This window comes from Lepeophtheirus salmonis, chromosome 4 (genome assembly GCF_016086655.4).
Source record: "Lepeophtheirus salmonis chromosome 4, UVic_Lsal_1.4, whole genome shotgun sequence".
In the NCBI taxonomy this organism is placed as follows: Eukaryota; Metazoa; Arthropoda; class Copepoda; order Siphonostomatoida; family Caligidae; genus Lepeophtheirus; species Lepeophtheirus salmonis.
In genome coordinates this window covers 32609745-32681833 of record NC_052134.2, presented here as the reverse complement: position 1 = coordinate 32681833, position 72089 = coordinate 32609745, and the positions used below count along the sequence as shown (strand labels likewise).

Sequence of the window (72089 nt, the reverse complement as noted above, 5' to 3'; positions counted from 1 at the left end):
CATCAGTTGGGAAGTTATTTAATATGATTTTCAATTACTTTCATTTTTTTAATTGAATGGCATTCATTTTTATATTCTGAAACAGTAAATATACTTTTTTACACATATTTGTTACCTACAAGGTATATCAAAGATAATATATAGTTTTCTAAGAATAATATAGCTCTTACATATAACTTAAACAAAAATAAATAAGTTTCAATGTACAAAAACCACTGAAGGAAAAAAAGTCAACAAAAGATCAGTGACATTGGCTTTGAAACTGTTTTCGAAAATTAGTCATCTTCAATACCATTCATTTCCTCATATTTGTTTACGAAAACTTATCAATAAAAACCATCCTCAGAATGTTTGAAAATATAATATTGTTTGCTTGATTCTCAGTAAATAGTATCAGCATATTTATAAAATACTAACTCAGAATTTTACCACAATAGAATTAATATTCAATTAATCCAAACAAAATTGTGTTTTATCAACAATGAATAGATAATAAATATGACAGGTATACGCTTAGCATTAATTATTATATATATATATAATATTAAAGTTTTATGTCCCCAGATAAAAACCCCCAGGGTATTTATTAAAAAACGGAGAGAGACACATACTTTAAACATAAAATATAAGTTGTATAAAATTTTGCGTTACATATCTAAGGCTATGTTTCATTTTGATCAGAATTTAAGATTCCTGGTCTCTAGATAACAAGTTTGTTTTTTCGCTAATAGGTTGATTTTTTCATAATACAAGATCAATTCCCCGTGTCTCAATGTTTCTGGTTTTTTTTTAAAGAAATGGGTTGTCGATTCGAAAATACACAAAAAAATCATGGATTATTTTTTTTCCTAATCAGGACGCCACTGATGTATAATACGGGTAGTACGTCCTAGTAATTTATAATATTAATTGATAATATTTTTGAATAATAAGAAAATGAATATGTTAAAAAAAAGAAACCGAAAGTCAACTAGGTAACCCTCACAATTTGAAGAATGTTCTGGAGGAGAGAAAAAATAATGCTCCTGACGTTTCATTAGATAAGCAACAATCAGCTGTGACAAGAGAGGAAGGAGAGAAAGATATAAACAAGGACATTTGCTAGAATTACTTCGATGTCGATCCTCAATTATATTCTGAGTCCAACAAGGACTTAAAATTGTAACTCTGCAACAAATCATCAGTGTGACTCTCCGTCTTTTATGAGCATACGCGAACGTTTAATTAGGTTTTGAATATAATTGAATCTATTTAGGAAAGGATGTTCACTACTCAGGAATAATAACAACTGTTAAGGAAAATCAATTTCATTCTTCAGACTATCAATTCCAAAAAAAAAAAAAAAAAAAAACGGGCCAGCTAAAAAAAACACCGGATTTACATGATTATATTTTACCCTTAAAGCTTGTAGTAATAAATAAATAGACAAAGTAAAACAATAAATTGAGAATATAATACCCTGTTCTTGATTTTTGTTAAAGATTACTTTTGTGTTGATACACAACATAGAAATAAAATGTTCATTGACTAAATATACTTACTTACATAATATTATATTATATAAAGGTATGATATCTCAGATTTATGCATATTTTATATTCCTATCAGTTACATCATTATAATAAAAAAACAGAATCAAGATTAGAATAAGAATCGTTGAATAAAATAGATTTGTATATGTATGTAATTCTATTTCATAGATGTCTCAAAATGGTGTCAAAGCAAATACGTGAAAGATTCTAAGGGATACTTATAAGTTGTACATAATAAATAGATAGTATGCATGTAGTGTAATAGTGTTAGGTTTCGGTCTGGAAATCCTAGGCCGGTCTGAGGCTGTTACATTTTTTGTGGACCAAATTAGTTCGGTCTGGATCGGTCCTATTGAAAAATTCGGTCTAGATGGGTCCAAAAGAAAAATTCGGCCCAGTTCGGTCCTAGAAAAATTAGTCTAGACCGATTTTACTGAGAAATTGTTTATAACATGACATAATATGTATTTTCAAAAACAATGACGTCATAGGAAGTTTAAACAGAGATAGCTCAGATGATTTTCAATCTTGTCATCTCTTATATGTCTAGAGTATTTACTCGTGTAGTTTGGAAATATTTTTGAAAAAAGTAATGACGGTTGATCTAGAAAAAAAAGATGGTCTCTCATAATATATGAAAATAAAAAAAATCGGTCCATAATGTGAGTTCAAAAAAATTGGTACACGCTCTGGACCGAAAAATTGGTATATAAAATTTTTTTAAGACCGAACCGAAAAAAAAAATCGATGCTAGATGGAGTCTGAACACTATTATGTATATAAATTCATAGCCCTACACTTTCAAGGAGTACATATATGAGTATAAGTCAAATACATGAGTTATTTACATAATATATATGTTGTTGAAATCCGTACAAGAGTAAAGAACATTGCTCTCTCTCTAACCTCATTTTATCATTAATTTTGTATACTAGACAAATATGTATCTATAGAAAGGAACAAAGTAATGTGGGGGAGAGTGAGGATACATGTTATAAAAATCATTTTTTTTTTGTAAAACTGTCATAAGTTTCTCAATTTAAAAGTTAATTCAACTCCCGGGCAACATAACATCGGTAGTTACCAAACACAAATAATTCGAAAGTATTTTTTGATGTAGTGCAATCATTAATAGGTATTGATTGGTGTTTTCGAAATTAACCAAAAGTAGGATACTCTATACACCAGGATGAGAAATGGTACAGGGTAGGATTAGACATGTTACAACAGATGGAAACACGTAAAAACTGCCATTTATTCTATGCAAGTATTTATTTTACTTTTTATTACAGTTTGTCAGCATAAATTAAATATTTATAAGATTAACAAACGAAACATTTACAGAAATAGAGCATAGTTAATAATAAAATTTTTTTTTACTGTGATTGATAATTAAAGTATATCATGAAATTACACAAAAAACAAGACATAATTAAATATAATATGTTCATATATATATATATATAGTACGAGTATTTATAATGAAAATGGGGTTTAACAAGTATCTTCCATAGTTTTGGAATCAAAATAAATTATGAATATTGAAACTAATAATATATTACTAACATGTTAATTAATTGAACAACATGCTAGACTATGACATTTAATAAAATAAAATAAAGATATCATGTTTTATAATATAAATATATCTCAACAAACAATTACCTAAAATGCTTACTTTCTATATCAAAAATTTCAATGTAGAAATTCTTTATAAATGTAAGCATTATGCGGGCTGTATGTTGATTTAATAAACAAAGGAAAAGATTCAGTTGTATGAGAGCAGGGTGATTAGATAACTTTATATTTTAAAGTTATTGGGAGTGTAACATGTCTCCTCCATTACAAGTATCCTCACTCTCCCCTACTCAATTACTCACAGAATAGAGGAGAGGATTTGTTAAGGGATAGCTCGTCATTACTATTATTCCGCGCACAACTATTCCTTTGAAAAGAAACGGAGAAAGGTCCCAGGGTTGTCGTTGGCCAATTCGTATAAACTATGTAGTTATTCTTCAATTAATGAAAGGTAATTGTTCACAGCTTAACATGAGCTAATTTGGATAGAGGGCATAACGACAAAATCCCGCGCTTTTGATCTATCTACAGTTTAAATTAACATCATATGACCATTTTGTAAGATTTATTCAAAAAACGAAACAGGGCAGCAGATACAATGATTGACATTATATATTCTTCTCAATGTGGCCTCCGTTGGACTCAATAATGGCCTTGATTTGGACCCTGAACTATGAGCAGGTCCTGGAAACTAGAGGCTTATTTAAATTCTTGCATTCCAGGACGAATGTAGTCGATCAGGGACATCTTGGTGTTGTGAGGAACTCTGTTTACCCTTTACTCAAGGTAGCTCCCGACAAAATAATCCATCGGATTCAGGTTGGAGGAGCTAAAAAATAAAATATCCTTGAAGACTCAGTGGTATCACAACTTCTGGATCTAACACTGAGTCGTTTTGGAGACGTCACAGCTGGGTAGAGTCCGCAAATCTGCTCCGGTGAGTCCATGCCCTCTTTGAGAACTCAGCATTGCAAATATCCAGATCATTGTTCACTAAAATCATCACCTGTATTCAGCCTCTGAAAATATAATAGGTTTGAAATATTCTGTGGTTAGTGGCTTCCGCCAGATTATATTATTGGGGATGGTAGGTTGATGAAATTTTTTATAAATTACATTTTGTAATTAAATTTAAAAATAGTTAAAATAACTTCAGTCATTCCCAAAAAGTATATATTTTTTCAAAAAAAAATTTAATTATTAAATTTTAGCGGAAAAAAAATTCCAAAATCCATTTCTATTCTCAAATAGTTATTTTTTTCTAAAAAAATTATACAAAAGGTTATTCTTCAAAAATAAATTTGTTGTAAAAAAAATTTAAAAATATATAAATTTTTGTAAAAAAAATTCAAAAATTTTGGGCAAATTTTGAAAAGAAAAAATTAATACTTAATTTTCTATTAAAAAGAAAAAAATCTTTAATTTGGGGGGAGGGAGTTGCATACTTTCCAACCAATCCCTTGCGGGCGCCCCTGGTGGTTGACTCCATGGTGTTATTTTGATTACTAAGTGATAAGATGTATAATTTTATTTTTCACCACAAAAATTAGCTTTGCACCATTTTGTCATCATTTATGTTGGAAAAATCGGTAAATTGCCATATTTTACTTTCGTATTTTAATGAGATAGGATAATCAAAATTTATCTAAGTTTATATTCAATTTTCTTTTATAGCGAATGTTAATCGGTTTTTTTTTAAATGGTAACTTCCAGTTTTTTATCTAATTATAAATTATGTCAATTATTTGCAAATAGTTTTATTTTAATTTGTGGTATCTAAGTAATTAAATGATTGATTATATTTATTTGATTTGTGTTACTTCATGTAGTAAAAATAAAGAATATTTGAATAATAGAGATAAAAATAACCTAACATTTGATAATCCTCAAACCGCACAGTTCTTTTTTAAGAGGTTCTGTGATTTAAAAGGTACCATATTTGTGGGAGGGAAAAAAACCTTGATTAATTACATTTTGAGAACACAAAAATATCTAACGCAATATTTCCTCTCCCCCAAATAAGAAATTTTTTAAATCAAAGACCCTATTGATTTTGAAAGAGAGAATTGTAGAGGTTTAAAGATTATAATTTGCAAAGTTCTTGAGAATATCCTGCGTGTACACTGTACCGAATCAGCATGATAGATATGGTAACGCACCATAAGTTCTACAATATTTGAACTATACTTTGTTTGTTAATCCTTGAATTTTCAATAAAAAGTTACTTAATATGTTCACACTTACTCACAGAAAAGAAAACCAACTTTTGTTGAAAGATACAAAAATATTACCACGAAATACCATCCGTGTCAGAGGCACTGCCGATTTTTGCGTGTGCAGGTCCTTTTCTTTCTTACCTGTTTTTTAAAATTTATTTTCCTACTAAATATTTCCACTTTTTAGAAAATAAAATGTAGGATCGTTTTTCATTTTCAAACAAGTGAAAAGTCTTTTTATGGCCTGTTTTAATAACTTGTGTCCATAATTCCTTCAATGATGGTTTATTTTTTTATTCAAAGATATTTTGGAAATGAACTTATTTGTCTATTTTTAAATATTCGTGAATAAATTTTTATTTTTACACAATCTACCGAAGGACTTGGGGCAAGTTCCTCCACTAAGACCGCCCCAGATTAGAGAAGAGATACCAAGAAATAACCCTATGTGTAAAAAAATACCCTCGAGATAAAAAAAGACACCGTAAAGTCTCCTGAGGAATAAAGATGTATTAAAGAGAGTAATTTTTCTTTTTTGCAAAAAGTAATAATTATTATTAAGTGGTGGAGATCGGAAAAATTAATGGGTATTTTCTCAAACCCCCCAAAAAAAATCGACAGTCCTAAAATGGACAATACAATTGTATAATACAGATATAATGTACATTTGTTATTGGAACACAAATCAAAAGTTTTTGTTAACTTTTTTTTCGAGATATTGGATTAAAACTCTGATTTTGATGGTTAAAAGTAACTTTTTTGGAAGGGTAATATTTTTGTAAATATGCAGACAGTTTTGATGTTGTTTTTGTTCTAACTTATGTATATCATTTTAATGTTCAGTACAAATGGGTCAGTTCATTTGAACAAGTCGTTGACTAAGCGCAATAATTGCTATCTGAAAATAAATTTGAATTGAGATATTCAAATTTCAATATTTTGCTACCATCATAAGTATATTTTAGTCACTTGACTATCAGTTTTCTTTTAACTATTTATGTCAGATAATAGATTTAAGCAGATAAAATATCTTAAAATGAGTGCTAAACTGTGTTATTTGATTTGGATTGTGTAATAAGGTTTACTTTTCAAGTATATATACCTAAGAGTAGATAGAGTTTACTAAAAATATTTTTGCAGCTATTGAGGTCAAATATTGTTACAGTTATATTTGTTAAATGGAAGTAATATGTAGTTCAAACCTCTGTAGCTAATTAGTTAATGTAAAATAATCACCATTTATATGATGGAATGCAACACTGCAGATATTATTGTTAAAGCCACATAGAATGGCTTTGCACTTAATAGACTCCTATCACATTGCAGTTACCATATGATCAGCAAAGTGTTGCAATTCTCTTGTCCTTTTTATTATTTTATATATTTACATTTCTCAGTAAGCATGTTTGTCCGTCAGGAAAGGGCCCTACAGAGGTGAATTTGTCTGATCTATGTTATAATTTAAATGTTGTACATTGAAAGTTAGTAATTCAAGAGCTAAAAAGGTACAGTCAATTATTTATAAAAAATATTATTTAGTTGTGTTTTCCTATATTCTATATTTTTTTTTTCCAAAAAGCACTGTGTGGGCCAACAACAAAGATTTCGAGTTATAATGGTCATTTTTATGTTTTTCGAGTATCAAGAACGAGCCCTTCTAATCAAACAACAAAGGAAAGTCGGAGTTTTGTTGACCCTAGCATGATGTTTAAAAGAATAACACAAAAAGATGTTATGATACGAACAAATTGCAGCTGGTACTATTTGCTCGTGAATACTAGTTACAAGTTGCACAATATACCACTTTTGTAGAGCCAATATATAGGTATTCAATATAATATCTACTTTGCTCATTATTAAACTAAAAACCTTTGTCTCTTTCTTCTATTTTTCAATGATTCTATGGAGGACTTAAGTTTTCAATGTATTTGATTCAATTTCTAGTTTTCCCCCATTTATGTGTTTTATATCATCAGTGCGTCCTATAAAACTATAAAAATGTTTTTTTTTTTTTAAATTTTTATCAAATAAATAAATACAAAGGTACATTTTTCGATTGTATATAAGTATATAGGTATAATTTGATTTTTCTATAAGCGCCTATGCATTTACACCTTAATACATTTTACATTCCCAGAGGATTTTTTTACATTTAATTTTAAACATATGAGATTTTAGTACTCTATCAATATAGACAGCCTTGAACTCAATTCCTTTAGAAATAAATTAGTGTTAGAGTGTGTTTGTATTTGTTCTGTATCAGGGCTGTCCGGATGGGGTGGACTAGAGGGGCTATACCCCCCCCGCAAAAAAAAGGAGTTTTTTAATAGAAAATTTAATATTTGTAATCTGTTAATAATTTTAAAAAAATTCAAAAATATTTAATATTTGAAAAAAAATTTCATACAAATTAATTTTTTATAAACTGTAGATTTTTGGTTTCTTTTTTTTTCAAAAAATTTTAAAACCAAGGCCCCCGCCAAGAAAAGCAACTTAAAATTAAACTTAATAAACCATATTACTTTGGTTGTTTATATTCAAATCACTAGAATGGTTCGAGATGCCTGGAAATGTGAGCTGGACTCCAAAGTAGTGTTGTCACAGCAAAACGTTACATTACCACTGGTCAAACCATCCGGGATAGGCAAATTGTTCAGTCGTACAGGTTAGTACAGTGTATAGGATATCCAAACGGACTGGTGGTCACAATTCCTGCAAACTATATAAGTTCGTATTTTTGACCTGTGTCAGAGTTGAATTATCGTATACTCATTGGTTTTTTTAAGGGCAAACTAAAAAAAATATTTTGTACGCAAGATGGTGGGATAATCGATTGCTTGTTGTTTAAAAAAATGGTCCATGATGAGAAGAATTTTCATAACGCCCTCTATGTGAGTAACATATGTAGCAGAGAAGCAAGGTTAATAGAAATACAAGGTTACACCATAACGGTACCCGGATTTTATGGAGACAGTGGACTCTATGGAGACAACCCATCAAATCATTTTTATACTGATCCTAAAACTATTGTTCAATTCAAATCAAATATTTTGACGGATTCATTTGTGTAAATCGGAGCAGTCGTCATGTGTTAGGTGGATTACGGATAGAAGAGAAGCCCACTTAATTCGCTCTGTCACTTCACCAATCCCTAGATCGAGATCAACTCGTCAAGAGTTCCTTAGATGGATGGATGAATGATCATGTTTACTGCCTACCTATGCGAGTAGCACGCATTGCCAACAGATGAGTTGTGAACATGTTAGTAAGTTTCTTATCAAATAGAACAGTTCAAAAGCAAGTTTTCCTCGAGTGAATTTCTATCCTGTGTCTCATATTCCATTAGGATTCGACTCCATCCGAAGATGCCTTGCTATGGATTGCTGTCAAGCAGAGTTTCTTTTAATGAACACCAACTAGTGTGGATATAATACGATGTAAATCATTTTGATCATACCTTTTATAGGCCCTCGTGTCAAACTACATCGTGAACATAACAATCATAGCAATAAGAAATGTGGAACTGTATCATAAGGACCTCCTCACTGCCTCAGGTGTCCACAAAGTTTCCATAAATTTCCCCCTCGAGGTGACTTCTGACTATGATATTGCTAAATAGTTGATTGGGTTGGAGTGTAAAAAACAAGATCATTTTGCTCATTATATTGCTCATGTTGGATTTAAATATTTAAATATATGTAGCAAAAGTATCATAAATGAGGTTAATAGTAGCATACACTCGGATAAAAAAAGGTCGAATTCTCATGGTGCAAGTTCAAGAAAAATTACTAAGTTATCTTTTAAATCTTGAATTTTCATTTTGTTTCGTTTAATAAAGGATTTACCATGTATTATTTCTTAGAATACCCATATATATATATATAGGTATAAATCAAAGAAAAGCAGGATAAAATATAAATAGTTAGCTTTTAATTTGGAACGTTTGTATCTATATCATTAATATCTCCATATAGTCCAATAACGGACTATATAGAGACAGCAAAAATATAGAGACAAAACTGTCTCCATTTAGTCCGCCGTTTCCATAAAGTCCAGGAACCCACGATAACGTGTGTACGGCTGATATTTGACTTCCACAACGCTTTTTAATAGTTACGTCATAGAATATGATTGATTGAATGTTTTGTTAAAATATGTCTGTCTTTTCCAGCAGTCAGTACGATACATCAAATTGAAAATTCTAGAAGCCCCATTATATGATGGTCTAACCATGTAATTCTATTAACCTTCGTAGAGAAAAGAAAAACTCCTTATTCCTCCAGATGTCGCTAGGGCATTTTTTATTCATAACGCAGGGAACATTCATTTTTTACCAATGAATTAAAACCAAAAAAGGGATTTATCTTAGAGCGCAGAATCCAAAACTGAATTTAGTTTTTCTCTATGTCTTCTAAATTCTAAAATATCTGGGATTAAAATAATTCAGAACTATTATTGTTGAGAAAATATCATATCTTATATTATAGAAAAATATTCAATGAATACTTTACGAAAAATATGCATCTGCAAGGATTTTTGTTCCATTTTGTATTTTTTAAGGGATCCCACTTTGAAATATTAAAATTATCTACTCATCGTGAATGCATCACTTTATTGTTTCGACCCTGGTATTTCATTCCCAAGAAAGGAGTCATCTCTACTCCCTTATGAGCTATGGTCGTTTTTCTCGGATTAATTCTCCTTCCGTCGTCCCTCGTGGAAGAATTCGGAATCCAAATATCCCTTGTGGTGGATGGTCAAGTTAGAAGTTTTCCTTCGATTGCTTCGATCGTTCTTTTACAAGGTATGACGTCATCAAATTTGCATTGAAATGGGGAAAAATTTGATAATAATGTTGACTATTTCCTAGTACTCCCCATAAAAAAGGAAATCACATAAAAATACAAAAATCATTGGAGATGCATATTTTTAAAATAGATTTTTTTTTTTTAAATTGAACATTGAATATTTTTCTATAATATAAGCTATGATATTTCTCATCACTAATTATTATATATAAGGTCTAAAGAAGAGTGTCGTTTTTCATCATTTTATACCCTAAAAACGTAAATATATCAAGTACAGATTCAATAAAAACCCTTTATAAGGATAAAAAACAATTTAAATAAGTTTTATTGATCCTACTTTGAATTTGGTGCTAGTTTTAAGAGTAAAAAGTTAATCTGAACGGTAGTAGTCCGGAATGATTTTGAATTCAGATGACTGAAAGAAAAAGTGAAATCAGTTTTGATTATTCGCTCATAGATAAATTCGATTATTGTCTTCAATTCAAGCTCCGGTTCCAGTTATTTAAGCTGGCACGCCACTAAGTATACTGTGGTTATAAAGTGACCTTTAGGCTGCAAAAGATGAGTACTGTCTCAGGTTTGGGGGACTGGCTTAAGTGAGATTCCCTGGCTTAGTCAGTTGTATAGACATAGGTTCTGCTCAAATCTGGCTCAATATATTTGCCGGCACCCCCCTGCTGACACACAGGTTTTATTCTCGCCGTAACCTTCTAACTACTACTCCCCACCTTTATACAACAACCACAGCCAAGTACATCTCTTATTATACTTAAAGGTATTAATTAGACAATATAAGTAGCCACCATAATGCTTGACAACCAGCCTAAAGAAACGGTCTCTGTTTAGCGTTTAGAGCACCGCCGTTTTGTCTTGAAAACCCCAAAATGTAGTTTGATATTCTAAAGATTGGTTTCCAAGCAAGTAGAAACACAAAGAGAGTCAGTAAGAATTTACTGACACTCTTTGTTAGGAGAGATCCCAATCAAACTTCACGGCTCACCTCAAAGAGTAGCTTTCCAGAAAGGAATTTGGAGACAAGAAAACTTCAGACATGCTGCGACGAATGAAATAGCTTCTGGAAGATAAATATTCTTCTTTCGATACTCATTTGTTCTGTACACTTTATTACCAACGGGTAAATGATTATATAAAAAGGGAACTCTTTCCTGAGAAGGACACGCTGGATCTAGAGGAGATAGCTGTTCTGGTCTTCTAGTATGTCTAATAAAATATAATAAACAATGAACATAACTTTCTGGACTTTAATAACTATACATAACGATGTATAACTATTTGCATAACTGCATATTATTTTATATATAAATATGGAAAATGTTTCTAACATCGACCCCAAAAATGGGTATGAAATGCGAAAAATTCGTCCACAGCAAGTGGGGGAAGAGTGTTAAATCCCAAAAGAATATCCGAAAGAGGGAACCAAAAAGGGGCTCGAAAGAGGCCAAAAACAAGAAAAATACTGATACAAAAAAGATGGATTTAAAGCAAGTCCCTAGCGTTATGAAACGAAGGAGAGAGGCCCCAACTAATGAAACCCTTCCTTCAAATAGGCCTCATATTCTTCAAATGCCTGCTAAGGACAATACATAATATTAAAAAAAAAGCCAGGCCCAAAAAGAAGTTTCTTTACGCCGACATTACTAAGGAGGCAAACGAAATCTCTAAGTATAAGAAAGAACAGTGGTTATATTTCCATAATTGAATGGGACAAAGTTTTTAAAATACTTGGCCCAGACTAGGTACATCCTCTTACTGCACTAATGGGTGACCTAATTTCTAATTACGAAGGGCTTCGCTATACGAATAAAAGAGTGGACAATATTTTCGAAAAGGTGTAATAGCAAATACACCTGTCCTTGCGACCTCATGGGATGAAGCAGAGCAAATGAAGGAACTGAGAAAAGAGAAAAAATACCTCACGGGGTTCGTTCGTGGGGTGACTGCTAACATTGGAGACGAGGATCTTGCTCACATTATAGCACACCAACTCAATACTCTTCAGATTAAAGGTAAGGTGGAACTTGCAAAGTCTGAAATTACTAACTTTGGTAAGTTGATATATGTGTAGACCTAATAGAATTTGAAGCTCTGCAATTGATACACTTCACAATCATAATAGCTTCAGTAGGAAAGGTACGTTTCCAAGACCCAAGGAAAGCACCCATTATCCAAAAAGAGGAAGATAACAAGAAGAAGTAGAGGGAGACACGAAAAAACCAAATCTAGGAGATGATAATAAATCAAAAAAGACTTCTGACACTAGGATAAAAGATTATACGGCCACTAGCAAAAATATGATGCTAAATTTAGTAAACAAACTGAGATCAATAGTGGTGGCAACAAATCAATGGATGTTGATGGTGCCATTGATGCCAATTGTGGAGGAAGTGAATTTCTCAATAAAGATATCGGACCAAGAGAACAAGCAACAGCCCAACCATGTACGGAAAAGTTGATCAGAACCCAAATAAGCCAACAAGGGAAGTTAAAAACCCAACTCGGAAGAGTCCAAAAAAGCAATCCAATATAGACCGGTTCTTTGATAGTGCTGCAGAAGAATGGATCAAGCAATGCTGATGATTAGCTGCTCGTATGTTAATACTCAGCACTCCAATTTATAAAGCAGCAAACTTGGAGCTCAAATTGGGAACATCAAAAATATCCCTAATAAATGAGCCATATTTCTGTAATGGTACTACGAAAAGTCTCACTCTTAGAGGATTTACATTCACGACTCCCCTGGATCAAATCCAAAGATTTGTATAGGATCTGCTAACCATTTACAAGCATTGTCAGGTCTAGAATTTTCATACAAGACATCGGCACGATTTGCATGAAAATAGATTGACTAGTAACGTATATCCCTGTTGCTTACCTTGACCAATTATTACATATTAAGAAGTATTGTAACATCTCATAAGGCATTGTGATCAAGGACAAAAAACCACTTCTCTTAGCTATGGACTATAATGCCCACAATCAACTGTGGGGTAGTAGAGAAACTGACGCAAGAGGAGATACTCTGGACAACATCATTGCTATATCTTAGAACTTTATAAAGTCATCCTCATCACTGGTTATATACCAAGATGCTGGAGAGAAATGAAAGTAAGTAATCTGCCAAAAACCAGTTAAAAAAGATTACGGCCTGGGCAAATCTTTCAGGCCGATAACTATTTCCAACTTTATTAGAAGGGACAGATACCATAGAAAAATGTATCTATCAACAACAATGCACACTTGTTGTCAGTTTTGGCTATAGAACTTGAGTGGATTATACACTGGGAAGTTGAAGAAGTTATTCCAACACTCCACTCACAACATGCCTATACATGCAGCTTATCAACTGAGACGGCCCTTTTCAAAAGACATTCTGACATCAAAGGAAATGAATTTGCAGACCATCTTGCGAAGAGGGGTACTCCTATTGGGACGCCTCGAACCTATATCAAGAAGGCAATTCACGACTTCTTCTATCAATATTGGTGTGACCGATACAAAAAGATCTAAGTATGAAACATGCACTTACTATGCTTAATAAACCGAAGTCGAAGTGTATCAAGCTCGGAAGAGAAAAATTAAGACTCATGGTACATGCCTACACTAGATATGGTCCTTTTCTTTTGAACTTTAAACATATACATACACCTATATTTTATAAACAATAATATTATCATTCAGGAAGTTGTATTATTTTGCTGCAAGACGGCCCGGCCCATTTTCTGTTGATTTGTTTACAAGCTAATATAAGTAATCAACGATCATGGCTCATTTTAAGTCAATCAACATCTTTTTTATAAAATATAAGAATATCGGAAAATAATTTTTGCTGCAATAAAAGTTTTTTGTTTTTTTCTAGCGTAGTTTATAAGTATTACAATCTAATTAAATAAGCAATCATTTTTTTTTCATTACTTTTATCAAAATCACTCGAAAAATTGAAATTTTAATGCTTCATATTTTGCAATTTATACGTACAAATTACATAAATATGACGATTTTGATTAATTGGTAATATATAAATAGCCTTGGTTGACTTTATAAGTGAAAATAAGAAACATTCCTTTAATAATTCAACCCATTTTCTATTTGGGTAGGTACTTGAATTCCTAACAACATTTCATTTTGAATACTACATCAAAATTGATTGTTTCTAGGTAGCAAAGTATTAGATTTATTAAATCTAGAATACAAAATGTTTATAATTCAGACTTTTTTTATTTTTAGAAAATTCCTACAAGTCTGCATTGGTCTCAATTGACTTTACGAATAATTTATTGTGGTGAGTGATGATAATGATAGTATGTCTGATAAAACATGTATGAAGGAGCCTCCATTCAGAGATCCTTATCAGAGCCTACTTCAATCTTGGCAGAGCGTATCGTAATAAGTACATAACTCATCCATAAGAAAGAGTTGATACTAAATATAATATATTCATGCCTTGATTCCATGAATAATTGACCTCTTTTTTAGTCACTCTGATTCAATTTCATTCTTCAACCAATTTACAGATAACAGTGAACATCAGGGGTGTCCGCATAGGGTGGAATGGAGGGTTCTAGGGCCTCCCAAAATTAAGAATTTTTTTGCTTCTACTATAAACTTTAAAATTTGAAATACAATTTCATTTTTTAATTTTTTTTTCCAAAAAGTAAATTTTTCTGTCAAAAGCTGTGGTTTTTTGAAATTCTTTTTCTATAAATTTAATATTTGAAATTTGTTTTTTGTACGAATAAATATTAATTTTTATTGTTAAAAAATTGGATATTAAGACTTGTTAAATCAAGTAAAGATCAGAGAAAGGTTAACGTCAACACAAGGAGTATTTCTTAATACTCATTTACCATTTATAAAATAGATTTAGCTTTCTACGTTTTTTTATTCGAAAAAAGGTTAGTAAAAGGTTGGAAAAAGGTCAAATTTATCCTGACTTAATTTGTACATTCTATTTCGAGTTAATTAATTAACAATTGATAATAATTTGGGACACATAAATTGTAAATGTGTATCATTTCTTTTACGATCAGACAGATGGACATATAGTAAAAAATGTAAATTGCGGTAGTTTTTGCTCCATTTGATCAATTAACACGTTAGTAAAAAAACTATCAAATATTTTATATAGCAAATTTATTGTACCATAAGGTTTGTTATACCAAGAAATTCTTAGATGACATTCAGGTCAAAATACACATTTTTGAAAAAAATCGTAAAATTTTAAAACTTTGGAGCCATAGAGCTACTTCTAAATATTTTTGAAACCCGTTCAAAATTTATATACAATGTTTGTATTCTAAACGAAAAATTTGTAACGCTCGTAGTTCAATATTTCTCAAATTTAAAAAATAAGATTCACCTTAATGAATATGAAATTATTTAGTAGTTACTAAAAAATTCGTGGTATACCATAAATGGTGTTCATATAGTCTATTTTAAAAGATCACATTGATGGTGTACTTAGTGGGACAATATGTATAAAAATTGCAGTGCACTACGTCTATCACTATTGTGCTTAGAGACACATAATTATAACAATACGTAGTCAAAGTGTAAGCTCCATTTTTACATCTTTAAAAAACCATTTTTATCTCTCCTTATTTTTTAAATGACTTGAAATCCATGTTGTACGGGGACATTTTAGTACTAAAATCCGTAAAATAGGAGAAATCATTTTTCAAATTATGCGAGACAAGATACTTATAAAATACATAATTGTAAAATTTAATCTTAATCTTAAATTTACTTGATTTTTAATCCAGTCATTTTAATATTGTACAATATAAATGGTCGGAACTTAAACAATAATTTTGTATTCGGCAACCTTTTTATTTGCAAGTTTTTATAATAAGTGATATCCAAAAGTTGTATGTCCAGGTATTAAATCAAATGTATAAAAAACACTCCTACAATTAGAGTATGAACAAACCCATCATCAAATACAACAAAAATATTGTTTTCCTCAATATATAGTCTTTTATAATAAATTAATAATATTATTGGAATATAAAAACACACGATATGAGGGGAAAAAGAGTGTTTGAAACAGGGTTGTGATGGGACATTCTGTATTATATATTTTTTATTATTACAGAAATCCCTATTGTATATTATAAGAGGATAAGATAAGTTTTTGAAACAAATTTTAAAAATTAAGTTTCATATATTACATAATATATATATATTCATATATTATCTGGTATGAGTATTTATTTTTTACTTTGTTTTGATCCATTATGTGTTTAAAGAAAATGCTGTTTGATATGAGAAGATTCGGAGAGGCACTCAAAGGTCAAAGAGCACGTGTGAGAGAAATGACATAATTATACATGATAATTAATTAAGAACGGAGAAGTGATTATCCCTTCTTACATTGGAGTCATTGTCGCGTTTGTTTATTATTTAATGTATTTGAGGTACCACAATGTTAAAGATTCGAAATACATTGGAACCCAATACTATTATGATGTGGTTATTTATGAAAATGAATAGATAGACATAACTAATCAATAAAAAATTCTGTAAAAACACTTATAAACTATACAATCATTATAAAATGAGATTAAAATATACAGTCGTATATAAATAAACTGATTTTTTGGGGGTAACTTAATTTAGATAAGGAAAAAATTCTTATAGAACCTTAATACTTGAGGATTTAATGTATTAAATGAGCTTATATAAAAGTATTACCTAGTTTTTTCCCCCTTAAATTTCAAAAACTTTAATTTGGGTTTTTTGTCAAGTATTTAAAGATTGCATTAAAAAACATACACACCATATGAATTTTATGAAACTTATAGATTTTGATAGCCCATAGTATACGCTACATTGAAGTATTTCACACTTTATTTTAATAATATTTGAAACTGAAGAGTTATGAATCGAACTAAACTACACCCGCTTGACCCCAATCCACCCTATTATTCCTTAATTATTTTTAATAATTGAGTCAAACTCAATTTTTTAAACTACTGAATGAGCTAAAGATAGAGTAGCAACATTTTCTCCGAGCTTCAAGTAACTGAACCCAAAACAAAAAGTGTTACGACTGTTCCCAGTCTATTTTACTAATAGATAAATCGCTATGAAAAAAGTAGCCGTCTAGGTGGTGATATTTAGGCGCCTTCGAGGTGACTGAATCAAAAAATACTTTTGGTAATAAGTTTAAATGGGTTCTGATGAACAAAAATATTCTGCAATTTTGCAATTAATTAAAAATTTCGTCAGAAAATGATAATCATTTCTAATTACTACTCTAATAAAATTTGCCAAACTATAAAAACACAAAATTACTTCATAAATCATTCATTGAATCATCGAAAGTGATAGCCATCTTGTAGAATGCAAGGAGAAAGCGGGAGTGAGACTGGAAATGGTATTTTTGAATTAAAAAAATAATAAATATCATTATCTATTATCCTTGTTGAAATTTGCTTCCACTTATATAATTTTGAGGAAAGAATTATCAAGTATTTAGGCTCATCTATAGCGCATAGTTAGCCTGTAAGCGAATGCTCAAGTGCGCTTGCTACAAATGTGGTAGAAGAAGTGAGAAATTGCATCAATGACACAACATAAGTTCATAAAGTCATTTGGCATACTTTTATGAAAAAAACACATATTTATTAGATTCAAATAGTCAAACATATTTAAAATTGTTTTAAAAATGTAAAATAAATTATATATACATTTAAATATAATTTTAATATTCCCCCAATAATACTATTTTAAATGTAGAAATTTTTATTCTTTATAGCAGTAATTCAATCAATGAAATCCCTCAGGACTTTAGTATGAAGCAGCGAGCGTGCGAATCATATTAAAAAAAAATAGTATAAATTTACAGAGTTTTATTAGAGCGGTATATAAAAATGAATGAAATATCGTAAGCTTTGAGGTCAACTCCTATTTTATACAACTCTATACTATAAAATATGAGTTGAAGACTGCTTTTTAAAAACGAACGTGTGTATCTAAGACTTAATCCGATAGTGCTCTAAAGATTATTGCACTTTTTGGTTCATCAACTAACACTAATTATGTTTTTCAAGCTTTTATTATTATTCTTTCATTATAGAGGAGCGAACATATATGTAGTAAGTAACAACGTGTGAGTTTTTTTATAAAATAACGGTGAGTAACCTTCAAGATTTCTTCTATATTTTTTAGATAAAGTGTGTCTGTTCGCCGCTTCCGAATAGCTCCGGACAATACTGTGAACTACCGCTAGTATTTAACATTTAGAAGTTTCCATGGTAGTCTCTTGTTACTCAGACAATATGCCATTTTATATTTTTAATTCTTCCAATGTGAAACATCTTTAATGAAATCAAAGTAGTGTCCCAGAAAATTCCGCCTAATATTTTCTAAAACTCTGGGATCAGAAACACTGATTCAAATGAGCATCCCTCGTTAAAAATAACATTTTAAACAGTGTGTAATCAAATTAATCATACCACCCCAATTAGAGCTCCATATAGTCATTATTAATTGCAATCGATCTTGGGTTATGAAAAAGAAATTGTTTCAAGATTTATCAACTTTCATACGCTGTGTTATTGGCTGCGATACGTCTTCGCACCCATTACGCTGTAAAAGAGGTCACATATATTTTGAATACCTCTGTTAAGCTTGTCCATAAAGTCAGGAGGATCATTAATAGCGGTGAGACCCTCTCCAGAAAGGCTGGAATTAGAGGACAGAGCAATATTGTCACTGAAAACTCCTTTGCCTTATGACAATTGAAATTTGAAGCCTCGACAACAAAGAGCAAGAAAGTGTTGGCCAAGGATCCCAACATCAGTGAGGTTTTTTCAAGAATGAAATCAAGAAGCTTGGGGCCTTTTCTTATGTACGTAGATGGCTAAGGCCATAACAACTCAAGCTTGGTGCAAGAAAAACCTAAGCGATTTCTGGCCTCCTGACTTGTGTCTCCCTCATCTCCGGACTGCTCGCCACTGTTCTATAGAATATGTAGCTTCGTGGAGAGCAAAACCTGCAATAACCCCCACCGCAATGTTGATTCCCTGAAGGACTCCGTTGACAAGGAGTGGGTAGACATGTCCAATGGATACGGCATCAAGGTGTTTAAGGTATTCAGGCCCATACTGAATTCTATGGTATCCACAGAAGGAGCACATTTTGAGAAATAATTGTTGATATTATAAGGTACAATTATAACAAAAAAGTATTCTTGCTACAATGTACATGTTGTTCTTGATAAAGTTGATTTTAATCTTCATATCAAAAACGGTATAATTTCTTTACGCACACTGTACCAGCATTTTAATGAATTTTCCTGTCTTTGGAGTTTGAATTATGGATGCCCACCTATTTTATGACCCTCTTTGATGATAAAATCCTCATAACTAACCCTTAACTAATTCCCATTTCCCACTAGGGGGACGAAGAAAATCATTTTGACTATTAGCTACATCACTATTAAATAAATCGATAAATTAAATATTCATTTTTAGTTTAATCTCAAGGGATTTCTGAAGTTGAGTGAATCAATATTAAGAATGTAAAACAAGAGATTTTTATGCTCGAGTATGGGCATGTACATTTCAAGCCCTAGAAAACGATTTTCATGTACTTCAACTTATACCTACTTTATACATTTTATTATTTAGAAGTATCTTCTCTGTAAACCTGTTCTACTTCGGGTCTGCTCGCAGATAGAGATTGATGTAATTCAAGGACAAGATGTCTCATATAAATTAAATTTGGGGCCCTAACAAATAAAATTATATTCTTCAAGAGGGAAATATTTTGATATGATAGTGACGTTTCGTTTCTTTGTTTAAGTTTTCAAAGGTGGGCTCCCAATGGTGTTACCTCACTATCACAAAAGTATACAGTGTATTTTGTTGCCAGCTGTCAATGTTTCTCCTTATTTCCCCCTAAGCAGTGCTCTGAAGAGAAGTGTACAAAAGATGTCCTGGAAAGCAGGCTCGGCATTTTTTAGTTGGCAATCTGAACAGGCTTTTTTATTTTCCAAAGCTATCGCCATTATTATTTAATTCTTAATAAGATAACATCTAAGTATAAAGTAACTAGTACCTGTGCTTATGAAAGAGAGAGAGAGAGAGTAACAAGGAGGGTTTGTGCTGGAGTTATAATTGTTAGTCTCCTCAATATATCATTTTCAAAGTTTTATCGGTTCAATTGAGGCGTTTGTAAGAGACAAGTGGTGGATTTCTCCAAAAACTTTTTTTGAACAATTTAGAGTTAATTTTTTTGGAAGAAACTAAATTTGAACGAATAATCTTTTTCTTAGTTTTATATGATAATGATCAGGGATGAAAATCCTGTGTATAATGGACATTTTTAAATAAGAAACCGAAAATCAATATGGTAACTGACAATTTGAGGAATATTTTGGAGGAGATCAGGTGTGACAAGGGAGCAGAGGGAGAAGGAAATTAACAAGGTAAATGTCAAGAGTTACTCCAATATCGATCCCCAATTCTACTCTGAGTTCTACTAGGACTTACAATTATAACTCTAGAACAAATCCTCCTTTTATGAGCACACACGAATGTTCAATCAAGTTTTTAATATAATTCACTTTATTTAGGAAAGGAATAGAAAGACTAGTCAGGAATTAAATTTATAATGACTACTACTACTGAAAAGAAAATTCATTATTCGGACACCACGGCCTAATGTTGTCTAACTATGGACAGAGAACAACCTTATAAATGCCGATACTTAATTAATAAAACTCTATGAACTGAAACTACTTCAACATCCATCCAACTAATAATATATAAAAATATCTGGAACCAATCATGTTCTATATATTTAATATATGCATGTCTTACCCCCAAAATAACTATTGCTTGAATTATAATTTTACAAAAAGATAAACGGTTTATATATTTCTTTCAATAATAAGAAACACATCTTTTAATGCCCAAAATAATAAATAAATCTTTGCAAAACTTATCTGAGAATATATATACCGTTTATTTGTTTAACTCTAAACAAAAACAATTCAACGCAAACGAAATAATAAATATTTTTTTCATAAAATCTTCAAAATAAACATATACCTAAGTATATTTTCAGTATTTTTTTCAGTTTCTTAAGAAGGTCTATCTTTTTTCGACTTATGGTATTTTTCAATTAATACAACAAGATAAAGTTCTTTATTTGGGAAGACATATATTGCACAGTTTTCAGATATTCGTTTAGGGTCACATCTTATATGAAGCGTTGCATAACATAACATAATTAATAATTTATTTACTAAATTATACTTTCATTTCTACCATAATGGGTAAAATAAATTCAGATCAGGGGTTAATTTTAATAGTTTAAAGTTTATAAATCAACCCAAAAATTAATCTGAAGACATTCATTACAAGATTGTTTTCATTTAATAACTATTTTTACTTAAAATAGGCCTTAGTTAGTCAAAAGGAATTACAAAAAGGATTGGACGTTTCATTGATTGAGTGATACATGATAAAATATTATTATGTAGTAATATTTGTTCCATTATGCAGCATAGATTGATCCAACACTGGATGCGCAGTAAGCCACTATATTGAAGCTTTTAATTTGAATGTAATCAATTTAGATACCCAATATCTAACCTTTAATTTTTCATTATATTTATAATATTACTAAAAATTGGGGAAAATTGGCTAAATACTTGCAAAAAGAATCTAAATTTTCCTGATATATAAGTTAAAAATGATTTAAAACGGTTGTGTGATACAATAAAGGTGTTAAGATAATAATGTTATGTTGAGTTCTAATAAATCAAGGTTAAATCTTGTTATAAATAAAATGCCCATTTCAAATACAATGTATCGTGTACACGGTTGATAGATGATGAAATTCGCCTTAAAGTAGTAAATATTCTATAATGTTTAAGTATATATTATGTTAGGTACAAGTTGCAATGTCAGTAGAAGTTATAACTTGTATTAGCAAATTATACAAGTTAGGATTTCTTCGTCTTAAAATGCATTATTTAATTAAAACATTAGTCATTCTAGTTACCAACTATATATTGATACTATCATTTATTTTTGAACAATTAGGATTACATGGTTATCATGAATTTATGTATAATATAAATGTAGGCATTTGAACTTTAATTATATGTAATCTGCTACAGAATACTTATATGTTAGTAATTTCCATTAAACTAGCAAAATGAAAGCAGTAATATATTGGTCATCTGGGGCGTCCTGAGGGGGGAGACTAAAGGGCTGTAGCCCCCCGAATGAAGGAATTTTGCTTTTTTCCAAAAAATTTAATATTCCGTCAGTAGCTATGGATTTTCGTAAAAAAACTTCCAAAAAAATTATTGTCTGCAGCTGTGAATTTTTGAAAAAAATAATAATAATAGTATTTGAAATTTTTGTGAACAGCTGTGGATTTTACAATTTTTTTATTTTTTTTTTCCAAAAATTAATTTTTTGAGGATAACTACGGATTTTTGAATTTCTTTTCCAAAAATTTTTAATTTCTAATGAATTGCTGTAGATTTTTACAAAAAAAAAATTGGGATTTTTTTTAATTCCAAAAAACAAGCCTCCCCCAAAAAAAAAAATATATATATATATACATAATCCTATGGACGTCCCTGATAATCATCCATGGAATATATCATTATTGCATTATATTCCTCATCCTATGTAAATACATTTTTTTGTTACAACTTGTACAATTTGCTTATACAAGTTACAAGTTTTACAAAATCGCAAATTGTACGCGATCAGTCCGACCTACATTTAGTTGTCTCATCCTGTTAAAAACAACTCTTTTTGTGTAGTATGAATAAGTATTACATAGAAGTAATCAATTTCTTTTCTACTAAAATGACAGGTAGGATAATACCTGATATTAGATTAATTATAGTATACACAGGTAGGTATGTCAGGAACAAACATAAACGCAAATTTATAAAAAGGAAAAAGATGAGAAGGAGACAAATGGATTTTTATAATACAACTTTCTGTCATTTTACTTAATAAAAAACAAATAGAAATACAAAATTCAGCTCTCTCGAATCAATGAAAAAAAACGCTATATAAATAGAGAGTAAGAGTCTATTCATTATTCTGAACCCCTTACAAACTAATTTGATACACTGCTTAGTTCGCAATTGAGCATCTTAACGTCATCGGAGCATGGCATACATGGGGGGGTATTATAACTTATTTCCTGTTTGTTTCTTATATAAATATACGGAGTAGGACTTCAAAATTATTTCATATATAGATACTTTCCATGGTAATTTTAATGGGAATTTTCGACAAAAAACAATATTCAACTGGAAATTTTCAATGTTGAAGACAGGAAACCGGAATATTCTAGGCGAACAATATATTTTTCAACATAATAGCACATAAAAAAAAATGAATCCACATAATATAAAATATGAATAAAAAATTGCATCATTGAATATTTCTAAATACCATCCGATTGAAGTTAATTTAATTGAGATTGAATGTACCTCGTTACTGGCTCCTTTATTTTCTACCGTAAACTGCCTGTTACTCTCAGCCTCTAAAAATATTTAGAATTTAATAACAAACCTGGAACTAGAAAAGAAAAAAAATAAAGAGCTTCCTTCTTTAAATTTGGAAGTTCGTTAGAAAATGATTTAAAATTGGCTATACTACCAGAATTGTGTGAAATTTAAAACCTGTGTTTTAAAAAAAAAATATGGTAAATTACTATTTTGATATTAAGATAAATTGCCGTTACTCTGAATTTAAAAAAAGTATTTTGTTACAACCATGTCAAGGGAAATTCATAGATGAGCTATAAAATAGATTTTTTGAAATAAATAAATCCAACATTTATAAAAGAGTAGTTCCCTTATGTCATGGGCCTGGAATATTAGACCCACTACCCCCTGATAATCCGCTATTATCTATGTATTTAACTGAAAAAGTTGAAGCCCTTTTTCCACTCTTTTGGGGCCACTAACGTATTTTGATCAGAGGCAACGCACAAAAAACAAAGATTTATTGGGCTAATATCATAAATAAAATAACTGTTGAAAATTGTATATTTGTGATTGAAGAAATTTATCAGAAATTGTTCTCCTCAATGCGACTCTAGTCTCTAATACGGAGTACTTTATTAAATGATTTTGCCCATAGATGGCGCAAAAAGAAGGAATAGGTCCACGCAATAGCTCTTTACTTAGCGTAAGATGTGATGTCAGAGGAGTGCCTACTCCTACATATCTCTTATTATTTTTGTATGCGAGAAGAAGGAAGAGTTAAGAGTCCCACTGACTGAGTAAGAGCCTAGTAGTTATTTATTCAGAAGAAGGTCCTCTTGACTTGAGGAAAATAATTGATTTCATCTCCGGATATTAAGGTAATCACATATTCTTCAAATAATATCTCATGTACATATTTATTTACTAATTAATAGTTAATACATATAATATTTTTTTTACCCTTTTCTTTTTTACGAATTTAAATTACTTATTTGAAAAATATGTAGGTTTAACTTCATGATGGAGGCTGATGGATCTGTGGTGAGAATTAAAATTAAAAATAACTAGGAACTACCATTTTTTTTTTTAAGTTTATTCAAAATTCGTGAAAACGTGATTCACTTTTTTTTAAATATTTTTTTCTTCCATGTTTTGTGACAAGGATATGATTAGAAATTATTTTACCTTTATGGGGCACATTATTGTTTCTGTTTGAAGCACACCGTTTTTTATTTTTGTTTTGCTGTCCATATTAATAATTTGCATCATATGAATAATGACCCTTGATGAAGATTCTTTCAAGGATTTTGTAATTTCCACTTACATAGAAATGTGCGTGAGTCAAAGGCGCTTACTTGCTGTAACAAGTGTTTCTTCATAAATCATTGTAGTTGCTCCTTAATAATCATAAAACAAGACTTTGTTTGCTTTGTTTTTAACCTTCTATTGCACATTCATGGCTAATGATATATTCTTATTTTTATTTCTTTTGCTAAGCACTCCGATGTATATTTTGAGAGTATTGACATTCAGGTATTTTCATTCGTTTTAACTATGTGCTTTTTCTTATCTTTGATTTTCTAATATTTAATTTACTAAAATGACATTATAAAAAGACACGAAGCAAATACTTCACTTCAATTATTTAAAAATAAATGTATTTAGTATTGCCCCAATTAATACTATTGTTATATTTCACTCAATGCAGCCTAATATACGGATATCTTCACCCCAAATGCCTTTGTATTTGAGGTGTTGGCAGGTATTAAAGTAAATATATATTGTAAATTTGTCTCATTCCGTACACATTTCAATATGTTACTCCTATTAAGCATCAATTAACATATTATTTACTTTTTGTAGCCCATAGGATCGACCGTAATGGATACACAAGTCTTAAAGGAGCCCAGAGGGCTTATGAGATGCCTTGAATTCTTTTTTGCAATTTTAGCATTCGCTACTTTGGCGGATTTTAGTGGGAGCTTTAATTATTCAATTTTCTGTACAAATGATCCTGAAAACGGACACTCAGTCTCACATGGGTTTCAGTATCCTTTTCGGTGAGTCAATGAATTGATGTGAGGTGTGGACTCGAGTCAAAGGACTTGAAGACTCGAAACTTTTCAAATCACATATGATAGGGCCACTCCTGAGCGTGACTAGAGAATAATACTTGCTTATTTGTCCCCTTAATCAAGTCTTCACTTGACTCGAGTTACAAATCAATACCACATTAAAAATATATATCCAAATTATTATACTCTTTTTCGTCTTCATCTTTCCTTCAGATTGGATCACCAAGCGCCTGTATCCTTTAATTGCTCAGATGAAACTGTGAAGCATAACATCTCTGTTCCTGGAGATTTCTCCTCCGATGCCAAGTTTTTTGTGTTTACTGGAGTGATATCCTTCCTTGGATCCCTAGGCTCCATTATCATCTATGTTTTCTTTTCGCCTCTCTATGCAGATGAGTCCAAGAAACCTCCCATGATTGATTTTTGGTTTACTCTCGTTATAGCAGTTTTTTGGTTGAGTGCAAGCGCTGCTTGGACGAATGGTTTAATTACTTTAAAATGGATTGCTTCAGCGGAGTGGATATTTACAAGTAATAAACATCCATGTGGACAAACTTCCACTGGAACCTATATCCTAACAAAGATTAAGGAATGTATAATCGAGGATAAGGGCCATTTTGTTGGTGCTAATATTTCAGCTGTAAGTATCATGAGATTTAGTAACAACAACATTGTATTTCTAATGTGTATGTATTTAGCTCCTGGGTTATTTGAATTTCTTCTTATGGGCATCCAATTTATGGTTTATTTATAAGGAGACTTCTTGGTTCTCAAACAAGTCAGGATCTCAACCTTTAGAAGGATAAGTTGATCACCATGTTATGTTACATTCGTTCATTTGCTAACTAACAGATCAGATGTTATTGTTACACCGTGTGTTATAGGTTATATATATATTATTTTTTTTCGTTTGTGAGTATATGTATAAGTCTGTCTCTAATATGATTAATATCCATTCGATGTTGTATCCCTCCCAGAATTTATGAATTATTGTCCATTAAGGAGGTATATCCTTCTTCTTTGTTTGCTGAGTAAAGTTTTATATATTTTTTTTCTCTCTGCATAATATTTGTGTATGTTGATTAAATCATATCATTAATTAAGTATTGCCAATCTTTGATTGGTTGTTCTTTGGGGATATTTTTTTTCTTCTTAACTTTTTTCTTAGTATGACAATGGAATTACTCTTAGCGATAATATTACATCTACATAATTAAAGTCAATTATTATGAGGATAAAAAAAAAAAATATATAAAAGTCTGAAAAATAAGCAATATGAAATAATTGCCACATTGACAAGTACCTGTTGAATCGTTATTGTGAATTCGTTGCATATATTACTATTTGTGCTTGAGTTGACAACAGTTTTATCCGTATCATCATCGTTGATATTAATTATTAGTTATTATTAATATTGCTACTATCGCTTTAACATGCCATTTAATCTATATTATTGCATTTATACGTTGTGAACTTAAAAAAAAAAAAATCAAATGTTATTTATACATACTAACATTTATTAAATAAATGATCCATTTTCTATATAATAATATAAAGTCAGCATTGAATGTATCATTTTCTCAAGTTTGGTAAAATAATCCATTCATCGTTATAATTAATTGAAATTAATTATTTAATATAGAGGATATATGTCAAATGAGAACAGTAAACACATTTATTGTATCATGCAACCTTCCCTCCAAAAAGAAACTAATAAAAGGCCCATTAACAGTTGGTAGTTAAAAATTCTTCCCAACTATGGAATTATTAGTCAATAATTGTTCAAATCTTAAAAGGAGCCAATTATAATTCAACCAATCAAAGTAGAGAACACTGATTATTCAAAAAGAAGCAGAAATATTGACAGCTGACAAAAAATGCGGTTATACTTTGGTGTTGGTGAGGTAACGCCGTGCTTGGTTTCAACTACAGGACTCCCTTTAGTCTTTGTAGTGTTCCCAGCCTAGCTGATTTTTAAAATAATTTAGGCGATTTTTGTCTGATTTTCGGTCTACAGATAACCAAAAGAAGACATTACTGCATATTCTCTGTGTATGTCGTTTAGCACAGTTGCCTGTTTCGCACGTTCATTCTGATACAATGCCCAGGAATCTAGAATAGCTATATCTATGTCTAGAATCCATAGTTTCTGCTTTACAAAGAGTATAAGACTCTTGGTTGGAGCAAAAAACTAATTTTAGTTATATCAAATCAACCGCAAGGTGTTACATATCGGAAATGCTTCACTCTTTATACTGTGATGAAAATAATCATGGTTATTTGTTATTTTTGAAATCTGTAGGAATGATGTCCTTAGTGTCAACAAGATTTTTGTCTCTAATGAATAATGATATTGATCCTACCAAATTGCTTGAAGAGTTGACTCTTTCGGTTGAAAATTTGGTAAATACAGTTATACTTCCTATCTATCAGCATCGGGTTAATCATTTCTCCTGTAATCTAGAAGAATATCTTGTTCCTAAACTGTACTTAGAATATGAAACTGAAAATTTCCTCTCTATTATGATCCATCACTTGTTGGAGGATCGATGTTCTCAATTTTTGATGGAGCTTATTAAAGAACTTAGAAATAAACTTTCCGACAATCTGAAATTATGAAACACAATGACAATATTTAGTGTTGGTAACACTTTGTCTTTGGTGAAAAAGTCCATGGGAGCCTTATTAAAATCATTGGATATACCTTCAGAGGACATAACAAAAATAGAAATTCAATGGTCTAATATAACCCTTATCAAATGGTTAGAAACAAAAGACACATTAAAATTTTGGTCGTCTAATCTAGATTATTTTGCTGAGCCTCTATGTTACCCTAACAATATTGAGTTTGCCTAATTCCAATGCTAAAGTTGAAAGGTTATTCAGCCAAATCGATTAAATAAAAACCAAGTTAAGGAATAAAATCGATCCTGAAACAGTAAATGCACTACTTTATAATATAAGATATCATAATAGATTTATAAAAAAATATTTAGCCTATTTTTCAGATGATTTTATAATTACATCTAGCTAATTTTGCTTAAACCCAGCAGGGAAAACTGAGTCTTTAGTTTCTACGATAACGTTTTTCTTGTCAGAGCTTTATAGAGCTTTTTCACGTAACGTCAGTATTGTTGAAATCGGCCATTTTGGTGGCCTAATTAAACAAATTTTATAACAATAAAAACTCTTTTTTTCATTGTTATTAAGGAAACTATTGGATTTCAAAATGAGGCTAACAAATAAAAGGACTTAAACCTGACTGTCAATCAAAATATTAACCCTCTTTTTCTTAGTTTTAGTTTATATCTGACCATAATATCCATTAAAATATGTTATTACATCGCTATTCAATCGTATTTCCATATTGTAGATACAAATGAACTATTACGATTGAAAAATAAGATTTTTCTCTCTAATTATACTACTTTCTCGTCCCTAATTAATCGATCCTAAAAAAGTACAAATCTATTAATTTTGAGTACATATTACTTTGAACTAATTCAAGTAAATGCGTTTATCATTTGCATCAAGTTTTTTCAATGCAGATATTAAGTTGTTTTTTTTAGGCATAAAGCAATTGATTTATCGGGAATTGGTTTATTTTATGTAGAGAAAATATCAACATTGAGCCCAAGATGGCGTCTCCTGCAATTATGATACAATTTATGTCGTCAGTAAAAACGTTCTATATAGTGTTCTTACGTGATGTTGATGTTTACCATTTTTGGGACATAAAAAATACATATTATATACTTTTATCTAGCTCTATGGCATAAAACATGAATTTATTTATAGTAATTCATGAATAAACCCCCAAATTTTATAACAATGAAAACCCTTTTTGCATTACTACTAAGGAAAATAGTCATTTATTGGATGTCAAAATGTAACGAACAAAATATAGAACTTAAATCTTACCGCTTATAAAAAATATATCCCACTATTGTCTAGTTTTATTATATATATCTTAGCTTAAAATACATTAAAAATGTTATATTATATCGTTACATAAATCTTATTTCCATATTTATACAGAAATTAACTATTACAATGGAAAAAATAAGATATTTTTCTCTAATTATTCTACGTTTCACTTACCTATTTGGGGAAAAAAAAGTACAAAAATAGATATATTTTTGGGATTTTCAGGACAAATTACATTGATTTAATTCAAATATAATAATAGATTTCCTGGGCTTATTTGATGGAGTTTAATCAAGATGTATTCGATAAATTTCTCCATTTTATGTAGTAAAAATATCCACATTGAGCTCTCAAAATGGCGTCTCCTTAAATTATGATGTAATTGATGACTTTAGTGAAAATAGCCTAATTTGGAGATCATCTTTTCCAATAACAAATACAAGAGTGCCCCCAAGAGGCGGAGTGGGAGAGCTGTTGCCCCTTCTCTCCCCCCCCAAATTTCCAAAAAAATAATTTTCTGTGAATAGCTATGGATTTTTGAAACTTTTTTTCTAAAAAAATTTAACATTTGAAATTAAATTTTTGAATTTTTTCCCCAAAAAATTTAATTTTATGTGAAAAGCTATGGATTAAAAAAAAATCAATAAATTAAAATAATTTAATTTATTAATTTTTTTGGAAAAATTATTAACATTTGAAATTAAATTTTTGAATTTTTTCCAGAAAAAATTTAATTTTATGTGAAAAGCTATGTATTATAAAAATCAATGAATTAAAAAATTTAATTTATTAATTTTTTTGGAAAAATTATTAACATTTGAAATTTTATATAAAAAATCTAATATTTGAAATATCATTGTTGAAATTATTTTATGGATTTTTCTAATTTGAAAATTTAAATTTTTGATTTTTTAAAAAAAAAAATTAAAAAAAAGGAAGAATATATATATAATACTGTGGTCGCGCCATAAATATAAATTTAATTTTAATTCCAACCGAGTTAAAAAAAACCGACGGATATTAATTGGACATCGACATTGATTGGGTCGCCACTTCAGCAGAAGTTCAAGGGAGGGTATTCCATCTTTTAGCTACGGGCTACAGCGATACTACATGGTTAACAGAAAGAACAATTTTATCATCAAGGAATCAAAAATTAATTAAAACCAATGAAGATCTTAGGATAAAATACATGGGTACTTAATCCTATCTCTCCAATTTTTTTTATTATGCTAAAAAAGATATCTTTCAGATTTTAAATAATATAGTTCAAATATTTCAGCTAATACAGTATGGTCCAACCCGCTAAGAGAATATGAGTAATGGAACAATAAATGTTTTATTTTTTGGGGATCTCTAATAAAGTGTATAGATGAAAATTCATCTATATCAATAATATAATTGGACAAATTGGAAACCTGTATTTTATATTAATTAAAAAATCATATTTATTATCTGGAAACATTACTATTCAAGTGTATGAAACTTTTTAAAACATTGAGTGTATTATCATACAAGGGATTTACAACATTGTGATCTGGAACGTGAGTTAAAAGTTTCCAAGACACAGCTTCTTTCTTCATGAGAACTGTCTCCATGAAGTACCCTAATTGATCAAAATAAGCTTCATTTTCTTACGGTTTTGAGAATGGCTTCCTTCCATTAGTTTATTGACAGCGTTGATATTTTAGGAGATAAAACATCTCAATTTACTTCTTGAAGACAAAGGATCTATATTTTTACTAGCATTTCTAGCAAGAATCCATGCATTTTGAGCTGATGTATCAACCAACCATATAATACTAGACAGTTATACTATTATATCAACCAATCAAGTTAAAAGTTACCACACTATTTTTTACCCCTGATTCCAATTTGATATGAATTGATCTTTTGATCCATACGATTAGTTCCGTCTATATGTTCAGTATACTCTTTGAGTACATCATATATTTTAAATTGTAACAATGTATCGATATCTTTCGGAGATAGGATAGTACATTATTTATTATGTCGATATAAGGGTCCCTGTTCCCTCATATCATCTATGTTGTTTATTTATTAACAGCAGAGAAGTAAACATAATATCAAAGAAATTAATATGGGGAAGTTTGCTTTTCTCATCACTGTAAAATTACTCTGAAAGGCTCAAAAAATAATCTTTATGTGTATTTTGTATTATTGTCCTTTTCAAAATTTAACACTATATTATTGTATTCTGCTAGTGACTCCAAACGGGACCACCAGACTGAAATCCATTTTGACCTTTGAAATTAAGATAACAAAAGTTTCAAAATTACATAAATCGAATAATAAGTTAATATAAAAAAACAAACAAAATAAAGCCAATACAAAAACAGTACTACAAATGAAATATAGATTACATAAGTTGTCATTAAAAGTTAGAGCTCCAATCACGTTGTTAAGAAATATAGATGCTCCTAAAGTTTGTAATGGTGCAACATACAAGATTGATTGTTGAGAAGATGTTTTATGAATCATGTAGATTATTTATTTTTTTACTTTACAGAATACAGAGGATGATTCAATATATCAGAAATGATTGTTTTTTTAAAAGTGGTTTTATCATTCAAGTATTATTTTATTTGGCTAAGAAATGCACTTGTAGTTATGCTCTAGACATTCGATAAGATACATAATGTATATGGACTTAAGAAATAAACATGCATATAGCTCAATCCGATGGTTTGTTGGGCTTCGTATAGGCATGAAGGAGGCTGTCGATACATAAAACTCAAGAATATACTAGGTGGATGCTCATATCTAAGTTAATTTAAAAAAAAAAATATCATCGTTTGAAACCTTAGGATTCTCCCACTTACCGATCTCCCTTAAATTTACCAAAATGCTGCCAAACAAATCCAGATAAATAACCACCACTATATAGGAGTGATGCTGGAAAAGACCCAGAGCAGTTTTCACTCTCATCATAGCCCCATTTATTAAAATGAAGCCCCATATTAATGAAACATCTGTGAATATTCCATTTCTCTTTCTGAAAAGAGTTTAATGTATGTGACTTTATAGTTAATACCAGTAAATATATGTACTAATGTCAATGCCTCTGAGGCAGTTGAGGGTGCAATGATGAGGTTTTTTTTATCTATAGTGCTACCATTTTGAAATATAAGAGTATTTCCCGTTCCTTCAATTGCAAAGTCTTCCTTGGAGCGGCCGCCATCACAAATAATTTCAGGATCAACAAAATAGGCAGTTGTAACATACACCTACAAATAAAAATTAACACTTCTCCTTCCTCAAATAGTTTCTGTATACCTCATATCCGTCATCGAATCGATAGTGTTGATACATGGAATCGTTTTCATAGTTTCTGAAGGGGTTATTATCAAATCTCTAAAGCCAAATGATATATTCACACAAAAAAAGAACAGTTAAAAAAATAAAATGTCGAACTATTAGCGAAATGAAAGGGCTTTTACACATACCTTTTCAACAACGCTCTGTATTCCAGCAATCTTGCCATTGATATCGTAAATAAGAATTATGTTATTATATTTAACATTACGGATAAAGCGTTCTCCAGGATAGGTTCTAAAGAGATATAGGCAAATTCCTCATATTTCTGTTAGACAAATAACTATTTCCAATGATTCACTCACTATACCTATCTGATTGATTACAACTTCCGACTTGGAGCCATCCCTTTCGAATAGCGGTCGACATGAGTTTAGGTTGGCTATAGAAGCCATTCCATGGTAATAGTTTATATGTGGTTTTAAAGTTGTGCCATCGCTGAGAGTGACACGACAATGTCTAGGGAATGTCAACACACACATTTTGAAATTATACGAAACATGGATTATAATTAATTAATATTTTAATAATTGCTATGTACCTCGGAAATGCATACTAGAATTAAGATGATCACCTTTCTATGATTCATCATTAAACACATTTAATGGTGACACAATATTTTTTTATGGGATTCATTATTACACCTGACTATCCTTTTACACAGATGTGTTGTACCTATTGGATATAATTTCCAATTTAATGCGTTACCCCGTATGGAGTCATAAGTGTTAAATAATATATAAATACTTTTTATTGCAATTGATTAAAAAATAATAATCATTGTAATTACCAAGTGGTCCATTTACCTTTTAATATTTAGCTCAATTAATTAATTATAATAATAAACCACTAATGACGTTGATTAGTCCATTTAAAATTGAAATTAAATTGTAAATATTGTAATCACTAATTAATTAAAGTAGATATGGGCTGATTGGATATTATTATGGATGTGTGCTTAATCTTTATAGACTAAGAATAATATTTATATGGCTTTATTTTTGTTTTTTAGTTAGGTAACTATATTTTGATTTAAAAAACAACAACTAAATAAAGTACATCCGAGCCGATCTGTGTGAAAACATAGGGGATCTCATAGTCCAATTGAGCTTGGTCAGAAGATGAGCAATTAAATATAAAAAGGAGAGGTTTTGAAGATAGCGAAAGGAAAATATTCCGTTGCTTTTTTTATATTTCGTATAACATTTTAGTACAGTGTACCCCATTTAAGCCATATCTCAAGGGAATGACAAAGTTTGCCCGCTATAAAAGAACTCTACCTTATCGAATTAATTACATATTATATTAAAACTAATTTAGGAATTTCATAAATGCCCATTTTAAACAGATTCTAAGGATGTATCTTTGTAGCAGTGTTTTGGAATTTTTGATAAAAAGGTGCAATCCATTGTTAACGGTAATTTAACAAATTCAAATGATTAGTATTCATAAGTCTATTATGTGTATCAATATTCTTTCTAATTTGATATTAGGATGGGGTTTCACCAATGATGTTATTCATATTTGAGCACCGATAATTTCTTTTTACGATCCTTATGTAATAAATATATTATGTATGTAATTTCCTTGTTAAGTTCATCAATAGGTAATAATTATATAGGAATGCTTCTAATATTTTTAACTTGATATCGAATATGAATAGACTTTAATTAATAAGTAAGTATTTGTGATCAATTTCAGGAGAAAGGGAAAGAAATGCTCTCACTAGAAACGACTACATAATATTATGAAAAAAATTAAATTGTCAGGCTTTGAAGTGAGTATAAATTATCAATAATATTACTTCTCAAAAGATGTATGGTTATTGAAAGGTACTCAGAGAAGGCTCATTAATCTTGTTATTAAAAACGAAATGATGAATTTAAATAGAATGAATAGATACTACTTTCTCGTAAAAAAAAAAAAAAAAAAAAAGAGGAAACTTTTATAATTTGACAAGAGCTTATATATATATGTCTAACAAAGAAAAACGTCGAGAAAAAGAGAAGCAGAAAGGGATCGATACAAAGAGAGCCCTTTTATATTTACAGCTTTCTACTTTTGACGTACACCAATATGGGCCCGCGGCACGGTAATCGTGTGTAAGAACAAGCAGAGATCCTTCTAGCCACCCCCTTTTTTTATGAAAGTTGGTCTAACTTTTTTCTTCTTATTCTTCGTTTTCAAGGTTTTATTTCTTGCAAAAAAAAATAAAAAACAGTCATTTTTAAAATTGAAGGAAGATTTTTTTTTGTGATAATGAACTTATTAGTATAACTATAATTAACTATATGTATACAATTACTTGATTAATTCGTGAGTGTGAATCAACAACGTATCCTCCTTCTCCATCATCTCGAATATGCAGTCATTTATACAAATACTTATAATGTTTCTGGGATTAAAATTGACTTCAGGAATTCAGTTTCGCCCTGAGCAATTTACAGACTTGAGCGAAGAGTGTCGTCGAATTGGTGGAAGAAGGCCTATTCGACGAATTTTAGATGAAAATACTTCAGCTGCTTACCTTCGCGTTGATCCTGGAAATACTGTTAAAAGGAAGTTTTCATCAGTCAATGACGTACATCGTTTGATATCTGGGGGAGGAAGCTACGGAAGTGGAACCTACGAGTCCTACTCTTCTTCCTCCTCCTCATTAAATCTGACTTTTTTTGATTGTACAATCCATGTCGAAACACAACTTCCGTCGAGAGACAAGGCACAATTGATGATATCTCAAAACTCATATCCTTTCCACACATCAATAATTTCTTTTATTATTTCAGAATCCTCTTTATTTGAGTATTGAGTTATCATCAAACCTTTATTTTACATACTAATCTTAGGACGCAGATAAGTTTGATGCACTCTCATTGATAATCCTAGAACTTAACCACTACAAACAAAACAAAGTACATATACATACGTTTGGAGATCAAACAAGAGGTCGAAGGACTGTGACTGAGGCAGCTCATTACTCAGATAGAGTCTGGGCATCGACTAATCCCAATTTTTTACTCTCTGGTCAACTCTCTGGCTTTGATTCAATCGACTATAGGAGTAAAATAAATCCTCAACATATCGTTAAACCCGAGGGACTTCGATCAAGTTGGGATCAACCCGCATCCATTACAGTTAATCTTACAAATTGGAACTCTCTATGTCATATTTATCTCATTTTCACTTCTTACAAATATTTAAAACGCGGAGGTAGATGCCAAAAGCATAAGGAATTTGATTGTTCGAGCCCTATGGGATTTCTTGGCTCAAGTTCGAAACGTCTTTGCATGAGTGTAAATCTTGCTTGTGACGGCCTCCCTAATTGTGGCCAAGACTTTTTACCAAACCAAGATGAAAATTGTTTTAAGGTTCATTGGAGCTCCGTATTACTTAGTTTAGTGTCATATATTTTATTAGCTGTTACACTTTTACTTTGTTTATCCTGCTTTGCACGAGTTCTCATTCAGTGGTCCGTGAGAAGTAGTTTAGCCGAATTACGAGGAGGCTCTGGGGGTGGCGGGAGTTCCCCTGGTGGAGGATCCTTCCGCTCTTCCTCTCGCTTTTTCTCTTTTCTAGGAACTACTTTTGTAAATCGCTGGGATCGACCTCCTCCTACTTATGATGAGGCTATGAAACACGTTAATCCAGATCATCTAACTTCTGAAGACATACCACCCCGTCCTCCCACATACGATGATTCTGTTCCAGAAGATGAAAGAAGAAGAAGGAATGAGACGCCTCCTCCGGAATATCGGAGTAGAGAAGCCCTAGTCCCGAGAGGGGATTCATCTTCCTCTTCATCTTGCCCAACTCTCACGTCTGTCACAAATCATTATGTTCCATCGAGCTCAACGTTTGTGGAAACTCTACTTAGGACATCATCATCCACGGGGAATACATCAAATATAGCCTCCGAGAATCTCAAAATTGATGATAATGCCAAACAAAATCCTATTACAACCGTCGAAGCAGAAGTCTGTGTCTCTTCTCAGTGATCTCCTTGTCTCTTTCTCTCTAAACATGCATTTGAAACCAAAGAAAAGAAAAAAAATAATCAAAAGTCGACTCAAAAAATATTTCATTTCTCCATTCGACTTGGGTTCATTCAATCCATATATTATACATTTAAAAACAAAACAAAACATATGAGTATAATTATATATTATAAAAATGGTGTTATAATTTAGGTATTCAATTATATAGAATATATATATACATACATATATACCTCTATTTATTAAAAAAATAGAAAAATGAAAAAAATATTCGTGATGATGTTAGATATTATAAGTAATGAATTATATTATTAACAAAAATTATAATTATGCATCATTGATTGATCTTATAGAGAAATTATATTTAAAAATCGGGAAAAAAAGAGTACATTTTTCACTCAACCTTTTCCTTTCAATTTTCAATTTGCCATTATGCAAGTTCTACACACTTTTACCCCTTCCATCAGTTTCACATTTGGTACACATAATTTATGTACAATATCAGGGGTGTCCGCACAATTATATATATATTTATTTTTGGGGGGTTGCCTTTTGGAATTGTTTTTAAAGAATTTCAAGTATCCATAGTTATTTGGAACAATTAAAAAAAAAAAGTTTTTGTAGAAAAAAAAAATTCAAAAATCTAATTTTATTAATAGAAAATTAAATTTTTTTGGAATGAAATTCAAATTTTTTTTTTTGGAAAGAAATTCAAATATTCTTTTTTTTTTGAAAAAAATTCAAAATTTTTAGTAAAAAACAAAATTTCCTTATTTTTTTTTTTTTTTGGGTGGGGGGAGGAGGCTTAGTTCCTCCAGCACACGCCTCGTGGACGTCCCTGATTAATATAGCTGTTGTTCACAATTTCAAAATTCCTCCTACCTGATAACATTCTTTGTACATACCATAACATAGCCCTTAAGCTATAAATACGCTCTATTCTAAGAAAATTACTCGACAATATGCCACAGTTATAAAATTCTACGTACTGCGTACCAGAGGTGCCGTAAGCCTCTTATTAGGGTGTTCAACCTATAAATATCCCTATTAGCACATTATATATAAATTTTAGATTCATTGATATAAAAGTATAAGACTGTGTCACATAATTCAAATTTTGGTTTGTATCTAAGTTTTATGATTTTCTTTTGAGTTGGAAACACACATATGGGAACTTTAGCCCGAAAAACGTGCTTTTGAGGTTGATTTTTTAGGTATATTCATGTGGACATTTTTTGCATTGTTGTAAGTGTCAGTTATACTATTAAAATTTTTTGTAAATATTTTCATAATGATTAAAGATCACTACCCTTAGTGTGGTCACAGTAAGGCCCACTTACGATTGATTTTAAAAAAAAGATGTTATTTTACTCAAAAAGAACATTTAAAGAAAATAAAAACATAAAAAAGATTTGAAATAAAATTCAAATATAAAAAAAATTAAAGAAACAAACAAATCCGCCCATTTATGTATGTCTCAATCCCCACTCACACTAAAACTGGCTCTGTCCTCCGTTATTATCCTAATTCAGATTGAAGTTTGGGCCCTGCAATAGTTAAGGCTAGTGCTTGGTGGGGTTAATTCCTTTTTCCTGGGATTTCTGCCCATGTTAAAAAAATGAAATGTATTCTCTGATCTCGCAGATTGCATATCAAACCAGAAGCAACGCTATTTTAAAGGCACGTTATTGTTGATATATTTATTAAATGGACAAATTAAAAAAAATATATAATCATAAAAAACTTCATCTAATGATGGCTTTAAAATGAAAAATACATGTTAGAAATTATTTGTAGTGTATAACATATTACTTGATACCAAACTAAACTAATGGAGGGGTGAAAATCCCTATCATATGGCGGGATTGTTAGTACTAATTATGTTCCAGATAGGTAAAAGATAGAAAAGTAGAGTCATTCATATATTGAGAAATATCATAGGCTTGCAAGAACTGGCTACAACAGTGACTCTCACATTTTTTACATTGACTACTACCTGAGAAAATATCAAGATCTCCATGCCCACCCAAATTAAATAATTTTTGCTTTTTACTATAATTATTTTTGTCATTCCGGCAAATTATCCAGAAGAGAAAAAAAATTAATATTTGAAATATTTTCCCAAAAAAAATTAATTTTTTCTGAATAACTAATGATTTCTGAAATATTTTTCTAAAATTTATTTTGAGTAGCTATGGATTTTGGAATTTTTTTTCGAGAAAATTTAATATTTCAAATTTACTTTTGGAATTTTGTCCAAGAAATTTCATTTTTCAAATTTTTTTCAAAAAATTTAATTTTCTGTACATACCTATTGATATTTAAATTTTTTCGAAAAAATGTAATATTTGACATGTCATGTTTGAAATTTTTTTCCAAAAAACTTAATATTTCAAATTTAATTTTCAAATTTTTTTCAAAAAAAGTTAATTTTCTATAAATAGCTATAGATAGTTAATTTTTTTTCCAAAAAAATTAATATTTGATATTTAATGTTTGAATTTTTTTTTCAAAAAACTTAATTTTCTGTAGGTCTAAACACAATAATCGTGAGATATATAGACTCAATTGACTTTTAAACTATATGGCATTTTTTTTATTTTGTTATTGTATAAAGAGGACTCCTCCAGATTTTTTAACAAATACTAAATTTTTTATGCATTTTTAAACAACTAGAGAAAACTCTATTCTTTATTAACTTATTTCTTTTTCAAAATTTGAACAATTGTACAATTCTAATTGTTTAAACCTTTTTATAATTAGAAAAAAAAATTTGTGAGGAGAGCAGCTGAGCTGTCAAAATGTTTCATTAGATTAGCTACAAGCAGCTGTGCAAAGGTGGGGGTATGATAAGAAGGAAATAAAAAAGGGCATAGGCAAGAATTACTTCGATGTCGATCCTCAATTATATTCTGAGTCCAACAAGGACTTAAAATTATAACTTTGCAACAAATCCTCAGGGTTCCGCTCCGTCTTTTATGAGCACACACGAATGTTCTATCAGGTTTTGAACATAATTCAATCTATTTAAGAAAGGATGCCCACTACTCAGGAGTTAAATAATAATGAAAACTGCTAAGGAATAGAAAATTCATTCTTCGAATTACCAATTCCAAAAAAACCGCCCCAGTTAAAAAAATACATAAGATTTACATCTCTAGCTATAAAGTCTTGCACGTACCATAATTTAAGCTACACTGGCACGACAATGTGAATGTATAATCAGAGGCGTCTGCAGGAATATTTTAGAGGGGCTTGGTTTTTGGATTTTTTTATTAAAAAAATCAAAAAGTTAAAATTTTTCTGAAAAAAATTGAGAAATTTAATTTCTTCGAGAAAAATTTCCAAAATCCATAGCTATTGACAGAAAATCAAATTTCAAAAATTAAATTTTTGGGAGAAAATATTTCAAATATTAAATTTTCTAGTAAAAAGCAAAAACTCCTTCTTTTTTTTTTGGAAGGGGGGGGGGGCGGAATCTTCAGCCCCTCAACCCCGCCTCTTCCAGATACCCCTGATAATGATATAGTTAAGAGACATAAATACAATAAAATATATATTACAATATTTAGGATTTGATTAGGGAAAATTATAATAAGATATACATACTTAAACCCTTTGTCTATTACAAATATCACAATTATTTCCATATAGGGTAATTATGAATGTTATTTAAATATGTTCTGGTCTGTCCGCTCCTCCACATTATTAGAGAGTGTACTAACTGTGTTTTGCTAACACAGTTGAAATAAGTTACCTTAGAGTCCTTCTGCATTATTAGAAACTCTTCTTTGCTGTCTTTCAAACGACAGAAATAGTATCCTTTTTAACTTTTAAACAATTATCCAACATGGAACTTTCACTCGATAATATTATTTGATAAAATGCAAAACACATGAAATAAAATAAGGAAGACCTGATTATATATTAATTATAATCAAATTCTTAATTAGGCTGCGTGCAGACATTTACATATGATCAGTCATCTTAATTGACGTTTTGACTATGACTCAAGTCATCTTACATGCTCTTACAGATGTTCATTGGAAACTGATGCTCAAAGATGACATGATGGATTAATAAAAGTTGACATTGTATGATTGTTTACATATATGGATAAAAGTTCTTTGAGACAGACTTTAGTAATATCCAAAGAACAGGTTTGTGTATTCACAGGGGCGTCGGAGACGGTGGGTTGGAGGGGTTGAATTTTTGTTTTTTACTAGAATTTACTAGTTTGATATTGAATTTTTGAGAAAAGCTAGGATATTTGTAAAATTTATGACAATATCTAAAGTTTAGAAATTTATTATGAATAGCTGTAGATTTTTGAATTTTTTTGAAAAAATTTGATATTTTGAAACTTTTTCCAAATAAATAAATCAATTAAATTAGTTTTCACAAAAATTTGATTCTTTAAATTTATTTACAAAAAAAAAGAAAAGATAATCCTGCAGACACCTTTGTCTCTTCTAAAAAAAAATATCAAAAACGATATTTAAAAAAATACAATGATGATATTTAAAAAAAAAATACAAAAAAATTTGCTGCCAAGGCTAATGACGTCACCATTATATCACTTGCCCTCCGGCCAACTGAAAGTACATTCTGACAAAGCAGCAGTGCATGTATACTCAAAATGGGGTTTTTATGAGAGTGCAAGGAGAAGGCAGGAGCGAGACATATGGTATTACTGAATTAAGACCTTTGTTAATACCAGATGACTGTTATATTATTATTTTTTTTAGGGGGGGGAATTGTTTTTCGATATTTTTTTGTATAAAGATCTAAAAGTTAGAATTTTTTTTTCAAAAATTAAATTTTTCTGAATTTTTTTTCCTAATATAAAATTTTTTGGATTTTTTTTTGAAAAATCTACTGTTTTTCACAAAAAATATAACTTTTCGGAAAAAAAATCAAATATTAATTTTTTTAGTGTAAAGAAAAATTCCTTCAATCTGAAATCTGAGAAGATTAATCAGATTAAATTTTTTAATAGAAAATGACGATAATTTGTTAAAGAGTACAAAAGTAGGTAAGTCTTTTTTGCTTTTGTGTTGAGGGGGCACATAATATGTTCTTTCAATTACATGAAATACGTACATACATATATGCTCCGAGTTATCCATGTAATTACATAATATAAACTTTTCATTTATTGTTACAGCGAACATACATATAATAGCTGTCAATTAATCTATTGTCTGATGAAGCTTTTATTTTTTATCAATTGTATTTTCTTTTAATATGGGGTCTTTTGAAAGGAATCAAATGTCAATCATAAAGAAAGGAGGAAAATCTACTTTGTTAGTTATTTGTGTTAAAAAGGCGCATTTTAAAGTCACGTCAAATGTGGCCTTAAAGAAGGTAATAAAGCGTACACACACATTATTCCGTCTTTCGAAATGGATTTCATGTTTAGTATACATAAAGATACATTCATATATTGTATCCAGCATGGTAATTAAAAACAATAAACGGAAATTAGATTCGTATTCAAAAAATAGAATAGGATATTATTTGTTTTGCTCCATGTTTTTATTTGTTTGTTAATTACAACGTGTGGTACAGGAATTTTGCTCATACTGGAAATAATGCATGCATGCATGCATATATAATAGCTAAACTGAGTTAATGGTATTTATGATGGGGCTTTGTAAATCCTAAGCATTTTTTGCGTGTGCGAGCTTATTATTCTTTCATTCGTGAGGAAGGAACATGGATGCAGTGCTGAAAATCGTGTGTATCATTGGCATATTAAAAGAAACAAAAAATCAAATTGGCAACCCTGACAATTTGAGGAATCGAGAGAAGGGAATAAACAAGGACATTGCCAAGAATGACTCATATGTTGATCCGCAATTTTACTCAAGGTCCAACCATCTCTTACTGCGCAACAAGTCTTCAGAGGTACTTACTCAGAGCCTTTTATGAGTACAGAATAATGTTCTATCAGGTTTTGAATATAATTAAATCTATTTAGAAAAGAATGTTCCTTACTCAGGAATTAAATAATAATGACAACTTCTATGGAAATGAAAATGCATTCTTCAGACAACTAATTCCAAAAAACGGGCCTGCTTAAAAAAATTATAGGATTTACATCACTACATATATTTATATAGTGTACCCGTTGCTGTATGCTTATGAGTCGAGGCGTATAAAATACGTGGGAACGACTCTTTCTAGTTGGCAATTTGAACATGATTTTTTCTTTGTTGGATTCAAAGTAGAATTGAGGATCGAAATCGGAGTAATTCCAGACTATATATACTTGCTATTGACAGGCATGGATTTGTGTTTATTTCCTTCATCTGACGGCTACTTGCAAAACATATAGTAAAACATCATGGCAACCAAACTTCTCTCATCCAAAAAATTCTTCAAATTGTCTTTGTGACCACCTTAAGTTTATGTTTTTTAATTTTTTATGTACTGATGAGACATATATTATGGATCACTGCCTATGAGGGACGGAGAGTTACGCTGAGGAGTAAAAACTTATCAATGTAAATCCATTTTGGACTCAGAGTAATATTGAGGATCAAAACTAGAGTAATTCCTGCTTATGTACTTACTATACTGAGTGGTCCATTAAAATCTGAATACTTTGAATTTTAAACTTCAAACAGATATAATTTATTATTTATTAATATAATTTTTACAAAATTAATATCATTTATATTTGTGTCTAAGCTCTCTTAATCCTTAGTGGCAATAATGGCTTCCACTTTTTGCCTTTTGTGCACTTATTGGTGGCCTCTTCAAAATAAATTACCTTCAAACAAAGCCTATTTATGACACAATCATATGATATAAAAAAAATCAGACAATATATATCTAAAAAATGCGATTAAATCGACAGGAAATTAATGCTCCCCACTTCGCACATGTAGGTATAAAAACTAGAATTTTTCGAAAAGCGACTGGCACCCTTGAACTAAAAAGAAGAAATTTTAAATCTAAACTATAATAGGGTACCAACATTTTTATTAATTCATGATATGTCGTGTTTTTTGTGGGCTAAGTAAAGGAATACTCTATACATGGAACATGCTCTTTTTTTAATCTTAAGTGGTCAAACCATGTGGCGTTTTTGAAGAGAACTACAGTTATGAATTGAAAGGAGGGATTGAATTAAAAAACTCCTATAGTAAATGTCTTAGAGAATTAAAATACTTTTTTGGGTTGATCTATTTATTTTATGTCATCAGAATATTAATTAATAAATAAATTTATTTTAATTCCTTAATACATTCATTAGACGATTATTTTTATTCCATTCCTTCATTTAATTACTATTTTACTAGAAGAGAAAAAGATTATTCCTTGGTTAGTTCGATCTAAATTCGACGTTAAGTTAAAGTCAACATAACAATAAGGAAATGGCAAAATAATAAAAAAAATATTAAAAAACAAGATCCATAATAAATAAGTCAAAAATTTTTATAGTATCTAAGATATTTTTAAATTTCATTAATGTCAAAATGTCCTAAAACTGGAAATAAAAATAAGGGTTCTCAAAAACTATAATAGCTATGTGGAGTCAAATATATAGATCACACTCTTTTAAAATAAAAATATCATTGGCCAAGCCCCCCCCCCCCTTGTGATTTTCCCTTATTTTTAGTTAGAAATTACCCTCTGAGTGACAATAAATTAGGTGAAATTAGTTGTCATGACGTTTAATTGATCAGCTACAAGCAGTTGTTACAAGGGGAAGGAACTAAATAAGGACATTTACAATAATTAATCCGATGTCGATCCTCAATTCTACTCTGAGTCCAACTAAAGCTTTAAAGCAGCTTTTAAGACCGTCAGCCTGAAGAATTAGTAAGGTCAGTATTTTTCATATTTGTTCGCTAGATGTCGCTTTTCCTATGACTTCATTCATTTATTTATACTGAAGACTATAACACGATTTTTTTAAAGGTATATTTTAGTCTTTAGAAATATTTCTACAGTAAATTTGAGTTAATTATTTTACTTATTAGTTATAAATTAATTATGTCAGATGTTAAGATTAATCTATCGGGGACTTCTGATAATGGTTTAGTCAGTCAGCGCTGCAACCTTTCCTTTAAGGCAACAAGCAATCTTTTTTATCATGCTAAGACTCATTTTGACTGCAACGAAAATTCTTCAAAAGCTTCGTCTATCTCTTCCGATCATTTCCCCTGCAAGGATTGTAAGGCTTTACTATCGACTGTCGGGCACTTATTTGAGCATTCTCATCTTCATGTTTTGGAGGAGTTGGATTCCTATCAGGAAGTCCCTCTGGAAGATAAATGCTATGAAGTTGAGGAATGAGGTCTGTCGGTAGCCTCTTTTCCTTCGAAGTTGCCCTTTGTGAAATGATGGTCCAATTTAACAGACTCATGATTCGGGAATACAATCAATATTTAGAAATTCATACTGATACTTGAACGTCCGGATTTGGCATCTCATTTTCGGATGGGAAATTCGACCAAGGAAAATGATTTTGTTTTAAAAAATGGCGTATGCTCAGATAAACTTTGACAACGCTCTCTATGTGAGAAACATAGATTATGTTTTTTATTAAGGGAGTTGTATTTTTTTGCAATAAGATGACGCCACTCTCTGTTGTTTTTTTTCAAATAAATGTAAGAAAACAACACTTTTGTTCCCTTATATGTGGTATAAAAGGCAGTTCACTCCTTAGGAATTAAATAATAACAACAGCAGCCTAGGAAAAGGAAAGACACTCTTCAGTTTGCCAACTTAAAAAAAAAAAAGAAAAGCGAGTTTAAAAATGTAACCAATGCCCCATGAATGTTATTTATTTATAATAGTTCGTAAATGAAGTGGCAAAGAGTAGCACTGTCTTGCACCAAATAATACGTCTATCAATAATTTATCTGTCTAACGTTAAAAAGCTGGACTGGTATATTAAATGTATCCCGCCTATCAAGGACTACCTTGGTAGTAATTGAAATTACATAAATACATTTATATGCATTAAAAATATGTTTTCACATCGTTATATAATCTAATTTCCATTGTGTTAACAGTAAATGACCTATTAGGCTACAAATACTAAGGCATTTTTCTAGTGATGATCCTTCTTTTCTCGTCCTTAATCAATCCAAAACCAAATTAATTAAAAAAATCTGCCCATATCACAGCATGATTTTCAATAGCAATTTCTTTGGCTTTATTTAAATAGAAGAGTAGGATAATATGACAAAATACCTTATCCATGCAAATGTAATTGTTAATTTGTTCACTACTTTACCCATGTAAATAAAAATGTGAAATGATGTAATAACACATTCTTATTACGCCTAAGGGTTTGATATACATATATTATAATAAACCTAAATATTAGAGAGATTATTACTTGGCACTATAGGTTTAATTCATCTTATATGTTGATCTAAAAATTCTGCTCCTTTGGATTTATCCAAGATCCTTGGGATTGATGTTACATTAGGGATGATTTGAATAAAAATGCCCAAATCTTGGCATTTTATATATTCAACAATAATTAGGTGATAACTTATATTAATTATATCTTCAAACTTTGTTTATCTAAAGTGTGAAGAGTTTACTACTCGTTTAGTCATTTTCAACTCCTTTCGTCTGATTTTAACTACAGCTCAATAATATATTAGAAAGAACAATGGAACATGCTAAAATTGGCATATTCCCATTTCCTAAATAACGAAACTTGAAGAGGGGAATGTTCATCAATGATACAAAGATAGGCTGAGGAAAATGATTTTATACACTTATTTTTGAAAAAAATTTGCCAAATCGATATTCATGAAAGAAATTGAAAAAAATGTTTAGCACTAATTTTCCAAAATAAATAGTGAATAGCATTTAATGGTATTGTAAAGAAGAATACAAAACTACTAATATTTTTTTCGTACTTGCAAAAACAAAAAAGTTATGGCGAGTAGTATCGTCCAAAAATGACCCTCAATGACTGGTTTATAATATAAATAGTGCACAAATTATATAATAAAAAGAAATTATACCACATTTTATGTCCAAAATTCGTTTGGTGTATTTCTTCTTGTTAAAAATGGAAAATTAACATTCGATGACAAAATGGGAGGAAGTGAAAAGAATAGAAAAAATGACAGAAATTTAAGTTAAACATCAATTTTTATGTGTCAAATTTAAATGCAAACGACATTTCCAGAGTAATTTCTGCAAAATTTATTTTATCTGCGAATTCAAGATTCCATCCGATAAAAAACTGCAATTTTCAAAGATTTCATTTTTTTGTCCATAATTTTTTTGATTTTGGAAAAAATTGGAAAATGTAATTAATTGTATATTTGATTTTATTAAGACAACAGTCACTTTTTGATAACCCCCTATCTATTCTCATTGATTTCCAAAAAAACAATTTCAATGTTTTGGATCTATAATAATAAGCCCCCCCCTCATATAATTCCTCTCGTAATTGACACTCCCGTCTTAGCCTGACCATGTTCAAAAGAGGCACCTATGCAAATTTTCAGACTCCTAGGTCCAACAGTGTGGTCACTCATAAAAAACACAGACCGAAGCCTTATTATAGGTATAGAAAGAATATGAAATATTACGTGAGTAGTGAGCACAGGTCGTTACATTATTGTATCACGCAACCTTTCCTCCAAAAAGAAGCAGAAAAAGGCCTGAAATCATCTGGTAGTTAGCCAAATAAGTCAGCCATACCAATTGATCTATATGTTTTATATACTCACAGACTATCCCCGTCTTATATTATTTATTCACCATTTTTAAAATATATTTTCTAATATTTAAATCTACATTGTATTTTATATAATAGAATATTACTAAGGAATACTATAATATAATCTATTAAAAGCGTAGCTATTAATTTATATTACTATATGATAGGCAAAATTTCATCATATAAATTATACAATGGCCAATATATATCCTATAAAGGACGAGGGATCACCAAGAAATTGTATTCTAGTTTTTGGAAAAAAACAACCATAACAATAGAATAACTTATTATTTTCATTATTTATCAAAAAGAATACATCATGAAATAGCCATGACGTATCAAGCAAGAGGAAGGAATCGATAGCTGACAACAAAATATTTAGGGTATTTTTGTGTTAGCGAGGTAACGCCGTGAGTAGTGTCAAATTGTCTGGATAATCTGTAAAATATTATTATTTTCTTGGGATTTCAGTATTGATTCTTTGGATTTGTTGGAGAAAATATAGGTATATTATAAAATTCTGAGTTGCATCCCTGTGTTGATCCAATTTTGATATCCAAAAACTTAGCAGAAGTTCATAATTTTCCTTAATCTGAAGGAAAAAAGAGTTTTCATTCCTATAATGTTTGATTGTTCATGCCACTCCAATATGGTCGACATCAAAAATGCTGACGTCATGTGAAAATGCTCAATGATTTTCTTCTAATATTTAAATTCATTTTTATAACGAAGAAGCATAAAACATTTACTGGGTAAGTATGTTTTTTTTTATTAAAGTAGTCACTTTTAGCTTAGACATACATTTTTTACGTAATTGTTTTATATATAAATTGAAATTTTGCCAGACTTTTCATATGACAAGTAGAATTAAATATTTGAAATCTTTATTTTTTTTCTTCCCTTTCTCTATTGAAATTATGGGCAAGGAAAATGGCGGAATCTTCCTCTTTGTCTATTCTTAAATTTCATCACGTCGTCTTCCCCTTTATTGTTTCTTGCAACTTTTCCTCATAAACGAAACTGAAAAACCCACAAAATTAATCAGTCTTATTAATTCTTCACAACTATGTAATAATATTTAATAATTTTAGAGAATTGTTCTCACTACAAAGGCTAATTCCAATTCAATTAATCAACGTTCAGAACACTGATTGGAGCAAAATTAGCAGATACCATGACGGCTGACTATAAGAGAAATATGAATAATTGTCAATAAGAAACGAGTTGTTTCGAATGAAAAGATTGTTAGATAATTTATAATTTCTGAAACACAAGTGAAGGTTGATAACTAAAGTATATTGAATCAAATTTATCTACCATGAGCAGGGGCATCCACAACCATTCCACCCCCAAGGAAAAATATTATTGGGTATTACTAGATTTTTTTTAGTCAGGATGAAAAAATTGTACACGAAAAAAAAGGGTAAATTTTTTTAAAGATTCATTTTCTTATAAATAAGGTAATTCAGGCAAATTATGCAACAGAGCAAAAAATTTAAATTTGAATTTTTTGTAAATAGCTATAGACTTTTGATCTTTTTTTTCAAACAAATTTAATATTTGATAGTTAATTTTTGAATTTTTTCCCTTAAAATGTAATAATTTAATTTTTTTTTCAAAAATATATAATTTTTGCTTTTTTTCGAACAATTGTAACATTTGAAATTTAATTTTTGATTTTTTTCCCCCTTTAAATGTAATAATTTTTTTTTTTTCGAAAATATGTAATTTTTGAATTTTTTTCGAAAAAATATAATATTTGAAAAATTTCCGGAAAGTTTAATATTCAATATATAATTTTTGATTTTTTTTTCCAAAAGATGTATTTTTGGTAGAGCTGTGGATTTATTTCTATTTTTTCAAAAAAATTTAATTTCTTTGTAAATAGCAATGAATTTTTTAATTTTTTTTTGCAAAAAACGTAATAGTTTGAATATTGTTTGCGAAAAACGTAATAGTTTGAATATTGTTTGCAAAAAGCGTAATAGTTTTTAAAAAAATTGCAAAAATTTCATAGTTTTCCAAAAACAATTAATTTCCCATTTTATTTCTAATTTTTTTTTTTGTGGACAGCTATGGATTTCTGAAATTTTTTCGAAAAAGAACCAAAAACCAAGCCCCTACCCCCAAATTTTTAAATCATGTTTTTACTGTATAAGTAGTTACAATTCAGAGAAATATATCCACCAAAATAAAGGTAATAGAAATGGATATAAAACCTTCCAGTGAAAAGAGAAATTATTTATTATGTTATCTGGAATTCAGTTCCTTCAAAATGTCTCTATTTATACAAAAATCAAGAAAAATGAATAATCTTTTTGTAAGTTAATATGTTTAAAAACATTGCTAATGAGAAAAAAAAAAAAATGGACAACACACTCGATAGAATTTATTCTCTTGATCTCAATGAACGTAAGTTTGATTGACAGTCGCTCCTAGAGAAGGAAATAAATAATACAAATTTTATATGGATTTCAAAGATAATTCATAGGTCAGAGAGAGTAAACACTAAAAAGTTTACTAAGTCAGGGTGTGCGAGCTGTTTATGTCACCATTTTAGCGCGCCTCTTGGGGAAATGCAGGCACTTAGGTAGCTGATATTTTTAAAGTTAGATAGCTTGTTCAAACTTTCACCAGTTGGAAATAAAAAATGGAGTCAATTGACGAATTCGTTGCCCCAAATATTTAGAATCAGCGTCGGGGTGCCTACCTGGACGTGCTAGAGACCATCAGGAGGGGTTGGATCTACATGTTTGCCAATGAGAGGCCTTACATATGGCAGCAGGACATGGTTTCCTGCCACACCTCGAAAAAAAAAAGTATCAAAATGATCCAAGACAAATATGATGACTTTATCACGCCTGACTATTGGCCTCCAATCTCCCCAGATCTGAATCCAATGGATTTTTTCTGTGGGGTGCAGTAGAAAGACAAAGCAACTGAATTTCCTGCAACACCCAAAAATATACTTATGCAGGGTTTGCACAGGCACCAAGTGGGGAAGGCCTATTTGCAATTCCGCCCTTGTATAGAGACTGGATGATTTTATATATAAAATAAATAAGAAAACATGAAGCCTTCAGAATCTGGTTTTATTTTCTTAATTTGATTACTGGTTGGAGAGAAAATGGTGTTTCAAAAATAGATGTTTTTCGCGGCACACGTAGCTTGCAGACCCTGTAGTGTAACTCTAACTGACCAATGACAGAAACATTAACAAAAAAATACGGGATTTTTTAAATATGTCGAATTTTTTTAATTCTGAAAAAAATCGTTTCCACCATCAAACATTGCATAAGTGTAATCCAATTCACCTTAAATAGTTACTGTTTTTCAAAAAGTGTTTTGGTCCTCAGGATTTACGTCACAATGATTATCCACAGTATTTTTTATGTAATAACTCGGAGGAAAGCTTGAGAGATACAATGAAAATCGCTATGAAATAACATAGGAATTGATGATATTATTATCAGGATAACATTGTGATTTACCTATGCCGCCATTAAAGTGTACAATATACTTAAGTACACCTATACATAGTATTAAATATAAGTAAGTATGTATCCTAAACGATAAGACTTTTTCCAATGATCCTTGAAACCTTTCAGAGCCCCATAATTTCCATAATAATTTCTTCTTTTATGATGGAGTGAGTAAATAGGGGGATAGAGTTGTTTTGTCGTTAACACCTACTCATCCCATGGATGAACGATGATTATTAATTCAAAAGCGTGTAATAATTACAAATTATACTAATATCTATATTCGTAGTAAACATTCTCAAAGTATTGATGTATCTACATATAAGTATAAAATTGGACACGTTTTCTCATAAAATTATTCCATACTTCCATTAGATAAATTTATATACATAATATGATTTATTGCCAAATATATGTATACTATAAAAAAACAAACTTAAAATTAGGGGTGTGCCGATGCATCAGAATGGACAAGAATTGGCCATTCTTGAAGTATCGGAACTGGCTCTAAAATGTCAATTCTACCGCATGTGCTTACTTAATTATATACATTACGATGGTAGAAAAATATTCTAATTATATTTTTTTGATTGATCAACCATTAAAAGGAAATGAGGATCATAGCATACGGGGACAACCATTATTACTTACTTATCTCTATTTTGCAAATATTGAGAGGTTAAGAGTCTTTTTTTTTATTTACAATTTTCCTATAAGAAATGTTTTAGAATACAAAATTAGCTGGCGATTGCTAAGAAAAACATTGTCCTAGTCGCATCATGAGCACACAAAGGAAGACGATTTACAATGTTTCCATGCAGGGTAGACATTGTATATCGTCTTCCCCGAGGCCCCAGTCTGCTATCTCACGACTATAACTTCTGCAAAAGGCGACCATTTTGAATCATTGTTTTGTTACCTAATGATATGTTATCCTGTTGTATTCATGGACAAGTTTAGATTTATATATATAAAAAAAATATATATTAAACGACTTATTTTACACCTTGTATAATACTCCTCTTAGCTGGACTAGCACACATTACTAAAATCTTTGAAAAATTATTGCAATTCGCAATATGTATTAAATATATATCAATGTACAGTAATTGAAATTGATTTCAAACGTGACTTTTTAGGATGGGGATGAAGGGATGGATCGACGCAGAGTTTAATTCAATGACTTATCTCAAAATCATATTATATGTAATTCACGTGATGGATTGTCATATATTTTGTTAAACTTTGGAATGTTCCTTAATAGATAAAATATATATATGTACAAATGTTGGACTATGGTCATATAAATCCTAGACGAACATATTATTTTTGTTGGATCAAATAGTTCCATACTTTAAAGAAGTTTTGTCTGGAGCAGTCACATGGAAAAATGGACACACTTTGAGGTAAAGGGTGCCATTTTTTTATCAGTAAAAAGAGAGAGATTAACAGATGCACGGTACATAAAATTGAAAAATAAATTAAAAAGAGAAACCTCTCTCAGCTTATAAAAATTATTAATGGATGGTAACACAAATCTCAAAGGTCATATCCATATTTCCAATTCTGTCTCAGGAAGGAGGTTAATGAATCCAGTTCAAGGTGATGATGACACTCATTACATGAATTCACGTAATATCTTAATGAAAATTAAATATCTCTCCGGATTATAAACCTAACAAAGGATCGTATGGAGTATCTCCGAGTCCAAGTTGTTTCAACTCATTAAGTTTTGGAAATATGTCAAAAATTTTCATCAGGCACATATAAACTTTGAGATTGAAAAATATCGGTGCACCATTTCACAACGGTTGCATTTTGGTCTAAATTCTCGGTGGAAATATTGGTCCAAATCGATCTAAAAAAAACTGTTTAAAACTGAAAATGGAAAAAAATCATTCTCGAATTAATGTGTACATATATTCTAATTGGTGTGAGCAAAAAAAAAAAATATCTTATCTGCAAGGTGGTATGACTTTTTGTAGCCTGAGCTAGTATAATCATAGACTGCTTGAGGGCGCTGGTGTCTCTTCTAATTGATAATGATAATTATCACTCATGGAGTCTTATTATTTTGTCGCAATACGGCGCCACTCTCTGTCGCCATGTTTACAAACTAATATAAGTAAATAACGCTCATACCCTAATGGGAACTAACTTTTTTTTTAACTCACTATTAAAACAGATTTATATGGAAGAACATTAAAGAATCTACCCCCCATTATACTGAGGCCTTTACCTTTTTCAATGTGATTTCTTGGAAAGAGTAAATTAGACATATACATAGGCATGTAGTGTGTTTTTCTTTGTTACCTTTACTGTCACATTGACTTTGATTCCCCAAAATGTAATCCAGGATTTATTAAGAAAATCAATGACTTTTGATTGATATATTGTTATGACTATTTTTTGGAATTGGTGGTAATGAGAAAGTGTCAATGTAATTCCAGATTTAAGAACATAATGTATTACATTATATATTGCAGTAATGATTACGAGGAATTTTCTTGGTTAGCTAGCATTTTGTTTTCGTAAGAAAATGATGAAGAATGGCTTGTTCATTACTTACTTCACTCCACCATAACAATCGCTATCCGTTAAATTTGGAGTAAATTATATTAACTAAAATTCCCAAGTCAACTTAATTTTGTTATCAGCTGTCAATTTCTATGATTCTATACTTCTAATTAGTGTTCTTAATGTTGAACTTGAATTTGCTTTTGTTAGATGGGAACATTACCCAAAAATTTTGTATAATAGTTCCATAGTTGAGAGATTCTGAGCAGTTTAACCACTTTTTCTTGTTGGAGGAAATGTGGCGAGATATTATAAAGGTTTTGACCCGTGAACAAACTACCCGCCCAAACTATAATTATTGATGAATAACTCCACAATTGGGAAGAATTGGGGTATCTACCATCTGATTTTAGATATTTTAGTTTTCCATATATTTTGAGAAAAGATGAAATGAATCGATATAATGTAAACAGATCTCATTCTTAGTCAGTTTTAAACTATATAAATAACTTTTAAAACACGAACATTGCTCGAAATCCAAGTAATGCCTGAATTAAATTTATTATTTATAGGACGAATGAGAGATCATAGGATGAGACATGAAACATAAATCTTTTCCTTCCTCAGAGTGAGGTAAAACATGACATAAACTACAAAAATTATTAATAACTACATAAGTATATGAAGTAAAAGTTCCTGATCCATGACGATCCATGTTTTCAACATGGGTTACATGAGTCTTCGTTTTATTTTAATGCATCACAAATCCACGTGCCTATGTATATGAACACTTTTTATAGTAAATGTGTTGTTCATTTTTTTTAAAGGATATATAACAAACTAAAATGTTTAACAATATATTATTTTAAATATCATATGTACATAGATGGTCACTTTAAATGACGTTGAAATATCATGATGTTATCCTTATTGTACCTCTCAGCTTTGCCTTCAAAAAGATAAAGAGAGAGAGAAAAAAGGCTAATAAATCGTAGATAGGAAGAAAATTCTTCTTAGCAACAATACTTATGGAAGGGAATTTTTTAAGGCATAGCAAGAGCTAATTCGAATTCAACCAATCAACGGCCAGAACACGGATAAGGGAAAATAATTCCTAAAAACGACAGCTGACAAAAAATATAGTATATATACTAGTTAGATAACGTAGTGACCAGAGATATAGTAATAGATAGAACGGACTAGCTTTGTTTAAAATATGACCTGCCGATATGCTAAAAAAACCCAGAATAATGACTTGCTAATCTTGACCATTTTAAGAATATTTAAGAGTAGAGCTGCTTAGCTATCATGGCGCTTTGTTAGACCAGTTGCAAGCAGCTGTGAGTGGAAGAAAATAAACACCCACAAAGACATACACATGTATTTCTGAGGATGTCAATCCTCAATTATAGTGTCAGTCTAATCATCAATGTTACTTGCACAAGCACTAATGATTACATTATACTTACATGTCTCTCTTCAAGAGTTAAAGAACTATGATAACATCTTAGGAAAATATATAAAAACAAAATTGTTCAGTTGCAAACTAGAAACTATCTCTCACTTGTTCTAGGTCATACTTTATACAGCTTTATACTGGTTTTTAAGTTGTCCAAGATGTCCCAAAAGTTCTGGGCAGATAATATGGCTAAATTCTGTTACAAAGAGATATGGCCCCTTCCTCACCAAATTTAAACCCACTGGACTTTTCTACATGGGGCATCTTGGAGAGGAAAACCAATAGGGCCTCACACCCAAATGTGGACTCACTGAAGTCCTCCATAGTAGTTGCAGAGGAAAACTTGTCAGAGGAGTTTATCATCAACTCCTGCATGACCTTCTGGTAATGTGATTGATAGTGAAGGTGGTCATATTGAGTGGAAGAAGTGTTAAAAAAAAAAACTGTCTACATGTTTTGTTAACATTATTTTTTTTTGCCAGTTATTGAAAATATAAATTTATTAATTTATTTCTCGAGTCCATATTTTTCTGCCCTACCCTATATATTTACTAGGTTCCATCAAGCTTAATAGAAATACAAGTTTATCCATTCATGTAATCAAACTTGCTAGAATTTTCAATCTGATGTATTTTACTGACTGCTAGGCAAGACAGGCAGATTTCGACAAAACACACAAACACTCATCTACTATGACGTCAATATTAAGAGCGTGGCGGAAGTCAAACATATGTCGTTCATGCCTTATGGTATAACCTTGTATTTCTATTAACCTTGGGTTCCATGAGATGAAACTTTCGACAAATAGAGTGGTATGTACCTGTACAAGTTTCAGGGAGAACAATTCTGCGTTAAAATTCAAAAGTTATGTTCAAATTGTTAGGTACTATTTCGATGTAAGTACAAAGAACTTTGATTCATAGTACTAACATCGTAATAGTTCATACTAACTGGTTTTGTATTTATATATATATATGTACATAAAATAAGTAATACTTTTGATGAGAATGATGAAAACATAAAATAGGTTTTTTATTTTTCTTCATAATAAGTAATAATTACTAACACGTCGAGATTCTTAGGATAAGCAAATGTATTCTCACGATGTGATCTTTATTGTGTTTCTTAATCTTTCCTCTAAAAAAAGTTGAAAAAAGGGCTCACAATTAGTAAGTAGTACGCCAAACGTGAAAACTAATCTTTCTTTCTAAGGCAGGAATTGCTCTCAGCTTAACGTCAATAACATCATTTTGAGCTAAACCAATCCAAATTTATATTTTGGAGCACTAATAAGAGGCAGAATTGCAAAAAAATCAACTGCTACGAAAATGGTGCTAGGTAAATACGGTCCTAGATTATAATGTACCTACATATATACTTAGGGTTATCTCTCAAGATACCGGGATCCCATTTTTCCAGAAATTTATCGTGGTTAAACACTTTCTTTTTTCCTTCTTCTAACTATTTAATAATTTTTGTTTGATTTAAATATATAGAAAGTGCAACAACAATAGTAGCGTGATGGACATGGTTTCATTCTAGATGTGTGATTATAAAGTTTACAGTCAGTTGCTATAATAATCATTTTGAAAATCCTTTGAATGCGAATAACTCCACGGATAATGATGCTATATATCTAAAATTTGTTCCATCAGATCTTGTGTCATGGTTTGTCCAAATTGGATAATTCTAATGGGAATTATTTAGGAATACCCAACATTTTAAAGATCTTTGCAAAATCTCCAATAACTAATTACCTTAGCAACTAATCATCCAAATTTATAGAATTAAATATGTTTTCAATTAAATTTTTTATTTCTTTGTATAAAATAACTAGCCCTGTAAAACCTCTTAACGGAAAGTCATTTATAGTGAAATCACCAGTTATTAAAATACAGTAGTTCTTTGAATGAACAATGGGAAACTATCCGATTTTCAAAACTTTAAATATTTACTATTATTATGAAACCAAAATATATCGTATCTGATTTGTAAAACTTGTTTTATCGAATTTTGGAAGAAGAAAATTATAATGCAGAACCCTTTTTTAGCCATCAAAAATGAGCTTATTCATCTCTTATCTTTAAATCATTTTTTTGTTGCTGGCTGGATGGGCTTTTTATAAATTTATATATACACTAGTGGTGGAACTCCGGCATTATCTGGAATAATTAGACGTCGGCTAAAAAGCAAATTTGACTTTGATAATATAGAAGATAATTCTTTAAGAAATCCTCAGTTTGACTCTCACTTTTTCATGAGTACAATTACACGTAACTACTCAATACTTATATCAAGTTGTGTTCGTTCTGTTCTCAAGAATGAAAGAATAATGATAACAAATTGAGGAAAATAAATAGTTTGTTGCTACTAATGAGTGCTTTAGTCTTTAAAGTGCTCATGAATAAAAACAAAGAAAATTCATTTCAACACAACAGCGTTTATATTTTATTCAAAACTTAACATACACTGAAAATACATATGAATTATGTACGTCATTAACTTTATTGAATCACGCAACCTTTCATCCAAAAAGAAACCGAAAAAAGGCCTGAAATTATCTGGTAAATGACACACCAACTGCAATTTATCTCTTATATACTCCCAGACTATCACTGTCAAATTATTTCTTCACCATTTTTAAAATGTATTACATATTATTTAAATCTACATAGTATTTTATTCGATACTGTATTATAATATTTGATTAAAAGAGTAGTTATGATTATGATAAATAATAAAATGGCCAATATATAAGCTTAAATACGACGAGGGATCAACAAGAAATTGTATTCCTGTTCTTTTGGAAACGGAGCATATGACATATTGAATAACTTATTACTTTGTGTATTTACCGAAATGAGTACATTATGAAATAGCCATGAAGTATCAAAGGGAGAAGAGGGAATCGACAGTTGACAACAAAATACATAGGGTATTTTTGTGTTAGCGAAGTAAACCCGAGTATGATATACATAAGAGACCAATAAATGAAACAAACAGAAATAGTGTTCTTCTTATACATGAACATGCATCCAATATTTACATTATCACTTCTTATATAATTTTTTTTACATGATTTACATCAGGAAGGACTATATGCAGTGCACCCCATGTACACGTCTACAATATTTCATTAATACGACTATATTGATATTTCTTAGATAAAAATATGCTTATGATATACGTCATTGATCACTATGTACAGTACATCCGGTGACTCAATTTCATATATCCAGATATGCATACGTACAGACAGACAAACTTTGCTTTATTAATCTAGATATATATTACGTATGCACATATTTTTGTTCAGGAGAGCAATATTATCCAATTAAGGAGATCTTGTTAGATCATGCATGATCCTAACTTAAAAAGAAATGGAGGAATTAAAAAATAAAGTTTAAGAAACTGCATATACAGACTTTACAAATATATATATGAAAAAGCTAAACTTTTATATGGCTAGAAGCAATAACTTTAATTCTTCTTGTTCACTCGTAACTTCAGCTTTTAAAAGAAATGGTAAAAATGATGGGAAACTAATGATAACAATGTAAAGTGTAGTATACTATAATACCTTCAGGCAAGCAAAGATATATTGTATGATATCCTTTCGATTACTTAAATACGAAGAGTCAGTTGCTTTTAATTAGAGAAGAGTCAACCAATCAAAACATCCAAAGTGTGTTGTTATTTATCCCTAAAAACAAGTCGTGAAAATAATCAACTTCCATAATGATGAGATCACGTGAAAACACTTTAAATATGAATAGCTAAAATTTTAAATTCTAAGCATTTTCTTGCGTAAACGATTTTTGTAGTTGTCAATCTGAGCAGTATTCTTTTATTTTTCAATGCTGTTATAATTATTCTTTCACTATTAAAGAGGAAATATCTAAGTATAAAGTGTGTCTGCTCAATGCTCATGAACGACGGAGAGTAAACTGATGATTTGTTGACAGTTATAAGTGTATATTATTGTTGGACTTGCAGTGGAATTAAAGATGGGCAACTGAGTAATTCCTCTATATGTTCTTGCTTGATCCAGAGCTAGATTTATGTTTATTCCCCTCTCATAGCTGCTTGGAGCTAACCTAATAAAACGTTTGATGACAAACAAAATGATTTATACAAAGTTTATTGCTAAAATCAGAGGTACCCAATCTTTTTGGTGACGTGATCCCTTGAAAACATTTGACAAGTTGCCGTTACCCCAAGGATAAAATTAGTTTTGATTGATCCTCTTTTACTACATTTTTGGGTTGTCATATTTTGCAGTTGGTACTTGCCGCCAAAATCAAGCCTGTATTTTTTTTACAACATCAGCTTTGTTTTTAAAATACTGGACATCCTTGCTTGCAAGATTAGGATGTTTAGCTTCAAAAGGATTTTCATTTTGTTGGGCTTCATGGATTCGGCTGACATGATTTCGTTGCAAATGGCAGATGTTGGCTTTTCAATTCCTACTTCTACTATGAAAATAAATTCATCATTTAAAAATTCCTCTCCATATTGTATTTTCCGAATATTTGTCTCTCGATTAATTATGGACAATTTGGAAATTTTTCAAAATAAATTTTAGTTGAGTTGACTATTAATATTAGCACGAGTATACTACACAAGGACATTTGATATCCGACAGACAACTTTACAGAAGGGCTTAGGCGACCACAGTTGCCATTGCGACCCACAAATAAAGAAGCACTGTTCTGAAGGTATGTAATATTTCATTTATTTGCGTGTTAGTTGTCTGAATATCTCTCAGGCTCCCCCTCCCAAAAAAATAATAAAAACAATTACAACGATGCATTTATCTACTTCTGTATATTTGCAGGGTAAATAATATTTTTATGAGTGTCGGTAAGTCAAGAGATTATTGAGTTGTGCTCTTACTAAATATAAATATATGCTTGTACATAGTATAATTTAGAGAGATTCATGGCACACTAATATAAAGGGGAAAACATTCCTAAATAAAGGTGAGTCATATTTAATTTCCGTCTTGTTTTTTGTTCTTTTTGCTAATTGAAATGATGCATTTAAATATATTTTTAAATATACCTACATAATATAATTTCAAACGGAAATTGTTGAAAGAGTCAAAGAAAGGGGGATTTTTATGTGAGACAATGAAAGACGACACGTAGTAGGGCCTCTCCCTCCTTTCAAGACAGGCAAACAAACAAAAACACTGCATATAGCTAACCTCAATTTATGGTGTGTTTTTTGGTTTTCGCAAGAAGGTCCTTGACATTCAAATGTGTTGCGAGGAAAGCCTATTATTTATTCCATTTTTACATTTCAAATCTATTTACTCAGGTTTTAGGAAGGAGAACATACCCCCTAGCCTTCTCCCTACTACTCGGGGCCATTGCAGGGTAGAATTTTGTAAATATACACTCTGAAAAGACATTTCTCAAAAAAGTCAATAATAATGGATTTACCCTTTCTAAAATATAATAAAATGTTATTTTCTTATATAAAAACGTAATTTGATAAAATTCGAGTATGTTTACCACTTTTTGAAGGAGACAGTGAAATAATTAAAAAAAATTATCTTCAGAGATGTAAAAAATATAGAGCGGCCTTTTTAGTTAACAATCTGAAAATAGTTTTTTTTTTTTTTTTACTTTCCAAAATAATCATTTTTATTTCATTCTAGAAGACAGAACATGTATGTATAAATTAATAACTTGTGCGTGTGTTCATGAAAGACGGAGAGTCAACATGAGGGTTTGTTGGGGGGGGGGGGAGCGGGGTTATAAGTGTAAGTCCTTGTTGGACTCTGAGTAATTCTAGCCTATATAAAGTAGGGACGCAAAACATGGAACTAAATTACAAAAATATTATTTTAATGGAATCAAGAAAAAATTATTACCTAAGACGCCCCAAACTGCAAAATCTAGGTCAGGGTTGAAGGAGGAACACATATAGGCACCAACTCTTATTTAATACTAAGTCTAAACTTTATAAATGCAAGGGAAACTGCCTTAACTTTAGCAACCCTCCCATAAATATTTAAACGTCTAAATAAAAAAATACACCCCAAACCAAGATTAATGATGAAACCCCTGAATCAGAAAATATTTTATTATTCTTAATTCGGATCTTTGCTTGGCTTATTTAGTAAGCGGAAAGTTTATCCATCAGTTTTTTATAAATTCGTCAGATAGTTGCATAATGGCTAGTATTCTTATGTGACTTTGTCAGACAGAATGGGGTTCATCAAATTTCCAAATTCGACACGAATGGTTAGTATAATAGCTTCACTTAGTAAAATCAGGACTTTTCATTAATTTTTTCCCCACACTGCCATGTAGGAATTTCAGTTTAGTTTTGATTGAATGGGCCATCTTCGAATTCTGCTGTCATCTGCTGGGGGTGGGCTTGAGGGGTTGTAGGCCCCAAATTAGGAAATGTTTGCTTTTTACTACAAAATTTAATATTTGATCTTTTTTATTTTCCAAAAAATGTAAAAAACCAGGCCCCTCACAAATATGATCTTGCGGAAGCCCTTGAGCATACCCACTGTATTAATCTGTCTGACAAAACATTATGCATGTGCCAGACGGTCAAACAAGCGTTCATGTAAAGGCCTGAAAATGGTGAAATATTTCACTCAAACTCCAACATCAGGGACTTAGAAAAAAAAAATTAGTTTCGCACATTGAACACAAAAACTACAACAATGGAGCCACAGTTTGTGATTTTAGATACAAAAGTTGCTTAAAAATGGTCAATTACAAAAAAAAAAATTAAATGGATTTAGAAACATGAAACTTGGACGATATGGTTTTTTATTACTACCAATGGGATACCCATTCCTACAGACCCAAAAACAACAACAACATATTACCCTTAAAACAGGAAATTCTAATGTATAATCAAGGGTAATTTTTTTCCTTTGTTAATTTCTACACCCCCATATTATCCTATACAAAGTTAATCACGTAGATAATGTTATATGTATAGAGCAACAAGTTACCATTGCCAACCCTTTAATTGAATTGGCTAACCACTACTGAGAAAGAGTATATTATATAGTACCTACATCAAATTAGATATATTCTAACTGGCTTCATTAAATACATAGTGATACGATCTACAGAGAAGTAGGACCATAATTTTTAAGAACAGGATTGCTGGCTCCATTGAAGATTCTCTTACTGAACTCTCAATTAATAAGCTGATTGTGAATGTCGGGAAAAAAGCAGGGGAGCCCGCATGCGGTGGGCTGAAGAGGTTTTACCCCATAAATCAAGGAATTATTGCTTTTTATATGATATTTTTTAACAGGATGAAAATATTTTTACACAAAATAGAGCATAATTTTTATTCCCCGAAAAATTCAATATTTTAAGTTGAATTTTTGTCCAATAAATTTAATATTTTAAGTTGAATTTTTGTCCAATAAATTATATTTTTTGAAAAGAGTTGTTGATTTTGAAATATTTTTCAATAAAATTTGATATTTGACATTTCATGTGTCATTTTTTTTTCTAAGAAATAGCTGTGAATATTTTAATTTTTTTTTAGAAAATATATTTTTGAAATTTTTTGTAGAAAAATGTAAATTTTTGAAACTATTTGTTAATAGCTATAGATTTTTGATTTTTTTTTCCATAAAATGCTAATATTTAAAACTTTTTTTCCAAAAATTTAATATTTGTATCTTTTTAAAAAATTATTAATATTGGAAGTTAAATTTGGAAATTTTGGGGAAAAATTTTATTTGTGAAATATATTGCAAATAGCAATGAATTTTTAAAATTTTCATTTTTTTCAAAAAGATTCCCCCAAATAAAAATAATATATATACAATCCTAAGGACGCCCCTGAATAGCTCCGGTATTTCCTTTCTATCCTACTCAATTGTAGTAACAAGTAAGTCCCAAGTCATAATTTTCAGGTCACAATTAGTATTTTCTTGGACAAGATAAGTGAGTCAACCGGTGTATCGGAATTTTATAAAAATATTGGATTTTTCAATTCATCCAGTAAAGTCTCAAACCAAGTAACACAGCAGTTTTAAAATCTCATGAAAATTAAGTTAAATTCAAGCCAAGTAACAAGTCATAAAAAAGAAACTCGAATTTCCATATATCTACCTAATACCACCTGCAGCTGGAAAAGCTAATTATCAAACTTATTTTGTTTGTCTAGGTCAAGTGCTTAGAGGATATTTTTCAATAGAGGACTGGGAGGTACAGATATTTTGTTTCATTCTTGGGGAAGACTTATTGTAGTTAAAAAAAATATGGCGGGAATATGCGACCCCCACCAAACCAACTGCACCAATGGTCTAGATCAGAGGTTTTTAAGGTGTGGTAAAGCGTGCACTTCCCTTAGATAATAATAATGAATAGGTGTACCCCTCACTTTTTGAAAGTTGTGTCATAGATTATTTGCAAGCAATATAGGACAATTATCAATGTGAAATCCCCACTTTTAATTGGTTCCAGCTCCTCCGTCTCACATACACCACCACAATTTCAGCATTTACTTTTATTTTGTTGGATCCATTTATTACTATTTTTTCTGATTTGGCACTTTCTAGTTTGAAAACCGCTGGTCTAGACCATGCATGATAGTGATCCAAAAAACAAATAATACTAAATATGAAGTTTTCAGCAATGAATATCCACTGGGATAAGACGGTCAAGAGAGATTGTTCAATATGTTAAACTAAAAAGTACGTTCAATAAATTGAATGAAGCCTCATCTATGTATTTAAAGAAAAATAAGTTTTTAATTAGAAAGACTTTCTTTAGAAATATAATCTTTATATAATTTTAATTTCTTTAGGTAATCTTTTCCCAAATTAATTTTTTATATATATAATTTGGTAAATAAAACATGCTATAGATTATAGATATACAAAGGTAGTCTGAAAAGTTTCCGAACTCAACGTGAAGATGATATCACTAATAAATAAAAGCTAGTGACATTTATCTAGGATCTGGAGTTGTAGTTTTTATGTAACAGTCATTTGAGTTAGTTCATGAGATTGTTTTTATGAAAATGTACAAAATCGAGTATTGAGCTGTCACTTAATATTTGAAATATATACAAGTTATGAGGAGACTTTGTTAGATTGAAAACTTTTCATAGCACCCTTGCATGTATGTGGTGTGCAAATCGCGATTTTGAAAGCTGAAGTTGTAAAAGAAGATTACACAAATTGCAATTTCTTCTCTTATACAGCCTTATTTAATTACAATACCAAAAAGTTTAATCAGTGACCAAGTGTAAATTCGTTTGACCGTAAAGGAACGATTGTTGACTACTTTTTTATGTTGCTAATTTTTTATAACAGTCACATCTGATTTCGCTTATTGATTCACAAAAAATTGAACAATAGTTATGTGACACGCGGTAATATTAAAATTATACATACTCTAAATCCTTCATTTAAAATATTTTATCTCATTTATCTGTTACAACTTCCACAAATTTCAACATGTACCACGGGAGTACGCACGGTTTGTTTTTTGCTTTTTTTTTAACTCATGGTTATTCTCAAATAATTAAATTTTCTAATTTTTTTTTTTTTTAAATAATTTTAAATAATTCACAGCTATTCACCAAATATATAATTTATTGTAAATTTTTTTTCCAAAAATAAAAGTTTCAAATATACAAATTTTTGGAAAAAATTATTCAAACATTCAATTTTTTCGAAAAAAATTTCAAGAATCCTTTGTTATTTACAAGATATTATATCATTTCGAAAAATAATTCAAAAATCCAAAGTTATTTACAGAAAATTATATTATTTAGAAAAAAAATGACAAAACTCCATAGAGATTAACAAAATATTAAATTTTGGAAATAAATTTAAAAATCAACAACTCTTCACAAAAAAATTAATTTTTCAAAAATTGAATGTTATACAATTTATTTCAGAAATCTCTACCTATTTACAGAAAATTATATTATTTGGAAATAAATTACAAAAATCCATAGCAATTCACAAACAATTAAATTTTAGGAAATAAATTTCAAAATCAACAGCTGTTCACACAAAACAAATTTCAAATATACAGTTTTTTTGAAAAAAATTATAAATATTCAATTTTTGGAAAAAAGTTTCAAAAATCTATAGCTATTTAGAGTAAATAAATTTTTTTTTGAAATTTTTTTTCTATAACTAAATTAAATTTCAAATATTGAATTTTCTTCATTGTTAGGGGGGGAGGGGGAAGGCTATAGCCCCTCCGGCTACCCCTGCAACATGTATATCATTAACCTCTTCCAATAATATATTTAACTTTTTTGATCCATTCCAATTTATTCAAAATTAACACCTTATTATTTTATTTTTTTCGAGGTGGTTTCTCTTTCACGTTTTAAATATTTATTTATCTATTCTAATTTGCATAATTTTTTTACTATGAATATCCTCATTTTCTCTTGAGTAAATCTATATCTGTATGTATGGATACATAAGTACTAAGTTATGCATTAAAACGTGATACATATGTTGATTTAAAAAAAAAGTTTATTGAATTAATTTGTTAAATTTTCCATGAATTGCGTAACTAAGCGATGAAAGTTTTTGACTTTGATGGAGTGATGATTGAAAGAGGCATCCGTTTTTAATTGATGATAGTGAATATTCATTTTTTATTTATAAAGGCTATAAATTTTTCATTTTTTAAGTAACGATCCTTTTACAGGGTTAAAATGAAGGATCATATTGTATCCTTTAAAAGAGTTATTTTATATTTGATCACAAATATTTTTTGAGGGTCTTTTAATAATTTAAATGGGATTTTTGAAATGACATAAAATAACTTTTTATCCCCAGAAACCCTATTAATTTTGCTATTTGTTTTAGTTAAAATATAGTACTAAGACTTGAGGTTATTAATAGCTTTGTAAATTCTAGTAATCGAGGTCAAAATAACTATCAAGTTATTCTTAAAAAAAAGAAGGTCATAGCTCCGAGTTTTAATTGGTTAATTATTCTATTTAAGAAATACTAAATAGTAATTCTTGCTTCTTTTTTGCCAATTCAAGATGGAATATATCGATATATTAGTAACTTGTAGTAGTATTCGGCATAGTCAGGAGTTATTAGGCGTCAGTGAATAGACACACCTTGCTTTAATAATGTAGAAGATAACTTCCCAAAAGTTCCTGAGTAGTTACTAAATACGTAGATGTTCTCTTTCCAATTATGAAAGAGATCTAATAATAGCTTGATTTTTTTTAGTATGACGTAATAAACGAAGGAGTACTTTAGTCCTTAGATAGCTTCCGGAATGATCTTTAGCTAAACAAACTCATTACTAAACGTCATCAACAGTTACATTAATTTTTACATACCGTTCATATACAACTCTATAACTTTACAGTTCCTTTTCTTTTCTAATTTGACGCGCACACTCGACTGCACTGTTATTTTATACATCAAGCATCCACGTAGTCCTAAGATACACTCTAAAATGACTGTACAGAGTACGGATAAACTTTGATTTATTAATATAGGATGTATCGAATCTCAAATGTGCAGAGGTGAATGGGAATGCTATAATATCGAAATTTGCGGTGGTGGGCGTGGCTATTAATTATAAGGGGGATAAATCGCCGGCGAAAAAATGGAATGCAAGTATTTGATACATGAAGACTAAATATGATATAATTAACTTATTAACTTTTCTATGTAGATTTGATCTGATCCTTGAAAATTGGTTTTCAGTGATGTACTTGGAAATCATCTTTAAATTTCCCGGATTCTGGAAATTCCAGGATCAGATTATAAATTACCTAGTAATTTAAGAAATTTATAATATAGTTACAGAAAAAACCCTAAGTTAGTCTTACCCGTACATTTGGAAAAAATCAAAAATTAATCAATGCACCAATTCGAATTCAATTTAAGGCCCCATTTTTGAAAAGAGGATGTATTTATGTTATTCGAATTAAAAAAAGTTTGGCATCCAAACGTGGAAAAATCTGCTATATCAGAGGCGGTCAAAAATCTGGATGGAAATGGGAATAATTTATTAAAGAAGAGATGTAAGTGTCAAAATTATTTTATATTTTAAAATATGCTAATACCAATTGCAACATGTAAAAATAATTTTACGAGTTAACGGTCTAGTCAGATTTGCCAAAATGGGAAAAACCGATTCAAAAATATCGTTTTTGGAAGAAAATTGGCTGTCCTAGTGTTTTGCCAATAGGAACAAGAGCTTCTGTGAGAAGGGGAATTATGAAGTTGGATTCTCATGTGCAACAAGTTATCCAACAAAACGGTGCATATTTGGTTTAAATCGGATGATTGTCTTATAAAGGATTGAGAAAAAATACAAAGTTACTTTTTACCGAGCTTATTATATTTTACTAAACTTTGCATTTTTAAAACAATTTACACTAAAGATAAGCGATAATCCTTACTTGAAATGGAGAAATTAACACATCGACGACCTATTTATAGAGTTGACCATAACTATTTGTAAGGAAAAAAGCTAAACTGAGTTTTTTTTCAAAACAAAAATGAAATCTTTAGTTATACATACATTGGCGTATGGTTGGACATAATCATTTTTTATCGATGGGCATAGAACAATCTTAATTGTATATCGCGTAAACCGTTCAAATTTTTATCTTTAGCAAATATTTAATTATAATACATAAATATTCAAATCATATATTGCCCCCAAAAAAACCAATTAATTATATAAATTTGATTAAGGTTATAGAGTTTGATAGCCCATAGTATGGTCTAGATCAGGGATGTCCAACCCCTGGTCTGCAGACCACAAAGCAGCCCGATTAATGTTTCAATGTGGCCCATTATCCATTCCCACTTCAAGTAGTATTTCTTTGAAAAATTGTCACAATATCATCAAAATGCTTAAAACGCACATAATACGCAATACTCCCAAATAAAAGAAATTTTTCACAATTTTTGCCCTGGGAAAAAAAATTAAGAGACAACTGAGAGAATTTTTTTAAGGATTTATTTTCTACAAAAAATAATAAGATCAAAAATCTGAGGACGACCCTAAATAAGGTTAACAGATTAGCATTTTAAAGTAGTTTGGCATTGAAATATTAGATTTGGTCTTTTTAATATTTGGCCTAAATTTGAAATAAATATGTATTTAATAGTTTTGTGTTTATGAAGTTATTTTTTATCAAATTTGATTGAATAGGTTCTGGTGCCCATTAAAATATTTCCAGTGGCAATACAACTCATTATATTAAAAGGTTCCACATCCTTGGTCTAGATGAAAACATTTATAGAAAATTTTGGTAATTTTTGTAACTGAATAGTTATGAATTGAAAACTAATATACACTTGTTTGATCCTACTGTACCCTAGGTATATAATATAACTTTTTCCTATATATATTTCCTTATATATAATTTTTTCGAGGATTTCTTTGGTGTTCTGTCTTTCTTTATTTAGGGCTGAAAACTACAATTGCATATCAGTCCGAAAACATGTCAAGTTCAGTCCTATATTAAGTCACTCAACGTTTTTTAAAAGTTCTAGTACTGACAGTTAGAAAGATGGACGTCTTTGGGACTGATAGGACCAGTCCTACGACTGGACTGGTCCGAATAAATAACGACTGACACAAGACTAGATTTCTCGTAAGTGTGACACATTTCGAGAGAAAAACTCTCGTTCATAGTGCATACTACTTATGTACATATGTCAGTTGTTGATTTTATAGACATGATACCTTTTACTTTTCAAAAGGGAAAGTTAATTGAGTCTCCTCATTCATCATTACGTGAGTGAATGAATGACCACTTGGATTCACATTCTTGTAATATGTGTGTATTTTTGGAAGAGAACAGCATTGAGCTGACACTGTGTACAATGTATGTTAAACCGTCCAGTTTCCAGATTAATAGTTTTCTCAAAAAAAGAAGAAGATATTTTCTTCTGCCACGATCAAAATACTGACTTTTGCAATGTTTAAGGTCTCTCAAGCTATTTTACTATTTGTTTTTGGGTCAACATCGGCCATTTTCAGGCCTTCTGGGCTGTCAAAACGAATAAAATATTTTTTCACCTAAAGTATGCTCAGTGATTTGTGGTTTCTCTATTTTATTAAAAATAACATATCAAAATTGTATATTTTTAAAATTTTATACTCATTGTACTTAAACTTATAACGTCCAATTTAAAAAAAGAACCAAGACAGATACACACTTTAGACATAAAATAAAAGTTGTTTAGAATTTAAAGGTACTTGGTAATGTCTATGATTCATTATGATCTGACCAGATTCCTGGTGTCTGGAGAGTAAGGTTTTTTTTTCGAAAATAAATTGATTTTTTTTCATAAAAGAAAATCGATCCCCCGTGTCTCAAAGTTTTTTAAAGGAATGGATTGTATATCTGAAAATGCACTAAAAAAATAAAAAAGATCCATAAAAAAAGGGAGTGAGATAAGGGACCCAAAAAGAAATATAAGATTAGCTAGTTAGTCTTAGTATGTATTTTCATTATGGATGAAGGAGGAACATATTTCTAATTATGATCCAGGAATTTCAAATGTTGTCTATCGACAAGTTTAATGAAATATCAGTATATTATCTTAAGCTTGGCGAAGCCAAATAAAAGGAAACTGCCCGCAGGGCCTTGCTGAGAGAGCCCAGCTAGTCTTATCCATTATTATTGTTCGATCATTCTTGAGAAGAGAACAACTAAGTATAAATTATAACCACTAGTGTGTGTGCTCAGGAATGACAGAGGGTAACCAGGGGCGTTCGCAAGGGGTGAGCTGGAGGCGTTGTAGCCCCACCAAATTAAGGATTTTTTTCTTTATACTAAAATTATTTGTGTCGGGATTAAAAAGTTTTACTCAAATATTTGATTTTGGAAGATTTATTTTCTGAAAAAAAAAATTTATTCGGTCAAATTATGCAAAAGAGCAAAAAATTGATTTTTTTGTTAATATCTACGGATTTATGAATTTTTTCCCAAAAATGTAATATTTGAAATTTTTTTCGAAAAAACAATTTAATATTTGAATTTTTTTTCGAAAAAATGTAATATTAGTAATTGTTTGTGACTACAATATAGTCCTGCAGATACCCCCGGTAACACTGCATTTTTGTTAGCGAGTTATAAGCATAAGTTTCTGTTGGACAATGAGGTAGAATTGAGGATCAAACCCATAGTAATTGCAGCCTATGTGCATGATTGATAAGGAGTTTGAATTCTTTTAATTTTCTTCATATCACAACTGCTCACAGATAATTTAATGAAACTCCATAAGATACTCTCCTCTAAAACATTCTTGAAATTGTTAGATTTACTGAGTTAATTAGCGTACGCTTTTTTATATATCGAAAAAGCGTACAATTTACAAACATTTATACTAGTTTTATTGTTTGGTTTGGAAATTCTAGATCGATCTTATACCATTTTAACTTTTCGTACATGGAATTCATTCGATCCTTTTAAGAAGAGAAAAATTAAGAAATTTTGGGGTAGATCGGTCGCACAAAAAACTATTTAGTCATTAGTCTCATTTAAAATTCCCCAACCCGATGTTATAGTTGAATTGTTGTTGATGACATGCATGTTTTAAAGTTGTGAACCTCGGTACAATACTATTTTATGATGTGTTATGTGTTTATACGTTTATAAATCGGATAATTGCGTAGTGTAAAAAATTGGTAGACGATTTGAATACATTTTAATTTTGTTTCACAGTATTGACCGAAATTACGGTCCAAATTGGTTTAAAAAAAATTCTGAAACCGAACCTCGCATAAACACTTTTGTATATTTGTTCATCAAATATGTTCATCATACTTTTGATAAATAGTTATCATGGATATTACAATGTGTTAATAAATCCATCTATAAAATTTACCGATTTAACAACACGAAATCTTTCTTGACTTTTAATAAATAATAATTTATTCTTCTTCTTTTGTAAAAATAACACTTTTTTTGGGTAACTGTTAGTCGTATTTTAAAGAAATTGATACACCAAATATTTCTTTGTCTTTTTGTGTAAATAGATAATAACCAAGAAGTCTCATTGATGCACAAACCAACAAAAAACCTTTTTTTTTATTTTGCTCTTGAGAAAAATTCCAATTCAAAATATCTATTATATTTATAGATATAATATAGACAGAAGGCATTTTTTTAGTAATTAAATCTTTAAAAAGGTTATAGAATAATACAAACTAGTAATTAGACCCAAAATCATTATTCTAATTAATCTACCCATTAATGATGATATTTGTCATAATTTATACATTTTTATGAAATAGTTCAATAGTAATTATTATTATAATAAAATAATACTTATATAAATATTTTGAGATGAATTCCTATAGCTCTGGAATGTAAATTGCTGTGCTTTAATGCCTGACTAAGTATCTAATATAATCATACCCTGGTTATATTTGTTGTTTTGAGGGGAGGAGGGAACTAATCAAAGTTAATTCATCAATCATTTATATTCATGTGAAATGAATGTAATTAAATGGAGCCCGGATTCCTTTTTCAGCCGTATACATATGTGAATATTGTACATATTCACATGTCCTTGCGGTTCTTGAAGAGGAAAACTTGTAACGATGTGATTATTACCCACAGAAAAGATGATCTTCAAGGGCATTATTGAAATGTCTCTAGGACTCTTGTCACAATGAATACTCGTAAGTCGTGTATATTGATGTCGTCAATAAAAACATCGTTTTTATTCTAAAAAGTAAACCAGGGGGGATTAGGGGGGCGTGCTCACCCAAGGCGGTGTTTGTCTCCAGGGCATTTGCCATAAAAATATACGAGTGTGAGAGCAAAACCACTTGGGGCATCCGCAAAGGGTGGGCTGGAGGAGCTGTACCCCACCTCCCGAAGAAAATGATTTTTTTTTAAATTTAAAAACTTAATACTTCAAATTTAATTTTTGAAATATGTTTCCTAAAAATGAACTTTTTTTTGTAAACAACTGTGGA

The 72089-nt window shown here is 30.2% G+C and overlaps 3 protein-coding genes across 6 annotated transcripts; 2 read left to right on the top strand and 1 right to left on the bottom strand.

Annotated features, from left to right (window-relative positions):
* The first annotated feature begins 23272 nt into the window (after positions 1-23272).
* On the top strand, positions 23273-27263 carry LOC121115737 (synaptophysin). Of its 4 annotated transcripts, XM_040709854.2 has the most exons (7): positions 24382-24510; positions 24640-24673; positions 25130-25165; positions 25341-25394; positions 25496-25692; positions 25921-26347; positions 26406-27263. In XM_040709854.2, exons 2-7 carry the CDS (start codon positions 24650-24652, stop codon positions 26511-26513), a joined length of 846 nt encoding a protein of 281 aa, XP_040565788.1. In that variant the 5' UTR covers positions 24382-24510; positions 24640-24649; the 3' UTR covers positions 26514-27263. The 4 variants fall into 4 exon arrangements, with proteins under 4 accessions (XP_040565791.1, XP_040565790.1, XP_040565788.1 ...); XM_040709855.2 differs by lacking the exon at positions 25130-25165; XM_040709856.2 differs by lacking the exons at positions 25130-25165; positions 25341-25394 and having other exon boundaries at positions 24351-24510.
* A 4856-nt stretch (positions 27264-32119) lies between these two features.
* LOC121115736 (uncharacterized) lies at positions 32120-33645 on the bottom strand. Its single transcript, XM_040709853.2, has 7 exons — positions 33512-33645; positions 33281-33429; positions 33102-33207; positions 32932-33009; positions 32706-32882; positions 32478-32650; positions 32120-32418 (listed from the first exon to the last, which is right to left on the bottom strand). The coding sequence occupies exons 1-7, from the start codon at positions 33569-33571 to the stop codon at positions 32271-32273; spliced, it is 891 nt and encodes a 296-aa protein (XP_040565787.1). The 5' UTR covers positions 33572-33645; the 3' UTR covers positions 32120-32270.
* A 1419-nt stretch (positions 33646-35064) lies between these two features.
* Positions 35065-37286, top strand: LOC121115735 (uncharacterized). The gene is made up of 2 exons (XM_040709852.2): positions 35065-35689; positions 35817-37286. Exons 1-2 carry the CDS (start codon positions 35333-35335, stop codon positions 36963-36965), a joined length of 1506 nt encoding a protein of 501 aa, XP_040565786.1. The 5' UTR covers positions 35065-35332; the 3' UTR covers positions 36966-37286.
* Positions 37287-72089: the final 34803 nt, after the last annotated feature.

Coding starts and splice junctions, on each gene's coding strand:
- LOC121115737 (XM_040709854.2), top strand. CDS start 24,650: ATGATGGAGGCTGATGGATCTGTG. Junction 24,674..25,129: donor TGGAGGCTGATGGATCTGTG/GTGAGAATTAAA, acceptor TCTTTTGCTAAG/CACTCCGATGTATATTTTGA. Junction 26,348..26,405: donor TTGGTGCTAATATTTCAGCT/GTAAGTATCATG, acceptor GTATGTATTTAG/CTCCTGGGTTATTTGAATTT.
- LOC121115735 (XM_040709852.2), top strand. CDS start 35,333: ATGCAGTCATTTATACAAATACTTATAATGTTTCTGGGATTAAAATTG. Junction 35,690..35,816: donor AACTTCCGTCGAGAGACAAG/GCACAATTGATG, acceptor TACTAATCTTAG/GACGCAGATAAGTTTGATGC.
- LOC121115736 (XM_040709853.2), bottom strand. CDS start 33,571: ATGTGTTTAATGATGAATCATAGAAAGGTGATCATCTTAATTCTAGTA. Junction 33,208..33,280: donor AGTTGTAATCAATCAGATAG/GTATAGTGAGTG, acceptor ATATCTCTTTAG/AACCTATCCTGGAGAACGCT. Junction 33,010..33,101: donor TACAGAGCGTTGTTGAAAAG/GTATGTGTAAAA, acceptor ATTTGGCTTTAG/AGATTTGATAATAACCCCTT.